The sequence below is a fragment of the Patiria miniata genome, unplaced genomic scaffold (genome assembly GCF_015706575.1).
Source record: "Patiria miniata isolate m_02_andy unplaced genomic scaffold, ASM1570657v1 HiC_scaffold_6, whole genome shotgun sequence".
Lineage (NCBI taxonomy): Eukaryota > Metazoa > Echinodermata > Asteroidea > Valvatida > Asterinidae > Patiria > Patiria miniata.
In genome coordinates this window covers 421,927-494,015 of record NW_024037073.1, presented here as the reverse complement: position 1 = coordinate 494,015, position 72,089 = coordinate 421,927, and the positions used below count along the sequence as shown (strand labels likewise).

Sequence of the window (72,089 nt, the reverse complement as noted above, 5' to 3'; positions counted from 1 at the left end):
CGCGTCTGTCATTAGTTGCTTAGTACAGCTTGCCCAAGAGCGAACAGTATTACCAAAAACTATCAAGACAAAATGTTTTGTAGAAGTAATTCTATTAGGCATTGATTTCCCGGCAGGTGTTGTGTTTAAAATGTTTCAAGGTCCGTCAGTTTCGCCAATTTTTCATGTGAATTTTCCGCGGTTGTTGATCACATTTTCCTTTCGCCGAATCTTGTAATTGGATATCGAAGAAGACTCCCTTCTTTCAACATTTTCCCGTTGCCGCGTCCCGACTTCACAGGGAAGCGAAAATACCTAGCGTGTTGTTCACGGCTAACGCGCCGTGTATAATCGCGTATTCCCGGCGTAAGCGATAGGCTCATGCTTCGCGTTTCCATACGTTTCAGCGGACCTTGCAACTCCACTAGCGAGTAAAATCTACGAAAACTTCATTGCATAATTAATTAAGCATTTCCAAGGGAAGAAACATCATGCAATCAGGGATAATTATGAACATCGTGCGTACTTTGATTGGGTAAAAAGTTCGTATTTTGTGACGGCAATTCATACCGTGCACATGTAAGAGATGTAATTAAAACATTAATAGAACTATATATAGTCTTTGCGCTGTGGAAAACAACATTTCACCACTAAATCAAATCATGTTTGAATCTTAATCTGCTTATTGCCGATGATTTTCTCGATTTTGATCGAGTTAATCAATATTTAATTCAGTAAGCAGTAAAAATATCTTCTCTCTGCATTTCCGCATGATTCTATACCCGCAAAACAAAAAAGAAAATGATTTTGATCGGATCCAAACAGCTGGGCTTTTAAAACAATTAAGCCAAGGCAGTGGCGCACCCGGGGGGGGGGGGCTCCTCGGTTTTTTTTTTTTGTATTTAAAAAGAAAAACATTTTTTTCAGTCCCACGATTTGGCCTTGGTGATATGAATGTGGCCTGTTTTCGAGTAGTATAATAGGTGTGTAAGTGGCGCCACTAACGTCAAAATAGGCCGCCCCTCAAAAAATAAGCCCAATTTTTTTCTGCGGCCAAAAAATTTGGGCAAAATTTTTTTTAAAGGGAAAATACAACATTTGCAAACATCAAAAAATAAAACTACCAAATCATTTTGAAATACCTTGCTGGACTGTTAGTGAATGACAGTGTAAAGCATACTGTAAAATCATGGCACCTGGTATACTGTCATTTTCAAGAAAAGTGGTATTTTTGTATCAATTTCCCACGCTGGTCGGCCGACCAGCGTTGGAAAAAAACTGGTTTTTTTTTTCAAATACTGGCCCCAATTGACCATCGCACTTGTTTGCAATCGATTACACACCTATGAACGGGTTCAAGCCAGCTAGACTGGTTCCCTGACCTTACAATTCCCCAATGTATGTAAACTGCTCTGTTTCTTCTTATATGGAGTCAAGGAGCCAGACTACAGGAAAAAGATTGTTTTTCTTGGTTTTTATAGCATTTTCGAACCCAAAACCTCAAAAAAAGTCAGTGTAACTATATTTGCTATATATTTCCAACCCCCCAAATCCATCCATTTCTGAAAATTACAGCAAAAGCAAATGATGTATATTCCCTTTAACAAATTTGTAAAAAAAAAAATTTTTGAGCCCCCCCCCCCCCCCAAACCAAATCCTGGGCGCGCCCCTGAGCCAAGGTATTATCCCTAGAGTCGGAAATAAATCCGAACGTGACTTAATAAAGACTACTACTAGGCTGCTATAGTAGTCGGCTGCGCAGTAGCCGATCACAACGTTTCTTCAAATGCTCTATCTGGGGCAGCCTCACGGATCTCCGTAGGTGCAAGAGCTACATCTTTAGAGAGTAGTCTGACAATGTAGGCTACTGTGGGTACATCAAGGAAGGTCTCCTTTCCTACAGATCCCGTGGACAGGTTGGAAGAGGGCGTAGAGGTTGACCAGGTCATCTTTGGGTTTTCTCAGGGCATGCCCAAGCCACGCTGCCGCGGCTGGTTATATTATGGCCCAGGAGAGGGGCTGTTGTCCTGTTATTTCATAGATTTCATCATTACTGATGTGGTCTCTCCGCCTGATCCTCAAAATGATACGGTAACAGTTTGTAGCGAAGCTATTGATGTAAGCTTCGAGGTGTTTTGTCACTACCAACGATTCACTATAGGCATACATGAGGATGGCGAGGCATGAAGTTTGGAAGATCTTGAGCTTGAGGTCAAGATGAATTGTTCGTTTCAAGGTTTTTTCTCAAGCTTTCAGAATAAATGCTATATACATTTGAAATTGGTGAGAAACTGCTTACTGATTATCTGAAATATACAAATAAAAGAAGTTAGAGTGATGAAGTTTCTATCATAGCCGGCAAAGGTCCTGCTTTAGGATGAAAATGTCAAACCCTCTGACCTTAGCTTATAATTTGATATAAATTGTAACCATGAGCATGCATTAATTTCCCCGAAAGTGTCACAATAAATAACTGAATAAAAATTACGTTATGTCACATCAGAGCTTGTGGCAAGGTTTAGGTCGTTATATTATCTCTTTCATATTCCAAGGAATACATTTCATTCCCGTACATCCTGTACTTGGATCCAGGTCAAGTCTTACGCCGAACCAGTTTTGGGTCTCATATTTCTCCCTCTTCTCTCTCCTAAATAAATCCCGCAAGATATTGACAAACGTCTGTTTACTGAAAATGAAAATGGAATAAACTACAGACAGAGCCGAGGGATAAAGACATGTGTAGGTGTTTGGCAGATTGTATTTCTTGTCCCGATGCACTTTGCTGAATGTCTTCTTGGAATCAAATAAAATCCTCACCGTTTTTATTTTGCCTTTGTTAATGAACGTCGAGGCCAAGGGACGCCTTTAGCGGGTGTAGATGGATCGCTGTAACCTTGGGCAGACCTTCAGTGTTCCTACACTGATTTGATTTGAACGGCTCAGTCAGAATGTAGCAAGGGGAAAACACCATTACACACTCAAACAATTAAAAGAAGAGGAAGCGAGAAAAAAAGAAAGATCGAATTTTGCCGGTTGTATACGAATGACGGAACTTAAGAGGCACTTTAACCTCAACAAACACACACACACACACAAACGCTGCAAATACATGCTTTTTTTACTCTAAAATAATTTGGTGCATTAGAAAAAACTTGCACAAAAAAATAAGTAAATAAATAAATAAATTAAGTACAATGTTCGCAAGTGTACAGATTAGTCGCGTCAAAAATTTCTTCGCATTCGTCTCGGATGTGTCCAATCCAGTGGCGTAGTCACGGGGGGGGGGGGGGGGCGTGGGGGGGGGGGCGACAGCCCCCTATGAAACCTTGTCGCCCCCAGTCGCCCCCCCCCCCCACTGAGTTTTTGAGTTTCTAAAAAAATTATCATTGATCTACATGACGCCCCCCATGAATGTTCCAGCCCCCCCCCCCCCCCCCAACTGAAAAATTCCTGGCTACGCCACTCCACACAGACAAACAATCTCGTAGGGGAACTAAGATTAAAACTCTAAAACACCAACACACAGAGGCATTTCACCGTCACTTTGAAAAAAGACAACAGAACTCAAAATCATGTTAAATAGATCACTTGAGCACAAACAACGCCCTTGAAGATTACAATTTCAGACCAACATGAGACAGCAGACAGCGATCGACGGCGAAGAGAATCTTATTTCAACTATAGCGATTGAAGACGCAATCTTTTGGATAGAAATCCCCTCGCGAAAAAAAACATCTCCTTTCTCTTCTTGTGTTTGTCCCTCAAAATTGCTTCGGCAAGGCTTACCTGGACAGATGTTCCGAGTTAAATAAGATTTGATTCAAAACAAGTTTTGAAAATCGTTCCGTATGGCCTCCGATTTCAGCATCAGGTACAGTTAAGCGTGTGATTCCAAAGTAATTGTGTTTTTTTTAATATAAAACTACACCCAAGCAACATTCCTACTTCAAAGCGAGAACAGAACATTAATGCAGCAAAACATTGCACATCTCACGAACACATTCTCAAATTTTGCGAAATTACATTTTTTTTTTAATTCAGGGAAACGACGATTCAGAGTGAAAATACTTTGTTAGATTGAATTAATTGATGGAAAAAAAACACATTAATGGAGAGACACTCAAGTTGATTGAATAAAGGGTCTTTTTGACACTTTTCAAAAATCCTCGTTTGAACCCGGGTCCAACACGGGGACTTAAAGGGAAGATACAACATTTGCAAACATTAAAAAACAAAATGATTAAATTACCACGAAATTCTTTACTGGAATGTTAGGCAATGACAGTCCAAAGCATCCCGTACAATTGCGTTTCCGGGCGTGCTGACATTTTAAAGTAAAGTGGTATTATTGTATCGATAACCAACACTGGTCGGCCGACCAGCGTTGGAAAAACTGGCTTTTTTCAAAAACTGCTCCTAACTTAGTTTTCATACTTAGTTATTGTGCATTTATTTTCTTTGCAATCGATTACACATGTGAAGAGGTACAAGCCAGCTGGACTGATTCTCTGACCTTATAATTCCCCAATATCTATAAATTGCTTCGTTTCATCTTAAATGGGGTCAAGGAACCAGACTACAAGAGTATAATTGGTTTCTTGGTTGTTCCAGCATCTATGAACCCAAAACGTGAAACAAGTCATGCAGTCTAACAATATTTGCTTGAACACTATTCCTCCAAATCCATTTATTTCTGAAAATTACAGCAAAAGCAAATGTTGTAAATTCCCTTTAAATACATGTAGGATCATTTGCATTAATCCCCAAAGTGACCTACCGAGTGTCAAAAGCGTACGTGTGTAAAGATCATCATACCGGTACTAAACACCCCGTGAAATTACTCCGTTTTGAATGCTGTCATTTAAAAGAAATCAAGAAGTGTATTTTCAAAAAAAGCGATTTCTAAGGATCAGTCAATTGACTGATCTTTGAAATAAAAAGTACATTAACGCAACCATGTTTTGGGATCAAAAGTCTGTGCATGGTTTTCCACTGTTTTCTCGAAAAGTGTAAAATATCCACTGAGCTGAAACTTCAACAGGCTATAGGTTTTAATTTAATATTAGGTTTGGTTTGAGTTGACTCGTTCTTCTTTGTCGTCGGCGTCGTTTTCGACTTCTTACTTAAATTCAAATCCTTGATCATCCGGGATGTTTTTCAAGCCTCATTTCTCAATGTTTTTTCTCTACATGGTTGGAGTAATCAAAGGGCATGTCCTTTTGGTATTTTAATAATTAATGTCCTAAGACGATTGTAGCATTTTCTCGATCGTTCCCCATGCTGGGCAATAACCTCAACCTAAAATACTACTTCAGTTCAATGACCAGGATATTTCTTGGCCAACAAATAATCCCCATCAAATTTTATTTTTTTAATAAAACAGACCAAAGGCTTCGTTTTAAAGTCCCATCACTATATTAGCAATTCTAGATAGACTGTTGTCATCATGGCGGAACATGGGTAATCCAACGCTTTAATATGGCCCACGCTTTAATGAAATGATTTAATCGACACCAGTGGTCTGTCGACACAAAATCGCCGCCATGTTGGATGACGTCACCGTCGTTGAAAGACCAACAGAGACCATGTTTTCGCGACAATAATTTCTCATTTTTTTTTAACTGTGGAAATGCATCTTCATTCTCTCAATGCAAAGCATATAGCGGTATCGCCGCCCATGATACTGATCGAGAAGTCATAGTTGATTGCAATGAACAAGCCTCGCTCTGAAGAAGTGATGAAAACAAAAAGAAACATGAACATGATGAAGAAACATTTAACATTTTGAAAGGTTGATCATGACTGTCAATAGGCTGTGTGGTGTCTATTTTAAAAAAGAAATATCAAATATTTGAGAAATAACTTGACATCAAGATGCAGCGACTAGTTGCGAGTATTATTTCGTTGGTGGTAATTATTGCGCTGAGGTAATGTGAGAGGGTTGAAGGTTACGGTCGAGTTGTCACGTTATTAAACCATATTGAACGCTTTACACGGTTGGGTTGTATCGATTGAATCATACGACACGTAAGACTTGAAACCTATAGCAAGGGTAGGCCAAGGCTGATCAAGATGACGTTATGAATGATAATGAGGTCATTAACAATTATTTATGCATTGGTCGTGCATATTCATGACATAGTTCAAGTCTATGAAGGAATCAAATTTACCGCACTGGTAGGCTTATAGGCAATAGGAAAGCTAACGTCATGAATAAAGATGAGTTACAGTATGAATATTCAAAACAGATTTTTGCTGATGATACTAGTGTTCTTCCCAAAAACAATGTTTATTTTTAAATACTGCATTTTTAAAACTGTTTACGTGCGAGATTAACTCCAGGACTGGTAACCCAAAATGTAACATGCGTGTGAGATATTGCTTAATTGTCCAACTAAACTGCGCGATTCATTAGACCGGACGCTAATTATCGTGGTTTCGTAATTCAAAAACTGACATCGCACCATTCTATTATCAACTTTCTTTCATTTGCGCATCCTTTCGACCGAGACACGCAAAAAAATTACTCAAATTGGAAGACAATCCCAGAAAGCGTCGTCTTACAAGAACCCAGCCGCCTATTCATCACTTAGAAAGATCTCAAGGTTCTGTCGCTCCAATTTACAAATCCTAAGAATAGCTGGGCGGATAGAGACTTGTAAAATTCCTCCGCTAATGAGTTCCATAAATGGCCAGAAATCCTTGTATCTTTTCCGAGCACTCCAATCAGCAACACAGACATTGTTCCATACAACACGAAGCAGTCTCTATCAAATTATTCTCTTGAAATGAATACTCCTATTGTCGCAATGGTATTGTCATTTTCCCAACTAATTTTATCGAAACGCAGCCAGTGTATTGTTCCATTTTAGAAACACGGGAAGGTCAACACATATGGAGGCAGCGATATCACGCAAGGGCTGTGAATTGGATCCATGTCTGCTCAATAAGATTTATAAATCGAGTTACATTTTTCATGCTAGCGTTATCACATTTTGTTGGTTTGACTTATGCTGCTTATGACGTGTCTACCGAAATTATGGAACATTGAGACTGGAAATCGATTAAAGTAAAATTGATGCAATTTTTTTTTTCTTTTCATGTCTGTTTCATTGTAGGCAAGGCCTTGGATATTTTGAGGTAAAGGAAGCTGCTGTAATATAACATGATTTGGTACGGGAGCACTATAGAAACACTACAAAAAGAAATGAACAAAGACAGAAAATAACATAATTTGTTTTAAATTCATCTTCTGAGTTTCCCAATTACAGATCAAAAATTTCCCCCACTTTTTATTTAATTCATGACCTTACGTTCACCCCTATATGCTGACTGACAATGATTGATTCATTTGCTTATAAATTCCGAGGCCACGTATTAGCGACTAATGATCCATGACACCTATAACCTCATAAATTCTTGTTTCCGATCCGAAACTGTTAACTTATAGCATGAAACTTATAAATTACCTTATAAATATAAATAAGTCGCTTGTTTGTTGCACGAAAATAATATGTGGACTTCTTCCGTCTCATATGCTACCAACAGTTTTATGTAGTTACAGTTTCATCAGTTACGTGTAACACAACACTTCAAAATGTATTCATTTGTTCACAAAACTTCATGGTTTGGTCATGTGATCTGGCACTATTTAAAAGTCTCAGATTACATTTGACATTTGATCTTATACTTTTCAGGATCGAAATGACATCTCTCTGGATCATCTCACGGGTCATATTGACCCTGGCAAAAGTGTCATTTTCACCCAGGAAAAAGTGTCATTTTGACCCTGGCAATAATGTCATTTGGACAATGGCAAAAGTGTCATTTGGACTCTGGCAAAAGTGTGATTTTGACCCTGACCAAAGTGTGATTTTGACCCAAGCAAAAGTGTCAATTTGACACTTGCAAAAGTGTCATTTTGACCTTTACAAAAGTGTGATTTTGACCCTTGTCAAAGTGTGATTTTGATCCAGGCAAAAGGGTCAATTTGACACTTGCAAAAGTGTCATTTTGACCTTTACAAAAGTGTGCTTTTGACCCTGACCCTTTTGACCCTCCGGCAAAAGTGTCATTTTTGACTCCGGCAAAAGTGTCATTTTGACCCTGGGAAAAGTGTCATTTTGACCCTGGGAAAAGTGTCATTTTGACCCCAGACATAGTGTCATTTTGACCTTAGAAAAAAGTGTAATTTTGACCCTCGCAAAAGTGTCATTTGGACCCTGGCAAAAGTTTCATCAATCTGACCGAGAAATGTCATTTTGACTCTGAAAACTGAAAAGTATGAGGTCGAATCTGACCAGGACTTTTATGTGCACTGCAAATGGTATCATTTGAAATATGGGTGAAATAGGCCGAAAGATGAAGAAAACGCTTATATTGCCCGTCAGTAACCACTAACCACTAACCACCAGGCTTGACCTCACTGCTCACATACTGTCTTCACTCTTCACGTCTCTTAACTGTTAAAATACCCTCGTGTTGTCTTCAAAAACAATATTGAACTCGCTTCAAGATTGCGCTCAGATCGGGCCACGCGAAGAGAGAATCATTATTACATTACCCCGTTAAGCGACAGAAGATGTTTAGGGTCAATGTGAGTTACCAGCGCGTCGAGGTGAAACCGGACCAATGAATCATTTATTCGTCACAGCTAGACTGCAGCTGATGCAACTCCTTCTGTTTACAGACCTCTCTGTGAACCTTGTTTGTCTCAAATCTTATCTCTTTCTATCCATGTCTTGGGTGCGTCATCCTTGCTCCCCCATTACAAATTGTGCTCGAACTTAACTTACAACACGTTTCTTTGTGTACAGTACACCACACATTTAGAATCAACAATTTGTGAGGTACAAAACCCGATACCGAAAAACTATTCTATCAAATGTCTATGACAAGTCATTGTATTAGCTCAATCTGTCACAACCGTGTTGAACTTTAAGTTTAGAATTCACAGACAAAAGGCGCCGAAGTGCTTCAGGTCTGCGATTTTTATCTTTAATGACTTATACCTGTGCCAAAAATTTGTCAAAGTGAAAACAACTCGACTTAAATATGTCTATGTGGCTGCAAACGTCTACGCATTTGAATGAACCACGGCGTCTGGCCTTCCACATAACGACACTCGGAGTTGCTAAAAATCACCTGTCAACATGTGGAAGAGTGCGTCTTAAAAGTGACTGTACAATATTATAATTCAGAGTACTGACAATTGGATCAACAAACCACTCCATCAATTGTTGACCAACTTTCACCTGAGCAAGATGTGGGAGAGTTGTAAGACGTAACATTTCTGGGTCATAAGAATTAATGACACACCTCTGAAGTGCTCAGCGCGACCCAAAAGAAAACGTTTACATTTGGCAGAGTATTCATTATTATCTGATGCGCAACGAAGAGGTTAAAACGCCGCCCGCCCCTAGTCAAGCACGCGGTAATGAATTAAAGATGCAGCTTGCTTGAGTCTCAAGTAACACGAAGTGACTTGGAACATAGCTGAATTTGGTCTTGTAAAGATGTCAAGTCAATTCAAGGAACGGGTATTATTAGCCCCTTTCATGAATACACGACAGCGTTTTCCAAAAGTTAATGAATTTCTGTTCTATTTGATGATTGTATTCTTTGTCACTTTTACAGCGCGTGCGAAACTCGAAGCCGTCCGCCGACCCTCTCCGATGACCGCAATTCCTCGCAAACCTTGGCCCTACCTTCTTAGATTCTCAACATTAATCCATGGCGTTATTTAATGAAGTTCTCCCGACAAATCGCTTTTATTGAAAACCAATCTTCCGAAGCTATAAATAACTGCACCTCGCTTGAACCAATGAATCAATGAAACTCTGGACTAAAAGCAATAAATGTCTCCTTTCCCCTGATCCCTGGGTACGTCCGACAATTCAAGACAGTCGCAGTTCTCTCACCGGTGCACCTTTATTGCCCTACCCAGCGAGACAGAACTACCTAATTTCATTTACAAGAAACGGTCGCAGATGCAGCGTGCCGCGACTTCCCGTGCTACATTGGTTCTTAACCTTGTACGGACATGCGCAGTTGCCAAGAAAGTGTGAAAGACGCGCGAGGAGCACGCGCACGCATGCGCGCTGTTCGTACCAGCAATCTGAGAATGGGGTTAACTGAGCACGCGACAGCGTTCTACGGACACTGCAAACCAATCCCAATGCAATATCTCTCATTTCCCTTGTCGAATATCTGGGGTCATTTTATCAGCGAGCCTCGCCAACCTTTTACCGATCTCAAAACGAAAATTGGGTCTCAAGGTGCGATGCTGGGGCGGTTTATTAACAGCTGACAATACTCGCTAAAACGTGCTTCTGACAATGTCAGTATTCTTCATTTCCGTAAACCGGAACAAGTTAAAACTGGCGATCTCTGAGGTAATCCATTGCAAAAAACAAACGAACCATGATTTTTTTTTAGATGTTGGGGTTTGTTCAAACAAGACTGATAAATAATGTTAGCTAATTTAAGAAACAAGAGAAAAGAGAAACTGAACTAGAAATGTGTTCGTGTGCGAAGACGAGCTGTTTCATCTGCTTTGGAAATGGCTCTGTTACGTGTGATGACAAAGTGATTCAACATGATGCCACTAAATATCATGTAAAATACATAACACAAAGGAAAACATGTACAAAACCTACGGAGAGGAGTCTGAAAAAGAAAACAAACAAGAAGGAAAAAATGGGGGGGGGGACTTTAACGAAAACAAGACATGTTTCGGAGTATGAACTCCGAAACAGCTAAAAAATGTTAACATAATTATGAATCATAATCACCACTTGATGAGTCCGATAAGAATGGTAAAATCAGCAAAGATTCTCGTAGCGGACCAATCACTGAGACCATGGTGTCCAAAATCAGCCATTCAAGCCCAACCATTACTCACGTCGCTTCATTAATAAAACATGCATATATGCCAACAAGTTTTAAAATATCACTTTCCCTAAGTTCTAAACTATAGAGTATCTTTTCGAACGTACGTAACGAGTACTCACTTAAACAAAAGAACATTGTACAGGGTGAGTTCATAAAACACGAAACGTAAATGTCGGGACCATTTTTTTAGTGACGTTCTGCATGTAGCACTTTCAAAATCTAGGATATGAAAGCCCAATTCGTTAGCTTTCTTTTAGTACAAGAATCATTCAAATCACTCATGAAATTTGCAAGTTATGGAATTTTAAACACACCGTTTTGAAGTTTTGTCCACGGATCACAAAAAAAAATATGTGTGCGTTCTTTCAGCAAAACGGAAACAATTCATAGGGAAACATCCCTATGCATGTGATTTGTTTTCGTTTTGCTGAAAGAACGCACACCTTTTTGTGATCCGTGGACAGAACTTTAAAACGGTGGTTGTGTTTAAAACTCCGTAACTTAAAAATTACATAAGTGATTTGAATGATTCTTGTCTTAAAAAAAGCTCATGAATTGGGCTTTCATATCCTAGATTTTGAAAGTGCTACATGCAGAACTTAACTAAAACAATGGTTCCGACATTTGTCCCGCTCGATATATTAAACTGATAGTCGCCTTGAATACTAAAATACGTAATTTTTAAAGGCTTCGTGTTTTTTTTTTTCAATTTTACCTGTTTATGTATTTGCTTCCTACTTTTTAAAGTTTCTGTATTTAATAAAGAAATCCGTTCAATTTTGTTAGCTTACTCAATTTTGTGAAATGTAGGCCTACATTTTAGATACATACCTTAACACCTATATTTAGGGCATTACTTATACTTTTGGCTCGGTGACTTAGTCAGTTAGTGACTCAGTCAGTCTGAGAACTTAAGGCTGGCCCTTCACAGATCCAGCAAAAATGAACTTTTTTCAAAGTCTAAGTCTAAGTCCATCATCGATTTTTATGATTCATCAAACTTTTTTCCTGGCGAAAAACACGGTCATCGCACAACTGCACTCTACAAGTCGATTTGGCACGTGAGACTATTCAGTCATCCAGAACAGTGTCACCAGTGTTAAAACTATTTTTAAATATCTGTCAATAGACACAGGCCGATATCGATAATTAATTGATAGCGAGAACAAACAATGCGCGGAGGATCTTCATGGCTTGTCTAAACTGGACGGAAGGCATAACAGGTGATTATCACACTCAGCTAAATATTACTTAATTACGATGTATATACCACATAATCGTGTGCTGAAAAAGTTCGTGCGCAAATCTCCACTCAAAAGTGTTTTAATCAGTCTAAAAATATGCATACTTATTTATAAATAGATAATTATCGTTTTAATTATGGTCATTTATTTAGCAGTCACACGTGGGCCCGGAATCTTTTCAGGGTAATACCTAGGAGGCTAATCGTAACTTAATCAAAATCCGGAATAGTTGCAGGGTTTTCTGATGAGCATGCATTGAGCATTTGATTAGGTCAAGCAAACTCCTTAAAAATATAACTTTGCCTTTTATTGTTACGGGAAATGGGTCATTATTTTGGGAGACATTCCCATAGAGTTCTGCACAAAATGTTTCCATCTTTATAATGTCACCAAGCCCGATTTGCCCTTATCCTACCCCCACGAATTTCGGTATATTTATGTTTTGGACCATGAGCAATCGATCTAGCCTATTTGCGATGATAACATTTTGCATCTAAGAGCTGTTACATTATTAGGAGACTTTGAAATGTCTCGCTAATGTCCTAATCATTAGACCAGGTCACGCGAACATAGGGGGCCTACTGCAATACTTTTTCCTTCAATTATTCTGAAATCACAACTTTACGGAACTCACGTTTTATGATGTAAAGTGTAACCGCTATTTTTCAGTCACATGTTTTTTCCACAACAGTCACAACATTCGCGAACTGCAAACACGCTGGTGTAGTTTTAACACCGGGTATATCTATATTCATCTGGCACAAAATAAACTAAGCAGTTTTTATAATTATCCTCGTTTGGACATTTCACGGTGAACAAAAAGTCCGAAAAATACGTTTTGTCACGGAAACTTTCCGGTTCAATTTGATACCTCACTTGGGAACACTGTGTAAGAAATAACGAGAGCGCAAGCGCTGAAGCTCCTGAAACCCCAAAACTAAAAGTTGCACTTAGCGAGATTTGCATTGGGCATTGCAACACACAACCTACCTACACCGATTGCGCAAACCACCGCACTATAAAAAAATAAATCATTATTTTGAGGAAGCCGGTCAAACTTAAGCCACGCCCCACCCCCTTTAAAAAAAATCAACTGTCGAATTTTTCCTCGAGAAAAATTCCCGTGACATCGGGCTCTCACTGCTAAATAGCTTGGTTAAATTCACAATCTCTACATTTTTGAAGAACACCAACAGCTGCTGCGAGTTAAACAAAGTATTAGTCACACACAATTATCGTTCTGAAGATCAGTTCAATTATGTAGGTTAGCCACGCACGTGCTTCGTCACGGTCACACGATACGCCTTCGTAAAACTTCCAATATCCATCATTTTAATTAAAGTGTTCAAATTTTAAACCAAAAATATGATAGATTCGACAACGATTTCCCGACTGTCTTCCAAAACGCTTACCTTTATGAGGCTTCTTCGTCTTCGAAACGCATCAAATTTCTCCCGTTTTGCCTCTTCCGATGTGCCTCTCTACGAAGAGCTGATGCGCCTGTTCTGACGCCAACACCACGTGATTGCGATTGCTCATGGAGTTGCGCAATAGACAAGTACAAAGTGTGCGATTATGCATGGCTGAATCGGATCTGAAAACGCGTTTTTTGTTTGTTTTTCGGCTGGCTCTATCTTCGACGTGAATTCAATCAGTTTCTATTTGGTGTTTGAAATGAAGATAAGAAAAAAGCTTGTATTTCCCGTGGTGGCTGTTACGCGTGAGTGGCATGTCATGTAAGGCCGTCGACATTATACCCCAAAAAAATTGGCAGAGATGCAAATTTTGAGAATATCTTTCGTTTTTTCTCTACCTTTAGTTTGTTTTCTGTGTCTCTTTCGACGTATAAATTAATTATTCTTCTTGCCAGTTCAAGTTCATCAAAACATTCATTTAACATTTCGTTTTTCATTCACTCATAGTTTACAGGGTAAAAAAAATCATTGAAAACGAACATTTAACTGTCATTGATCAAAAGAAAATTGCCCGCGATTTAAAACAACCTTACAAGAGTCAGAAAACACGTATGATACACTTTCAAGACATGACCTCTTGAAAACCAGTATGATGACATCGTAAAATAACAAGAAATTTAGTTGAAAGTGATATACGGATCTCTTTGTTTTATTGGCGATCATGTCTCCTTTCTATCTGTCCAAATCCCGGATGATCATTACAATTATTGCAGTTTCCATTCTTTTTATAGTTTTATTCCGACGATTTACCAAGAAAACGCACCTTTGAAATATTCATACTTAAAGCCCAGGTCCGCTTCACCGTCGTACAAGGCAGTTAGCGTCTCACAGAAAAACTGTCCAGGGTCGAATAAAATATCGCTATCAATCTCCAGCCATATTGAACAACCCGGATTTGGGGCTGGTTTTATGACGTCTTAAATGGCACTCAGAGGACTAGTAAAGCTAGTCTAATCACCATACTTTTCAAACTGCCGGTGTTCTTGGTGGTCGGTGATGTATTTATGGAAGTCACGTTTTGTACTTGGCCGATTTTAAGTGGTTTTCCCCGTCATTTCCCCCATCGCTGCCCCTCCGAGTAATCCGGTCACCCTGTTGACTTAAAACTCTGATTAAATACCGACTTATTGAAAGCCATTAAAATTTTAAAAGCTAATAGCTTTATACCACCATATCCGTGTCTGCATATCGAACAGTGTAATTCCCTCAAACTCCCACCATGACTTTATAGGCCCTCTGCACGTACGACATGCTTAAAAACTCACCAAAATGGCTTCGATTTGCAGAGAATTTCCTTTACGACGTTGGTTTGACACGAATAACCCACCCTTCGTGAGGGCCAGGTATCCATAGATATCTATGGACACTGAGGCCCTCACGAAGCGGGTGGGATACTCGTGTCAAACCAACGTCGCAGAGGAAATTCTCGGAAAATCGAAGCCATTTTTTTTTCAAAGATCAAGAGCAACATTTTGTTCTTTGGGAACATTACAAAACATTAAAAGGGTTAATATCCTTAAAATGACAACTCTCCTCAGAACAAACGAATCTCCTATATAAAGAGATATTTTCAATCAAATTGAATCAGTATAAACACATAGGCGTAGCCAGCGGGGGTGGAGGGTGGGGTGGGAGGGGGTGGGGTAAGGGGGTATTAACCCCCCCCCCCCTTACTATTTTGTAAAGACTGTCCTTTTTCATTCAATTTACCCTTTCTTCACCAGCGTTCACCCCCCCCCCCTCCCAATTTTTTTTTAAGAAGTGCCTCTCTTTTTTGAACGAGTGCCCTTTTTTCGAACAAGTGCCCTTTAGGCTATACAAAAAAAGTCGTGGCCGTAGTGGCAGTTGACGTTACGAATGCCTTTTTTAAATTTCGCGCATGTGTCGCCCTGAAAAGCGCCATATATTGTCCGTTAAGTGTGCATAATAACCTGTTTGGAGGCCAAGTGTCCGGAAAAAAAAACGTGTCTACGTTTCAGCACGGGTGTCATGCCCTTTCAAAGAAATTGTTAACCCCCCCCCCAAAAAAAGATCTTGCTACGCCCCTGAAACATAAGTACGTTAATCAAAAGCTTACAAGACATGATACGTTGTTGAGGAACAGAAAAGCCTGCAATTCGGTTGAAAATGAGGAGAAAGAAATGCAAATTGTTTTCTTTCCAGGAAATAAATATGAATAATCGACCGTAAGACTTGAAAGCTCATTAATCTTTCATGCCACGATTTTACATATTTGTTTTCACTGCGCGCTTTCAATCCCTCGCTGTGAGCATTTCAACAAAAGCATAACACACAGTGCAAGCAAACTCCAACACCTGCAATGTGTGACACTTCACACATGTGTAGATCCCCAACAATACTCGAATACTCCTCGAGAAATTCCGACAGAAATAAAATTCCCGAGTTTTGTCAGAGATGCGAAGGGGCTCGCGTACTATCGATTGTGAGTTGTCCGCAAGCCAGCTTGTCAGCAAACCCACAAGAAACACGTCTAGCTGTCGTGATTTGGCCTACTTGCGATAGACAGGACAGCCGTGCGTTTGTTTTATCTGTTTGTTTTTAATCAGCCAGGGATGGCCTGGAAGTCTCCCGTCCTGATTCCATTCATAAAAAGAACTTTGTACTTGCATTAACGAAATCGTGACAATGTAGAGATTACATCACTGACAATTCTACCTCCTGGAACCATGTTTATACTCGGCTTTTACGGCCATAAAAAGCTGTTTTATACCTGTTTGAATTTAATTATTTTATTCTGACGAACTAATTTCAAAACAGATGTTAAGACAGTGTCATGCATCATAAAAAATCCACGAATATTGACAAATAATAACTAAAGATGTGTTTTGAGACAATATAATCAAAGAGAGTGACCCTAAGAGTAAAGTATAATTTTTAGGGGATCATGCGTGTTGGTCGGGAAAAAATCTATCAAATAAAAAGTTTAACAGGAGTGAAATATTGTCTTATACAATATTCTAAAAACAAATTCAGTTATATAAAGAAAATACTCTAAAATCTTTAAATATTTGCTAAAGATTGCATGTCTAAATATCGCTCCGGCCTTTCAAAATTCTCGGATTCTGTTCTTGGATTGTGAACTTCGTTTCACCGATAAGCTCACGTTGCAGCGCCACTTGAAAATCCTTTCATGTCATCGACCATCTTATCTCGGTGATATTTTAGGGATACTTAAGCTGTTAAATATACGGAAACTGTAGATAATCTGCAATTAATAAAAGCGCTGGTTTGCGGCACTTGTTTAAGTTGTCAGGCACCGGGCCAAAAGGAGTGGCAGTGTTCGGCATATTTGCGATATCAGGGACGGATTAGGGCGGTCATTCTGGCCTTTTAGATACATAAGGGGAGCTTCGATGATTCCATTGGAAAGCTTCGCACCCACGTCAAATAAAAGTTCCACGTCATTTGGATGGACGGTGGACGCACGCTCAAGTTTACTTATGGGTGCAAATCGAAGGATTGCGATCAATTTGAAGATGATAAGATATACAATCAATATGTGGGTGGAACTAGGTATATTGACACGAGATTTTATTACGGTCGGGGAAAATAGGTGAGGGTACAAGAGATACAAGAAACTACAGAAGCAGGGTGTCTCCATGTAAAAAAAACCTCATGACAAAGTTACGCAAACCAACCCCCCCCCCCCGAAGAAAAGGATTTATGATATGAATAACAAACTGTCACAGTTATGCCGACTTAAATAACAATCGTTACAGTTGTTTCAAGAAACAGGCCCTGTCGTTTGTGATGCTCTTCTACAAAATCGATTTTTCTGTTCTGCGGAATTGTTCAACTTGTATGTTCTATTTTTAAGAGATAAAAAAGAAGAAATACAATCTCCACTTTGGCTATCTGCAACCCTTTTGAAAATGTAGCCCGGTGGCGTTTTATTTTTCTGTAGGGGAGAGAATCATTTAGTGAATAATCCGGTAGTGTCCATGAAATCAATCCGGGACACTTCAGGTTCTTGGTCTCTTTTTTCCCCTTAAATTATTCAAACAGAGAAGAAGAAAAATGATCCATCCGCCGGCAGTAAATCTACTATCCACCAGGATACTGAAGTAACTTGACGACAAACGTTCTTCGAAATAATAGGCATTGAAATGGCCTAATTTCTAAAACATTGAATGGATAAACATAATTTCCCCATTGAAACTACTGAATTATTCAGGAACATGGATTCACCAGCCAACGGGGAATAAATCGCTGCCCGATGAGGTCGTTCGCATGGTACCCTGACGTCATTTAAAAAAAAAAGAGTTGTTGTCAGGATATGATCTATAGCAACCTCGTTCCTAGTGCTTACTTTATTTCCAACCTCGTTTCCAATAGTAAGCCCTGGATAGGAAACATTCTTCCTGTATCCTGATTCGATACCGCAATTGGTTAGTAAAGGATTTATATCGTGAACTTGGTGTTGTTATTTCCAACGTGCATTACGTGTTTTCACGATCGGTTGTAATTATAACGTCCACCTTCTCAAAAATATTGCTTTCCTTTCCAATTTGCTCATATTAATATGAAATGTGATACTGCATATTGGCGGGATAAGATGTGTTTTCGTAACTCACGGCGCGACGAATTCTGTTTTTACCCCAGATACCACATACAAAAACAAACGCTATTGTAACCCACAGGCAGGCACCAGACTTTTCCTCATTTGTATAGGTGTTCAAAAATTTTGCACATGCAAATGATCCAATACCAGGGTGAGAGAGCAGGTAGTGGTGGGCGCGTACTGCTCGACACCCTGATGGGGACGAGTTTCAGAAGTGTGAGTGATAATGTCCACTGTCTTGTGACGTCATACTGTGATCCGGGTACGAACTGGTACAGAGAGGTCAACGCCCGAAGCAAAGAGAAACTCGCTGGCCGAAAAACTTCCAAGAATTTCCGAGAGTAAATTTGGATATGTAGCAGCATCTCAGGAATGTTACCCCCTTGTTCTGACATCGCCACACGGAAGTATAATTCCCCCACCACTAAACCCCATCTTTATCAAGAGAAGTTCCAGAAACCGAAAACGGAACTCTAGTGGAGGTTTCTTCAAGGGAATTCCCAAATAATTGCGACACAAGAGTCCGGTCAGAGATAAGAGTTCCTATAATACACACGGATGACGACGGCGTTGAACTCTCTGCACAAGTTCGTACCAGGACCACGGTATGACCTCACGAGATAGTGGACATTATCAATCACAATATAATATAATAGATAGCCTGACACCTTTTAGAAAATGACGTCAGGATACCATGCACACGACCTCATCGGGCAGCGAATGTTTTTTTTTTTTTCTCACGTTAACAAGAAATGTTTAATTTGTAAGTTATTCACAATTAAAATAAGAGACAGTGTAGGCTACATTTTTTTTGGGGGGGGGGTTTAAAGGGTTATCAGATTAAAAAGATATCTTTGCTAAAGTAATTCTTCAGAAGTAGGGAAAAATAACAATAAAACCCGACTGGACTGGTACCTAAACTACATTACCGTTTTGTTGTAAAATACTTATTGATGAGAAAGTAAAATTTAAGATATATAGATGTTTATTTTAGCCTTTCCCCATCCCTGGGGCGATTTTTCATTATTTCCATACACTACATGCCAAAACGGTCTTGAACAGATTTGAGAGATATTTCATGCACCGTAATGCCTTATCATCTCCTCGAATACGCTTAGAATGGCGATTAGATTGGCCGAACCCGGTCAAGAACCTTCAGGACCGTGCGCAGCGGGGGTCCGCTCATAAGTCCGACGCCTCATAGGTCCGACGCCTCATAGGTCCGACAGAATCGCTTCCCCTAACCAAATAAAGGCCCATAGGTCCGACGCCTCATAGGTCCGACGCCTCATAAGTCCGACGCCTCATAGGTCCGACGCCTCATAGCTCCGACGCTTCGTAAGTCCGACAAATTAAATGCCTCGTTTTTCCGTTGTCGGACTTATGAGGCGTCGGACTTATGAGGCGTCGGACCAATGAGGCGGAATAAATAAATGTTATGCCTCATAAGTCCGACGCCTCATAGGTCCGAAATTTCGGACTTATGAGGCGTCGGACCTTTGAGGCGTCGGGCTTATGATACGGCCCCGCGCAGCGCACGTGGCTACCGGTGTTTTAGTCCCTTCCGCCGGTATGGCAAGTCGGCCAGACGCGGTGAAAGTCAAATGTTTCCCGGACAAAATATTTTAATCCACACTTGACGAGATTAAGTCTTCCTCTTCAACGAGATTAGGACAAAGTGACGCGATTATGAACAAGTACAAGATACTTCCGTGAGATTCTAGATTGCATTCCCAAACAAACGCATTCAAAAACAGAACAGACCTACATAAATAGATGCACCTCTTATGAACCATAGGTCAAAAAAAATTTTAATGTACACATAAAAGCAGTAATTTTTTTTCTACAGAATTTGAATACTGCTTGAAGAAACTTTCAGCCAATCTTATGCGAGAACGCAACCAAGAAACAAATAAGATCACATGACTGCTGTCCTAGTTGTTATTAACCTTGAATAATAATAAGACAGTTCCTCGATTATCACCTCTTTGACTCGGTTTAATGTACATTTTGGACTCCATGAAATACGGGCTCCTTGGATGTATTGCGCATGCCTGAGTGAAGATATTGACCTATCGCCGTTTGCGATTAGCCACGCCCCTTAGAAAACAGAAATGGATTTATGTACGCTAAATTGTGTTTGTCTCAGATGTTGCGCGTTCCGCGTGCATTTGTATTTCATGTAATTGGACAATATTTCACAAGCTGCGTTGACGCGATTCTAACGCGATTCTAACGCGATAGGTCAATAGGGACAGTGGCAGGTCACGTGTGAGGGTTAGAATACAATATAATATGGTAAAAGAGTTCAGATTTCATAGGGTAAAATTGTCATAATGCACCGGGTTCGAATCCCACCAGGCCGACAGTTAGGTTGATTCAGTCCCAGCCTGATTCGATGAGTTTTCTAACAAAAAAAGGTATACATCCACCCTCTTCCATGACTTTATTTCATCATTGTCATCTATCCGCAGGTTTCCTGAGTCATATACTCGCGAACTACAGTGTACGTGTCGTAGGATAATAGTCTTTAATTTGAAGCCACAAAGCTGCTCAAAATCTTGAAGCGTAGGGCGAAAAACAACAAATGTGTGGACGTTTGAGTTCACTGTCTTTACTATACATTTTGAGAAAACGCATTTTTGGTGTCGCGTGACATAATTCCGTTGGTAACGCGTGTAAAAAAGCATGCCCGCGGAAACACTTTTTTCAAACTACCTTCAGTGATTGTTTTCATTCGAACGATACAATTTCAGGCGGAATATTGTCACAGGGTATTTGATACCATCCTTACCTTCACATTAAATCGGTAAAGGTCTGGTTCCGGGTAGTTACTAATGTTCCTACGTGCCTTTAATGAATTCTTGAACTCGACAACCAGGGAGAAAATACATGGCACTGGATATTTTTGATTATCCGTCTCCACTTTCGGACGAGGAGAATCGATTCTTCCCAGAAACTCTTCTTCCGAGATTCGTGATTGAGGCAATTGAAATGCTCCCCAGGTCCCCGAGATTGCAGCCAATTGCCGTGGTTTCTTTCGATTCCCACGAACCGACGGAACCCATTCTGGGTTATGTCTATTTATACTCCACAGTCGCTGGACAGGGATCGATTAGCTGGTCAGGAAGTTAATGTTGTTTGTATCGAACACGGAGAATCGAAATGCAAACAAGTGCGGTTACCGCAGATTGAACTGGATGAGTTCGGCATCCATGACGTGTGGTACATATCATTCCTTCGCACGATACGTTGACGTGACATGGCTGAGCTGATTATACAAGTGTGCCACATTAAAGGCATAAATAGGATCATTTGCATTTATCCCAAAAGTAAACTGCCGAAGATCGTACTGGTACTAAACACCCCGTGAAATTATTCCGTCTGGCTTGCTGTCATTTAGAAGAAATCAAGAAATGTAGGTGATTTCCAACGATCAAATATTTCTGAAAGTAAAGAGAGTTATAACCAAAGCTTTTGGTATAGCCTTTAAAGGCCAAGTAAGGGACAGTGCATGGTTTTTCACTGTTTTCTCGAAAAGTATAAACCACTGAGCTGAAATTCAACAAATTAGGTTTGAACGTTCTTCTTTGAAGTTTGAGTTGTGTTATGAAACGAACAAAATTCATGAAAAGCACATGATTCCATACCTTTTCCCACTCACGGCAATGGGTGTATGCTCGGTCGTTGAAATTTTAGAGACTAAGAACTCGAGTTCAAATCATAAGTTTGATATACCGAAATCCATGTCTTCATAATAATGCAAGCCTTCGATGCGTAACATGATATATAGCCTATTGAGTCGATTTACGCAAGTAATAATGTCAGAAAAATTCAGGAAATGTTCGAACCGATCTATTAACCTCAATGACCGGATCCCAGACAAGAGCAGCAAGCTCGTTGAAATTTTAGAGACTAAGAACTCGAGTTCAAATCATAAGTTTGATATACCGAAATCCATGTCTTCATAATAATGCAAGCCTTCGATGCGTAACATGATATATAGCCTATTGAGTCGATTTACGCAAGTAATAATGTCAGAAAAATTCAGGAAATGTTCGAACCGATCTATTAACCTCAATGACCGGATCCCAGACAAGAGCAGCAAGCTCAAGTAATTAAAAAAAACTTGCATGATGAAAGGGTTTCTAAAAAAACACACACGCAAGCTTCTTCAAGTATTATTAGCCTACGTGGCACCTGTAATACCACCTGTTGATGAAGGAAATCCGGTTGACTGTTGAACGGTAAGGTGGGCAACAGTAAGGTGATGATGAAATAATTAAGACTAAAGTCCAGAAATGTTACTCCCAAGAAAAAAAATGGTGATAATTGATTGAAACGGTTTTTTTAATTAGGGGAAATATACGTCCATTGACCGCCAACTAATTGGACGTCAAGCTTTAAACTACAAGAAAGCGATTAATCGCATAATATAAAGGGACTTTCAAAATGCGATCGCTGACAAAATAATTGGCCAGCATCATCAGTCTGGGAGCAAAGACATATGAGGAATTCGCCTCCGTATGGAATTCTTAAGTTTATTGGTATCATGACGAGTCACGTGTCAAAATAAATCATCCATGAGACATTCCCTGCCACTATCTCAAGACTCTATGACGTCATTGATTTGCTATTGGTTGGACAATTTGAATTTGTTCTGCTCGGTGATAATCAGCGATGGTAATAGTTTTTCGGTTCAAACGTCGTCTCTCGCAAATCAAAACTTATCTCAGGCCAAACCAACATTCCAAGTAGAAAAACAATTTACAGCAGTGCCTCAATTCATTCCAAAATGTACAAATTAGGTATTGATGGACTATGCCATGGCGTATTTGACAAATTTGACAGACGAAAAAATAGTTGAGAAATAACTTCTCCTAAACAACCTGTTTATTCCTAAATTAATTCCATTTGATGGGCTGTAAATCCACATCAACTGCGGGGGAGAATTCTTCTCTTATTTTGACAAATTCGGGAAGACATCGTCATGCTTATTTCAGCCCTTAGGGGTTTGTGATAAATTCAACACAGAAAATGTATGCCACCCCATGCTGTGAATTATAAGGCCAGAGGATCTAACTATTTCACACAAAACAAAATAAAACTGGAAAAAAAAAATCATAAATCGACTTCTTTGCTTCATGAAGTAAGTCGAACAGAAGGCCCAGGTCATTGTGGTGCGGGGTGACTAGTCCAAATTTCAAGTTTCTCTCCGAATTAATACTGAAAATCGATCAATTTCATTTTTTGTTATCTATGTCGACTGTCGAGTGTTACCGATTAAAAATAGAACAATTTCAATTGTACATTTTGTGTCTGTAGATGGCGCTATTCAAAATCGATGGTCAAGTTGTGCAAGACTTCGTGAAAAATTCGATACACAGAACAGTCATCGGAACCTTTGCAACTCTCCACCAGTGTTATGATAGAGGGCGCTGCTCCAGATAACTATGTTTTGACTCCTGTTAGGGAGGGGGCGGGGCTGTTTGTGGATTAAAGGGAATGTACAACATTTGCTTTTGCTGCAATTTTCAGAAATAAATGGATTTGGAGGATTAGTATGTTATAGCAAATATTGTTAAAATGACTTGTTTCACGTTTTGGGCTTGTAGATGTTGGAAAAAGCAAGAAAACCATTCATGTTCTTGTAGTCTGGTTCCCTGACCTTACTTAAAATGAAACGGAGAATTTATAGACTTTGGGGAATTGTAAGATCAGAGAGTCAGTCTAGTAGGCTTGTACCCCTTCACAGTTGTGTAATCAATTGCAAAGAAAACACGGAATAACTAATTATGAAAAATTAGGAGCAGTTTTGAAAAAAAGCCAGTTTTCTCCAACGCTGGTCGGCCGACCAGCGTTGGAAAAATACCATTGTTCTCGAAAATGTCAGCACACCAAGAGCCACGATTTTACAGGATGCTTTAGACTGTCAATCCCTAACAATACAGTAAGGTATTTTGTGATAATTTGATCATTTCGTTTTGTAATGTTTGCAAATGTTGTATCTTCCCTTTAACAAGTGCTTTTCTTTAAACATTTAAAATATTCCATGCTTTTCCGGACAACTGTGGGCGCTGTTGCTGTGATGTCATTCCAGGAAGACACTGTTCAGTTTAGGGGTTTTCTGTTCAAATGTGAACCTAAAAATCTGCTCATTGAAAACATTTGTGAGAAAAGATTGCTCATTGGCTACCTGCCATATACTGACAAAACAAATCACTAAAGAAAAGAAAATTTAGAACAGCAAAATATCCAAAATTCTTGTAACTTTTTCTGCTGAAACAGCTGTAACAGAAGTTTGTGCCTGAAATTACATCACAATTTTGCTCTTGTATATGGAAATTCGCAATAGCATACAAACCAAAAAGGCTCCAAAATACCCTTGAAAATGGCAAAACGAAAATTGAAAATCAGGTTAAATGGGACACAAAGGTGTATTTTCAAGAACTGCATTAAAAACAATTACATTGCATGGGATTATATACCGGATAAGTCACATTGAAAAAATTCATTCATAAATCTGATTTCACACATCCATCGACTTTTTAATGAATCCATTCTTCACTTCAAACTTAGCCAAAACTGAAAAGAAAAGAAGGTCACCTAAAAACGCCATTTCATCTGAAAACACAAAAAGAAAATTAATCTTGAAAGTTAAATACTGTTAAAGACACGTAAAAACCTTTGTTTTTTTTTCAAGTTAAAACACTCTGAGGGCGTCACATTTGCGGTGGGGCAAAAGTCACTCAGATGTGACGTCAAAGCCAACTTGCTCATTTGCATAAAGACTGACCAATGGCAGGTGAGAATTGTACAATGCAAATTGTGAATGCGAAATATTCATAAATGCAACCAAAACAAAATAAAATTGGATTTGTGAAGAAAAAATAATACAAATAAAATGGTTAAAAGGTGAAAGCTGAAAACCAGGCAAGTCAAGAGAAGTTTTTAGATAAGGAATAAACAATATAATATATTTGTATATATAAATATATTTGTATAATGAAACAAAAAAACCCATAAACTTAAAAAGAAAAACCTTAAAAGCCAAACAAGAAGATCTCTTAAATGTATAGACTGAATTGCTGTTTGTTTAAAAGTAACATACAACATTTGCTTTTTGCTGTAATTTTCAGAAATGGATGGATCTAGGGGTTAATATGGCAAATATTGTTACACTGACCCGTTTTGTGAAAAGCCAAGATAACAAATACTGTTCTTGTAGTCGGGTTCCCTGACCCTACTTCAGACCATGCAGCTATAGTTCAATGTTCAGACGAACCAGACTTATTTCAGCTATGTAATGATTCATCCATTATCATAAGTATAAACTTGACCATGCCTTGATTTAGCTTAGCAAGTTTTGATTGATTAGCGGTGGTTTTTTTTGGCTAAGCAAATTTCAGTTGTGAAGCATTCTCAAACAATACAGGGTAGCCCTAAAAACCTTTACACATTTCTCAAAACTGTTGAGACATGTTGAGTTGTTTTAAAATATTCCTATGCTACAAGATCTTGGTTATATATGGTGAAAAACAATGTTGAAAATAAAGCTCAAGTTAAGAAAAAGCGGCCATTTACTGTAAAATGGTCAAAAACTGGTTTGTCCACACATACGTCTATGGAAGTCAAGCACGTTTCATAGATCGATACACGTTGGTCTATGCAGTCTTTGGCATACATTTGCAGTTCTTTGTGCGCATAGTGCCATTGCATTGTGTTGTCCATAATTATCTCATTAGACTTGCGTGTGATCAAACTGGTGTTTGACCTTCTTCCATTAAACCATCGCCATTTCTTAATTTAGGCTTTATTTTCAGCGCCGTTTTCACCATACACCACGCAGATGCTGTAGTTTAGAAATATCTTTAAAATTTGACTTAAAATTCCATGATCCATGATCAAATAAGCCGTCCCAATTTTTCATGGTTTATAAATTTAACTTTTTTTCTGATTAATCCAGGACAAAAATTACTTTTTTGCATTTTTGTAATTAATTCCACCTAATTGCTTAAAAAAAATCAAATCATTAACGTCATCATTACAATCCTCATTTCAGCCTCACATAATGATTCAAATTTTCATCCAATTTTTGTTTTATGATTCTTTGTAAGTTCAAACCAAAGTACAATGTGATTTAAATGTCACAAAAATTTGCTCCAATTGTTGTCCACATTTAAATCGCACTTTAAAACAAAAAAATCTTAAGTATATTAAACCCAAGTACAAAACTCACCAAAAAAAAGTGCCGAGTTGTTGGTAGATAAACTGAGTATGTTTGATGTAATTAAGCACACCTTAGCAGAACGAGTTGCGTCTCTCTGTTAGACTGGTTTAGTCTTGAACAATTTTAACTATACATTGGCAGTGTGACAGTGCAGAACTGACCAAACTTTTCCAGAGTTCCATGGTCTAGGGTTCCAATCCTTCTGCAGCAATCCGATAATTTCATTTCAGACAATTCCTTAAAGGCATATAGAATCTTTTCGTTACCATTAATAACACCACTCAAAATCCAAAGCAGAATGTTCAAAACCTAACCTGTTGAAGTTTCAGCTCAGTGGATATTACACCTTTCGAGAAAGCACCGAAAAACCATGCACAACCTTTTAATCACGAAACACGATTTTGTCCATAGCAGTCTACATTTCCCAACAAAATCAGTCAATTGGTTGTCGGAAATCACCTACATTTCTTAATTTCTTCTAAACGACAGCAAACCAGACGGAATAATTTTGATATAATAAGTACGTTCTTTACTCCAAGTACCTTTTTTGATTATAATTTGGTAGGTTACTTTTGGGGTATACACAAATGATCCTATATACCTTTAAAACACTAATAATAATAATACCTTGCCAAAAAATACTAAAATGCAGCTGCTATGAACAGAAACTTACTAAGCCCATAAATTATTAGCTTAGTAAATATATCAAATTAGGTTTTGCCCTTCACCGACGTTTTCCATCTTTTAATTAGCAAACATAGGATACCAGCCAAACGGCAATGTAATGTATATTGACAGTGACTGGTTCTCTGACAATAGGTCTCGTTCAAATGACGTCATTTCCTACAGACCATCCACGTGCATCGGCATTTTGAGCGTCAACTTGCATAACGCGCATCGGCTGCATTGTATTTCGAGCACATTTCGAGCAACAAGTGCACGTGTTTGGAACATTTTCAACACTGCGCAATGCGTGCTTGATTGCGTCAAATACGCAGTTGCAGTTCTCCTACAGAGATGGCCGTCATTGAGGGAGCCCTATTCGTGCAGTGTTAGATTCTGTGGGATTCAGGTAGTTGGGCTTAAAACCTATGAGGGCACATTAAACTCCACTTCACCCTGCTCCTAAAATCTGCCATAAAATTCTTTAAAAAATATAAGCTACATGTAAGTATATTTTTATATTACAGACTTTTTGAGTTGTCCATATTTAAAACTGCCTTATTTACACTTAAATTACATGGCCTTTTACATTAATGACTATACAGTGTATATCTAAATATATTTCAAACTAGCAAAAATAATCTACAAAATTGGCAGAAAATATTAAACACGAACAAAAGAATCTGTGGGATGTAAGAACAAAAATGACAAAACTTTGAACAAAAATAGAATTCCAAAATATAAGTACCACGTTTCTAATACTAAGTAAACAAGCCCTGAATAAATCCCTGTCACCTGATTGGTAGCTCGTTGATCACATGTCATTACATTATGCGTCCTGATGCTTGGCGCAGCCAAACGGCAAAAACTGAAGTTCTATTCCACGCTAAATAGAAATTTCACGGTCACTTTTTTGGCAGCTTTGACCAATCAGAGGACGAGGATTTATTCAGTTGTGGGATAAAGCAAATAACGAATGTTTCACATTCGTGCAATGGCAAGAACTATGTAATTATTTAATGTTCCATTCTTTTCCATCTGTCATCTCATGAAATTATTCTTCACATTGCACTCGTAAACATTCATTATTTGCATGATATTTTATTTCTTAATACCTTGGGAAACTCGGTCCACTCCAAGTTAAGTACATTATTGCAGTTTTTTTGACCATGTTTTGTCCAATTTTGACAATGGGGGGACACTAATTTCAACCTTATTTTCTGCTAAGCATTCATGATATTTTATTATTATGCAAATGACTCGGGGTTTACTATGAGGTTCAAAGTATTCTCCACTTATCACTATAAAATGACATGCAAGCATTAAAATGTGGGTAGAGGGTTGAAAACATATGCAAAATATGACAGAAGACGACCTTGAAGTCATATGCAAATTCAAGGTCACCTTGAGGTCATATGCAAATTAGTAAGGTCGCTTGCAGCATACAATGGTACCTTTGACCTCAAACCACAAAATGACAAACCTATGTATGCTATATCCATAGAGCTATATTAAATTACTAGAGCGCTAACTCATGTACAAAGTGATGCCTGCTGGGCGCATCCATGTTTGTACACAAACCAATGGAGAACTAGAAATTGTGTACGTATTTTGTACGTCTGTTTGCATCTGCGTTTGTATTCCGTACCGGTGCGTCATCGAAGCTGATACGCCCAAAACCGAAACACACGATCAGCAAATGAGCGTGTCATTTTGCTCTAGGCAAACAGCGCAACGTGTGCGCGTCCCTCCACTGCAGATGCTTTTCGCCGTGACGATTTTTGAACCGTCACGATGCGCTTAAGTTGTTTGCGTATATTCTACTTGCGCGCTGCATTTAGAGTACGCCTTTAAAATTCAATCCATCTATTTTGTTAGTGTTCTACAAACACGCACATAAATTCAAAATGTCTGCGCCCAGGACGGCTTCAAAGCGTCTCCGCGCACAAAAATGAAGAGTAAGCGCTCTAGTAATTTAATATAGCTCTATGGTATATCATAGGTCATCATGAGGTCATATGCAAATTACAACACATCACTTAACACATGTAGATTCTGTCACAGTATTGACAGGTTGATACTTTATAACCAATCAACATTTCAACTGTAGGACGTAGTAGCAACCCAGCAGACCGCACACACAACAGCAAAACATGTAAGATAGCGTGGTGCCCGTTATCTCCACTGCAATACCAAACAGGAAGGAAGACAGGACTTCAGACAGGACGTAGGCGCTGTCTAGCAGGGCCATATCGACGCCAATACCACGCTGCCGGGAATCTTGTATCTCTGTGTCGCTGTAGTACTTCTGAAAAAAGGAAAACAAAAATAGGGCTGTGCTGATTAACCGGATATCCAAATATTCGATCACCAGATATCTGAATAACATTTCACCAAAGAGAATATTTGAAAACTGTAAGTTGTCTGGAGGGGATGATGAAAACGTTGATGATTTAATTTTCTTCATACAAGTTAAACCATTTTATTGCTTGCCAAATGCCACATTTTTTTTTTTTGGCGAGCAGTCACTTCACATGCATGATTTGAGAGTTTGTGCGAGAAAGAGTAGCCAAAATTTGCATTTTAAAGCCGCTCAAATATCATCTAGTCAGCTGCCTCCAATAAATACAGCGATGCATACATAATATTTTTACTTTTTTTTAACTTCAATTCAAAGTTTGCATATTCGGTTGAATCCAAGTGTAAAAAGTGGTGTGTCGGATTTGGAATACAAGAAACAATGCAAGGATAATATTTCAGAAATTGGCTGAAATGGTGGTACTACTTTCCACGCCTTCAATCTCTGTGACCGGGGTTTGAATCTCATTCAAGCCGGCCTGTGAATTAGGTTTTCAGTCCCTACCATACTTTACAGATTTCCCCCACATTATTATCTGGGATTTTCCTCCCACCTCTACAACTTAAGGTTTCTTAATTTTTCTCTCTCTACATGTTTCTTCAGGCTTGCTACAATGTAGCAACTACATGTACACCCACATATGTTTGTGCTTTCCACTTAGTTTGTCTATTGTGCCCAGGTATATCTCTCGACGCCATCAGCCTTTGTCCCTTAATAAGGCTTAAATGCAGCATGACATAATCAGTCTTTTCTTACTCTAATTTCTGTTTCAATAGGTCTATTGATGTTCCATATTCAAATGACGTAATGGTCTTTTCGCAAGCAGTGATTTTCGTTGGTTATGATATTTATTTTATAAAAATCTGAGTTTTTAGGAATAAGTGAGACCTATGGAAGTGAAGCCAGCAATGTCAATGTTCCCGTCCAGGTGATAAATAGGGAGCAATTTTTTTTCTATTCACAATTATTGATTTGCTCCTTATGCAATATGATTCACAGTCAATTTTCATGGCCAAAAAAAAGCAACGAATATTCCTTTTAAAAAAATACAGCCCGGTTGATTATATGGTGAGTTTTATTGGAAACTTGTTTTGAGTATATATTTACGAGATATAACTTTGGGAAAACTCATATAATATAAATTTTGGACATTTTATGCCACCGTAGCGCCAGAGTATGTTGGTAAAATGTCGCCAACATGCGAAGACTAGTGGATGTCTCACACTGCGCATGTACAGCATTTACAGCCCGTAAGTGAATTATGTGACTATCACAAGCAGTAGGCTATGAACATACATGCACCATGGTCGCTATTGACAAATGCTTGGTTATAATGTATTTGGGCAATTCCAAATACATATGAGTGGAAGTGCAATGTCACATATGAGTGGAAGTGCAATGTTGGTGACACAGAGCCGATTAACCATATCTAGTTTATGATTCAGAGAAATGATCCCAAACTCCTAGTCTGTAATCTCCTTGACCATTACCAGATAACGGATGTTTAAGATTTGAAAAATACATTGTCAGATTTATTCACCAAACTCTTAAAAGCTCTGTCGCTGACATTAACACTGGAATGGCTCATTACTAACAATACACTGTACTGGGTAAGCCCAAGTCAGAATCAGTTGTTTAGCGGCTAAAGCTACGGTCCACATTGATGCTACAGTACATAGCCATAGCCTAGACAAATATGTTGATTTCAGACAGAGCCTCTGTAAAATTCAAAGAGCAGTTTTCTTGAAATGTGGTTGTGAAAAGGAATCCAAAAACAAACCTCTCCTGAAGACGGTCAGAGCATACTGACCGGAACGACGAGTTTATACCTCTGGTTCTTTTCAGAACCATTCTCTTAGTTGAGAAATTATTCGCACATGGTGTTTCCGCAAACCTTTCATTATTTAGTATCTCCACCATGCAAAGACTCAAATCTTACTTATTCATTATATAAAAACAAACCTCTTGATTTTGGTGGTACGAAGACAGCAAAGTGAAAGGCAATGAGTTGGTTGTAGCCGACGCAAACCCAGTAAACGCAGCAAGGATTAACGTCAACGAGATATCCTCGACTACCAACATGAGTGCGGTCATGACGACAAAACTCAACATGCCGAAGAGGAACGTTGAGATGGTTCCGTAGGAGATGACGAGATGATTGAGAACAAAGGAGAACATGGCGGAGGTGATGCTCTGAAGAAGGAGACCCAGACTGGCCATTCGGATACCTGGAGTGCAAAGAACAAACAATCTCAAAATGTGAAACAATTGTATTATTGCAGAAGGCACCACTTCAAACATGACACAATCCTGATTGGTATAAATATTTTTTTAATTTGATTGAATTTGCATCAGGATGATGTAAATTTTTATATTGGGTTTTGCCCTTTGCCAACGTGTATACTCGGTGTTGTTTGAGGGCTTGCGAGAAAAAATTCACAAGCTTACTCAATGGGACTTGAACCCACGACCTCCTGCTTACTACAATACTTACTTGTGATTGACTTGTGATTGATTTGCGATTGACTTGCGATTGACTTGCATTTGACTTGTTGCATTTGACTTGTGATTGACTTGCCATTGACTTGCGATTGATTTGTGATTGACTTGTGATTTGACTTGTGATTGACTTGCCATTGACTTGCGATCGACTTGTGATTGACTTGTGACTGACTTGTGATTGACTTGTGATTGATTTGCGATTGACTTGCCATTGACTTGCGATTGATTTGTGATTGACTTGTGATTGACTTGCGTTTGACTTGTGATTTGATTTGCGATTGACTTCCGATTGACTTGCATTTGACCTGTGATTGATTTGTGATTGACTTGTGATTTGACATGTGATTGAGTTGTGATTGACTTGTGACTGACTTGTGATTGACTTACGATTGACTTGCCATTGACTTGCGATTGATTTGACTAAAACTCCTACCAGGTACATGTAAAGAGAAATTGAAGCTGTACCTACCGTTTTCATAAGACTGTCTTGGAAGAGAATTCAGAGGCGAGTCTGGGTTGCCATGATACAGCGCCTCACCGACGTAATCAGTGAAGTACAACTTGAAGCCCATGACTGCCATACACGTCAGCAGATTGACGATACACAGCTTACGCAAGACAGACGGCATCGTTCTTAAGCTATGGACGGTATCTGAGAGATACGTTTGGTAGGACTTGGGAACAACGAAATAAATACAGGTGCACACGCACGTTATGGGGATGTTGATGAACTGGTAGGCGATCTGTACGATCAAGTGTCTCCGGCTGACTGAGATGGGCATTCCGAGGGTCACTACGGTCGGAACGTTGATGGAGATGGAAGGTGGGTTAGTTGAGAGAACTATCGGTGGGATCTGATCATGACGAGGTGAGTTGTTACTTAGGCTGGTGGGAACAGATCCAGTTGTTTTACCGTTCTGTTTAGGATGCGTTGGAGCTTGGTTTCCAGTTGAAGGTGTTTGGGTGGATATTTTAGGCTGAAGATCGCGAGTTGTGACTGGTGGATCGTGGGCGAACAGCAGCGTGGGTAACGCCGATATGAGCAAAAGGAAAAGTAGAATAGCAAAGATCATGTGTTCCTTTCCACCAAGGACAGCAAATAAATCTGTCTTGTTCCAATCTATACATAGCACCACGTAGCCGCAGCAAGATCCCAAACTTAGCATGAAGTTAAATACAGAGTACGCTTTGTTGAGTTGGACTTCGGATTTGCATTGATCGGACATGATCAATTCGACTGGTAGGAGAGAGATCTGGGAGCCGAAATCAAGGAGGATGACAGAGAAGGAGATGATGGCAAGGCCGGTGAACCTTCCTGGGAGGAAGTTGCCTAGCTTCAGTCCCAGATCCATCCCATTTGGGAGCAAGACTAGTGAGATGCTGATACAAATTGTCACAACTAGGATAAACGGTCTGCGACGGCCGTACCTACTCGTACACTGATCACTAGCCGTACCAAGGCACGGCAAGACTATAAGAGCAAAGAAGGGTCCGAGCGCCATGACGATACTCATCATCGTCTCGGAGAAGCCCGTCTCCAACAACAACGGAGGCAGATAACTGAAGGATGCCGAGGAGCACAACTCAATGCCAAAGGTGTATAAATTCAGGATGACCAGGTAGAAATATGAGGAATGGGCCGGGTGGGTTTCCGTGGCCATCTTCATGTTGGCAATAATGTTGGCGCTCAGTTTCTCAAGATGACTTTAGATCTTGAGTTTCGGCTCATCGGCGGTGCTGGTCTTGTTAGTGAGTTGTTGTGGAGAGATGTATCACGGGAGAAACCCACAAGCCAGGATAACTGGCAGGATCTGAAAGAAAAATAAAATATTGATAACAATTAAACTACATCAACTGGAGAAACAATAAACTTCTCTCAGATTCTTACCATGACTGTAGGAAAATCCAGGGAAAATTTAATCTTGAATGAAGACAAATTAACTTAGTGATAAGATTAACCAGTTCACATCGAATGAGATGCATACACGCAAAGTTTTTGCAGTATTTGGAACGGATGACGAATAAACACGCAACAAGCGAGGCTGGAAATATTGTCTGCGACCCGCTCACAGCGAGCGAGGCCGGAAATATCAGAATATGCTACCCGCAGATGACAACCTGAACCCGTCTGGCATTGAGGCTCGTGAAAAACAATCCTGCGCCTGGGACCAGTCAATATCAAAATAATCCCGGCGCAAAATGGTTAATGACGATATTTCCTGTGAGCATAGATTTACACAATGTAGAAAGCCTTAAAGCTTATGGGCATTTCTGAACAGAATTTAGGAAAAACATCTCAACTCACCAGAACATTTACAGGTGAAAATTTTACACATTCGAGCAAGTCAAAATTTCAGAGAATTTTACCAAACAAAAATTTGTGTGGAGCAACACCTGGTGAAAAGTGATGTTAAAATGGCGCCAAGCCGCACTCGTGTCAATTAATAAATAGACAAGGATGAAAAAACGAAACACAGATCACTCACATAGATGACAACTATTTTGTTCAACAACACCTGTCATTTAACTGTATGCAAATATCAAAAGAATTGGTCACGCCTGAGATGCAGATAATTAACGTGAAGACTTTGCCAGCAGCTGTTTTTGTAAAAAAAAAAACGATTTGGTGTTTCATTTTCAAATGGGGGTGCTAGGAACTTTAACAAGTCATTTAAAGTTTATTTTCTTTAAAAGATTTTACAGAATGCACATTATTCGACCTTAAGCAACCTGTGATTTTAAGAAACACCTGTTACAAAATTAAAATGAACTTTTTTAATAATTAAATTAAAATTCCCTTGGAAGTAACAGGACTACAAAGATTGTACCTTTTCAGTCAGATATTAACACCCTAACCCCCTAGTACTTCCTCAGGACTACCCTGCTAAATCCAACAGAGTCCAACCGGACTTTCCTGTTCAATCCACTGTGCCTCATTTTCAGTTGTCTGCTGAATCCAACGGAGTCCAACAATGCGTTATAATGCGGTTCAGTTGCCTGCTGAATCCAACATTTTGCATGAGGAATGTACACAAGGGTTAACTGCTCAATCCAACAGGCTCCATCGGGTATGTGACATAGTTGGATCCTGTTGGATTCAGCGGGGTTAGGGTTAAGAGACAAGTTGCTCAAATTTTGGCATATTTAAATTTAATCAACATTCCAAAGAATGACTGACACAAACATTATCCACCCCAGAAACATTACTGATATCTGGAATTGAAGCGCACGCTGTTTTATTTTGCTTTGAATTTGAACACCCCTAGCATTATTCTGATGAATACTTTGACTCTCTTTGTGCAATTTGTATGTAGTTACATGCAGGGAGGGGGTAATATGTTTTGTTATAACTTTTTTAGTGTTTAGTCTACTTGGTTTTGAACTTAAATTCCTTGATTGTATAAAAGTGCAATTCACGAATTAGGATGATTTTTGTGGGGGTGATATTCATTGTTTTTGCAGTGCTTTACTCCGTTTGTGTTAAATTGTGCCTGGAGAACTACTCGATATTTATTACCTTAACTTTTTAGTGATCCTGCAGGGGTGCAATTTTTTTCCTATCTCAATTATTTGTCCATCTTTTTACCTTAGTTGTAGTTACTTGTTTTTAATACATGTATACGTGTACATATATTTTTTTTCCTGCGAAACAATAAATGAAAATGAAATGAGACTGTATTTGTAAAAGGTAAAACTTTCCAAAACTGTCAAACTTTGAAACTTGGCATTCAAAAAGTGGCTGCACAAAATAAACCACACATACACCCCTCTATACAAAAATGACACCAAATTGTTTTTAAAATTCAACCAGGCATTTTAGCCAGACATGTCAGCATGGTCCCATGCAGTTTATTCACCAATCAATAATGCGCAACTCAAAACACCTGTCTGTAAAACGCCACAAAGTCTTTTTAAATTTTTCCCCCCGCTTTGGCAGACGAGTTAGCCTTTTTAATCAATTTCCCATATTCTCATCAACTTGTGTACACAATGTGTTTAGTTGAGTGGATAAATACCACATGTTCGTGAGCGGCATTTTATTTGCACTGCCGCACCACATGTTGCACAGTCTTCAACCAGTGTCAACAGACCGAACTCGAACTGAACAAGCAAATACTTCACATAGAACTCATGCCATTGGTTGCCGTGTACTTAATACACTACCAAACGTACAGGTCTCTATGGACAAGTTAAGGAGCTGAATGTTAAGGGCGTGCACTTACATGTAATTAAACACTTAAACTCCCAACACACACGTACCGGTAACCAACGATAACGTTACCAACTCTGCACATTTTTAGAAAGCACTCCCTAATTTCTAACGGTCAGAACAGATTATTTGAATATTTCCCAAGTTAAAAGTTACAATGGATGTTTTCAAATTCAGGAAAAGATCAACATTCCCTGAATTCTCATCCAATCCATATTGTTAAAAAAATTATTAGTTTAATGTGTTTGGAGTGTGTTATGTTGCAGAAAACTTTTCTGTTAAAATAATTGTACCGCTGAATTGAAATAAACATAACTGCCACGAACTCTGTACTTGAGACAGAATTGTTGTTGGCAGAATACAGAGACCTTTGGGTGCAGTATAAATTATTACAGATTTGCGTAGACAATGTTAGACATGTTTACCTTGCAATTGAAATACCCCATATTTAGTGATTACAAACGTGTAAGAAGTATTTAGACAAATATCAAAGGCATTTTTGTTGGAAAATCTTTGTTGGGCATGTCAAGTACTCCCACCATGAGGACAAGTTGGTCTATGTTTAACTGTACAGTACTCCTCAGTAATGCTTACGAGAGATCCAAAAAATAGGAACAAGAAACTAGTAGGACCACGCAGGCTCATGTTCCAAACAAACCTGAGACTGTAAAGTTTGTGAATTTGAATTTTTTTCTGATCATGAATTTAATAGTAGATCTTATCTTCAAGCCAACTTGTATCCTTGATTTTGATTGGTCGATCCATGGCAACGACAGTGTGATATGAGGCTGTACTGCACGGTCCATATCGCACCCTGCGTATTGCGCTATTCCAAGATGCGAGCGACATTCCAGCTGCATGCGCTAAACCGCTAAAAGGTTCGTGTAAAGTGATGGTCCAACTTTACTACGCGTCAAGTTTGCTTGAAGATCAATTCGTTATCACGCTCGTGCTTGTGGAACACGGAAAATGTAGTGCGTCTGTGTCCCACATACCACTCGGCCTTTGGTCTCGTGGTATGTGGGACACAGACGCACTACATTATTCAGTGTTCCACTTGCGCTCGCGGGATAACTAATAATGTAGGCCTAATTTTTTTTAGGGCAAGCAGTGCATTACGATTTCAAGGGTTACATCGATTATGTTCAGCAGTCATGTGTGTTCTTTGTTATGTGTAAATGGTCCGTGATTCACACATTTCAATTCCAGCAGAATCTTTGTCAATGGCAAAACAAAATGCGTAGGCCTAATTTAAATAAATAGATTGGGGCGAAGTGACGTCATCCGATGAAAACATCTTTTCATTTGCTCACCAGTTTTCATTGGTTGATAATGATATGTGTTATCATTCAGCACTCCAGACTCAAGAACCATTGAGTTTCAAAAAAATGGGTCTTTCGGCTAGATTAGCCTATTACAAATTCCCGGACATCCGTGCCCACCTACATGTAGCAAATACATTGTACTTTGGTGATCGTTATCTTTACCCCCTGTTCCTATATAAGGTTAAGACCCACCAAAACAGCTGACTAAATGACACTCAAAGTGACATTCTGATATTTCTAGACACATCTGATCAGTTGGTTATAACACCTTCTTGAACATCAGCAGGTTTAATTGTGTGGAAACAGGGCAGGGCTTTGATGACTTATGAGGGAAGTTACGAGGTAAAAGACGACAACCAGAAACATGCTCGAAAACCAAGACTGCGACAGTACTGAACACAATGGAAGCTCGACGCTGATTGGCTGATAAAATAAAAGACTTTTTTATTTTTTTTATCAGCCAATCAGCATTGGGCTTTCATGAAGACGGTGACAACCAGAAAACACACTCAATATCAAGACAGCGACAGTGGCGAACACAATGAAAGCTCAATGCTGATTTGCTGATAAAAAAAAATATTTTAAAATTTTGTTTATCAGCCAATCAGCATCAGGCTTTCATTGTGTCATGACAGGGACAAGCACTAGCACAAAGCGTATCGTACCGCTTCGTGCATGTTGTGAGAACTACAACTCGCACGTCTCAAGTCTCTGACTGAATAAAAAGTAGGAAAGTTACATTTTCTTTGAAAGTACATTTCAAAATTAAAACAAACATGATTATAATCTGAAGGAATAAGACTGCTTTAGCCTGCACAAGTCAGTTGTGAAAGGAACTTGTAAAAAATAGAGGTGTCTAAAGAAGTATATATTGTTGGTGTACCCTAACGTGGCGCGCCCCCTAACGTGGCGCACTTTGATTTTTCTCCTCTCTTGACGAAATGAACAATCCATTTTTCTTACAATTAACACTTAATAAAGGTCACACAATCCTTCGCAAATATACATACTAGATTCAAATTTCTGACGTCACGATTGCGCGTAGAAGGTCAAAGGTTACACAGAAAGCCAGACGATCCCATAGCAAAAAGTATCAAGATGCCGTCGACGTCCAGAAACAATGGCCAAAAAAAGGTAACAAGCAGACGTTTTCTTTTAATTCAAGATTCCAAAACAATTAAACTAATTAAAAAGTAATATTATTCGTCAACGTTATCAGTATTAATGAAAAGTAAGCAGAATAATCCGAAGTTTACTGGAAATTTACCGGAACGTAAAAATAGTGTCGTCTGCTCTAGGTTGTCATGACGTCATGTACGGTAGCCTGTAATAGACATATAAAGTGAATACAATTAGGCCTAGTTTTTATGTGGCTTGGCGTCACCGGTACCATGCGGGTGCACTTTTGATTAGATATTATAATCGAGTAAATGTAGCGGATATGCAAAACGTAGAGGTAATTGACATTATATGAATATTGTTGAAATTGTTATGTATTTAAAACGTCTAGGATGCCTTTTAAATATCGTGTCAGAAATAAATGTATTATTGAAACATAACTGCTGATTTTTCTATTCTCTTAACTTGAGCTAGAGTTGTATATTTAATCATGTATTAAATTTTAAAATAAATAAACTTGTAGTATATCGTTTGTTTGTTTATTTATTCATTTTTGTAGAGAGATCTTCGGCAGAATTCCATGCTTGCTGCCGTTCATTCTTTGGAAGTCAAGCGAAAAGATTCCTATCGACTGACGGCAAAAAAATTCAATTTGCCCGAGTCCACGCTGAGACGATGGGCAACAAATGGAGTACCTGCCGGGAAACCACAAGGTGGACGTACAACATTCTTCAAAGAATATGAAGAAAAGAAGCTGGCAGAACACATTTCATATGTGGGGCAAATGGGGTACTCCTATCTTGGAAGTCAAATCCGTGAGATCGCCGGCGAAATGGCCCGGATCTTGTGCAGCGAGGATCAAGAGCGCAAGTGCCGATTCACCGACTTCATACCAGGACGGAACTGGTACTACGGCTTCCTCACAAGATGGAAGAATATCATAAGACCGAGGAGGCCAAGCAGACTGGATCACTTGAGGGCAGAAATGTCCAGGAGATCAATTTTAGAGGCGTACTTTGGGAAACTTCTAGAGGTTCTCGAGAAGTACAACCTGCGTGATTGTCCTGCCCAGATATACAACGTCGATGAAACAGGAATCACGAGAGATCACAAGCCACCGAAATCTCTGGGGCCGAGCCAAGGAGCATTCAACGCTGTCTCGTGTGGACGGGGTCCAATACACACCATCATTGCCTGTGGGAATGCCATGGGAAATCGGCTCACGCCATACATCATCTTCAAGGGGGCAAGGGTTCGACAAGAGTGGACGGAGGGGACTTTGTCAGGGACAGGTTATAATGCCACAAAGACCGGCTGGAGCAACAGTGCTACCTTTCTCCAATGGTTCAAGGGTCACTTCCTACCACAAGTTGGGTCAGTTAGGCCGCTTCTTCTGCTGTATGATGGCCATTCTACCCACATCAGCGTGCAGATTATCGAAGAGGCCCGGTTGGAAGGAGTGCATTTATTTGTCACACCTCCACACACGTCCCACATCCTACAACCCCTTGACGTGGGCTGCTTTGCTCCTTTCAAGGCCACCTACAACAGAGCAGTTCACAATTGGCTCCACAAGTACAAGAACACAGGTTGCATTCTGGTCGAAGAAGACATCGCCTCGCTGGCATGCAAAGCTTACATGATGGGAATTAGCAGTGACAGTTTAGTATCATCCTTCAGATGCACTGGAATTTGCCCATTCAACCCTGACGTCGTGCTGAGCAAGCTCCCTGAGCAACCGGAGAGGGGAAGTTCTTCCATCGATGGCCCCTATCGAGAAGTTTCCATCATCTCCAGAAGTGTTCGCCAGGCGACCAAAAGCAATAAGAAGTGCCCGAATGCTGACGGAGGAAGACGAATACCTCAAGGTTAAAAGTAAACAAGGAGGCCGCAAATCGAAGGAGCCGACTCCGCAAGCAGCAGACCTAGCACTAGCAGCAGACCTCTTGGCACCAGCAGCAGACCACTTGGCACCAGCAGCAGACCACTTGGCAGCATCGTACGACGAGTCACCACCGATGTCCCCCATGCCTCCGCCATTGTCGCCGCTAATCACACCGTCAATGCCCATACCGACTATAGCGTCATCCGCCACGGAAGCACCCAAGTCCCCGCCGCTGCGGGCCACGTGCACGGCGTCACTGCCGCAGTCGCAAGAGCCATCTACCAGCAGATGCTGCCGAAAGGCTTCTTCTCCCGACCCATCATCAGATGATGTGAGCGATGAGGACGACAACTGTGTTGTTTACAACAGAAGATGGCCGAAAAATGTCAAGAAAACTGGAGGTCCAAAGATAATACTTTGGGCCCGATGCGACAAGTGCTACAGCTGGGTTCACCTGAAGTACTGTTGCAACAGAGTGACGGAACCAACGATCGAAGAAGAATTTCTGTGTCCCATTTGCAGCGTTGGAACGAGGAAAAGGGAACTATAAATAACATGCACACGGTCACAAATATATGAACATTATGTTTTAATAACTTCAGCGTACGTGGGGATATGTATTATTTTTTTTACTTTCCAGTATCGGTGGCAGAGTTAACCTGTTAACTTTCATAGGCCTAACTGTTTTTTAACCTGTCAACTTTCGTAACTGTTTTTCTTTATTCGATTTTGGTAGCTGGCAAAAGTGTATTGTTTGTCTGTATTGTCATTTGTTGGTATTGTAGGCCCTACTTCTTTTTAAAAAACATTTATTCAAGTTACTGGATATTTTTATTTTTATTTTTTTTTACAATATTGGACGAGCGTACGTTTTTGTAACTGTTTATTTTTTTCTAAAAATCAATGTGGCCTGACGTTGCAAGTTCTTTTTCAGAGGCTAAAACAGAAATGACCATGTTTATTTTTTTATTTAGGGGTCATGTCTTTTTGCATTGCTATATTTTCTGATTTCGAGGTTCAAGAGATTTGCTTTACTTTTCAACTGTTTTTAATGTTGTAGCCGTTAGTAAACTTGTAAACACCTAAAGATCCATATTGTTTCCTGCATAACGTAAAATGCAATAAAATGAAATTTTTTTTTCACGGCAAATTGTCGTCAGGGCAAATGATCGTCATAGGCCACCGTAGCATGGTACCAAACCATTTCAGCCAATCAGCGGCGTGCACCACGTTAGGGGACAGTTCGACAGTTTTGCATAAGTAGCTTCTTGACAATTCTGTCGTACTCTCTGAATTTTTTTGTCATTTGTACTAAACCAAAATGAATGACAGATAGTTTTTCTGGAGGGTGTTCAATCCGGCACTAACGTGTGTAAGTCTGAACAGAATCGGCTCTTGGATTTTGAAGCAATTTGAACGGATGTCCAGTGAGTTGTCGAAGTGCGCCACGTTAGAGTACACCACCACAACCACCATAAAGGCTAAACAACATTAAATAACGACCAGAATCTTGACAAAGATTCTAATCGCGAAACTTTCATTGACAAAGACATTGACATTAGGCCATCTAATTTCAGAATCAATCAATCCACTCAGCATGCAGTTTTGTGAATTTCATGTTGTCATGTTAAAGTGCACAAGAGGTCTAATCACGCGTGAACAAAGTACACACGGATGACTGCACACGTGTACATGTGCATTCTGGCAAATACACGAATTTGTTGCAAGCGCAGCAATGACTTGTGTTCGAACTTCGATAAAACTTGAACTTACCTCACTCCGAGGCTTCTTAATCCAGTCAACATCTCCCCAGATTCCCCTCTATTCACAGAATTCAAACATATTCAGTTGTGATTTCCTGAAACATCTATGATTGATAGTATGAGCAAAACCGAAACTGTGTATCAAAAACTCCCAAAAGACACTGCACCGCACAGACCACACAGTCTAAGCCATTGCGATTGCAAGAGTGTTGAACTTTCGGGCCCGATTGCCATTTGACACCGACTGAGAACCAAAACCGGAAGTACGATTATTGTGTTATTGGGTCGCGTCCTCATTATTACTAGGCTATGGCTTTCGATAACACAGTGTCTATGGAAGCGGCTGAAGTCACTTCCCATAAGCCGCTGTGTTATGGCCGGTCGCAGCCAGCTGTTATTAGGACACGGCTAATTGAAATCGGCGTCTATCACCGAACAGGCATACATTCGTGATTGGACGTCTTGTGTTATTGGACACGTAGACCGGTAGCAGGATGTGCGGTAAATCAAGAAAACACTAAGAAAAACATCAAGAAAAGTTTGCAGTCTGATTGGTACTGAATGATTGGTTTTGTGGAACCATGGAGGAATAAGAACACATTCCTCCATGGTGGAACTGATATCTTTAGGCAAATTTAATTTGATCTCCTGGAAATATTTTTTTGGGAGTGACGCAGTCATCATGAAATATGAGGGACAACTGGGGCAGGGGGGGGGGGGAGGGGGAAGGGGCTGTCCTTTAACTTTTTCAGCGACTAATGAATTTTACCTAGGGAAACGAAACACGAGTCAATCATTAACAAACCTGAACGATCAAGTCGCCGTCGACATTCTGTCAAGTACGTTACTCTTGTTTTGTAAAATAAAAAGTATATTTTTGATGATTTTTTCCCTTCATAAAATTTGGTTTCCATTATTTAGCTCACATGATATATGCCTTAAAAAGGAGGAGGCCCTTTTTATTTGATTGTTTTGGGTAGTTAATTATCTACTAGTTGATAACCACAAAACCTTCTTGAAGTGCTTATTGAACATTAGTAAAGCTATTAGATGCATCTGAACATCTGAAACATCTTGGAAAAAAGTTATGCCTGAAATTAAAAAAACAAAACAGTTTGATGCAGCCTCAAAAAAGGAAGCAGGGAAACTGGTAATTTTTTCACTTGGCCTTCATTATGTTGCATGATTTTTTGTTTTTCATTTTTTTCCCCATTTTTAAAAAAAATCCTATTTCAAAAACAAAATTCTCTTTAAAAGACGCCAGTTTGAGTCAAAGGTCTGTAAACCGCAGTTTTGACTATTTGCAACTTTTTGGATTTATTTTGTTTGGAGGCTCCTGTGGCTGTAAACAGCCCTTTAATCCTGCCCTTACCTCCCTCACTCTAGTTCATGTATTCCGTGGCCCCGCCCCCTGAAAAATTAAAGCGTCGCTGTTGTATCAATAGAGGGCGCCATTTCAAAACAGATGACGTGACACGTTAGTTCGCCCAACAAAGTAGACGTAGAAAAACCGCTTTAGTAATCGAGAAAATTCTGCTTTTTTACCAGTTAGATATGGATAATGTGGATTGATTATTGAAGAGTAAGTCATTTAAATGTTCAGTGATCATTTTTAGGTCACATTTGGTGTAGGTTATTATTGATAAACATGGAAATTCTTTCACCATGTTCACAGGTGTTTACAAAATGTTGAGTTTTGTTGTCATTGTCAATGCAATGCCTCCTGACTAGTACTGGCATGACAGGATTATCGGTAGTTCCGTATCACGGGTCCTAGTACTTAAAGGGAATATACAACGGTTGATTTTGCTGTAATTTTCAGAAATGGATGGATTTGGGGGTTAGTACTTTAATATCAAATACTTTCACTGACTTATTTGAAGTTTTGAGTTCGAAGATGCTGGAAAAACCAAGAAAAAACAATAATGTTCTGGTACTGGTCTGGTTCCCTGACCCAATTTCAGATGAAACAGAACAATTTATAGACATCGGGGAATTGTTAGGGAAGGGAACCAGTCTAGCTTACTGTTCATAGGCTGGTAATCGATCTAAATATGGTAAATTTGCGGCAGTGTTTGAAAAATAGCAGTTTTGTTTTTCACGCTGGTCGGCTGACCAGCATTGGAAATTGATACAAAAATACAATGTTTCTTGAAAATGACAGCACCCCAGGTGCTATGATTTTACAGGATGCTTAAGACTGCCATTAACAGTCCAGTAAGGTATTTTATGTAAGGTATTTTATAATAAATTGTAGTTTTGCTTTTTGATGTTTGCAAATGTAAATTTTCCTACGGTGCTTCTTAAGAATCACCGTTGGAAATGCCTTCTTTCGTTGATTACTTCAAAATGACAGCTTCCCAGAAAGAATAATTTCACAGGGAGTTTAGTTCCCTTACTATCTTTCAACCAAGTTTGTTTTTCAACAGTAATTATGCCAGTTACTTTTCGGATGGCTGCAAATGATGGACTATAGCTTTAAACTAGCCCCACTAGTGTGGCCGCGATATTGCTGCGCTGTATCTCTGCAGCGCAGCAATATCGCGGCCACACTAGTGGGGCTACCTTTTAACATGCTTCAACAAGCATGACAAGCGTCAATGGTCGCCAGTCCAGCGTCAACAAATTTTATATAAAGTATAAAAAAAAAAAATTTGGACATCAAAAAATGCTTTATATGATAGAAGTAGTGACAAAGAACACACGTTCAGCATTAAAATTATTTCAAAAGTGTTTTTTTTTTTCATTGCGAAACTTACGACGAGTTTGTCATGTTAGTGTTGGCCGCCATATGTTTGGATTGGTACTGACACTTCACGCGTGTGTAGCATGGCTAGCTTCATGTAAACAACTATTGGGTTCAGTCCTGTGCAAAAGCCACAATTTAGTTCCAACGGAGTGTGATGGCCGAGCTGTTAAGTGCATCGGACACAATCTCTGGTGTTTCTAATCAGCAGAGTGTGGGTTCGGGTCCGCGTCTTAAAATTTGTGTCCTTAAGTAAGACACTTAACCATTATTGCTTCGTCCTTCAGATGGGACGTAAAGCTGTAGGTCCCGTGCCTGTTATGCATGTAAAAGAACCCAGTAACACTTATCGCTAAGAGAAGGGGTTTGCCCCGGTGTTTCTGGCAGTGTGTTTATGCAAAGGGCTATTAGGCTTATAGGCCTAAAGCATGAGAACACAAAAAGTTGGTAAGATGATGGCCTTTTCATTTGATTGAAATATTTTGGCTTTAATAATACTCGACATGGAGGTTCTTTTACCAAATCATCACACTTTTTTCACCCAAAATTAGGACTGAAAAATGGTTCCTTTTGGTGAAGTTTGTCTAATAAAGTCTTTATTTGCCACCTTTAAAGCCCAGTCTGAGTAACTTGGACCCTGCTTATCGCCTTTTCTAACATTGGGACATGGTTTGGCTGCCATCACTTGACACAAATGAACATTTTTAACATTTGTCCAAACGACCCAACAAAAACATCAGGATTTCACCCTCAAAACGGGCACAGAACTACTAGATGTATACGCCACCTGAGGTACAGGCTCATTTCAGTTGTTTTGTCGCCCTTTGCTTTAGTTATATGATCATTGATCAAGTCTCCAAATGGATCGTGGAACCCGCAAAGATCTCCTGGAGACAATCGAGAAACAGAAAGATCAGCTCAGCAGATATGAGAGTCGGTTAAGAGGTAAGATTCATCATTCAGTCAATCAATCAATAGATCAGGTATTGATTATTCAGATGTTTAATTGATCAATATACAGATTTGACATAAGTTGAGAAAAAAATTGAAACTTTTGTTCGGAGACAGGAATCAAATAAGTTGATGATCAATCTTTCAATCGTCAACTTTTTGCCGGCATAAATTTTGGTTCAACCCACCTCATCTTTTGCAATTCAGATTTTGCCTAAAACATTTCATGGGAATTGGCATGGATAACACTTCAAATCCTTACACAATTTTTATGCCCCGCGGCGAAGCCGAAGGGGCATACTGTTTCCGCCTTGTCCTTCCGTGGGTGGGTGTCTGGGTGGGTGTATGGGTGGGTGGGTGAGCTTGTCTTACATACGCAGTGTGGACTTCCGAACAAAAGACGTCCACATAATGTAGGTAGCACCGACGTTGTGTGGACTTGCCCACGTCCACACAGTGTTTCCCCATTTCTGGAAAACAGGTTTAGAGGCATTTTTGGGTTAGGTTTATCTGTAGCAGAATGAAGAGAAACACTAAAGGGAATCATAGAAAAAAAATTGGGTTGAAAGAGTTTTCACAGTTTGAGAAAAATGAGTTTTTTCACTGGTTTTTCTTAACTACACGAAAGCAATGGAAAGTCCACACTAGTCATGTGAAACAAGTATGGGTGGGTGGGTGGGTGGGTGTGTGTGTGTGTCCGGACAAATCTTGTCAGCGCGATAACTTGAGAAATACTTAACATATGAACTTCAAATTTGGTTTGTGGATTGTTCTTGGTAATCCTAAGAAGCCTTTTGCATTTGGGGCCAAAAGGCCAAAGGTCAAGTTCACAGTGGCTAAAACAATAGAAATCTTGTCAGCACGATAACTTGAGAAATACTTAACATATGAACTTCAAATTTGGTTTGTGGATTGTTCTTGGTAATTTTAAGAAGCCTTTTGCATTTGAGGCCAAAAGGCCAAAGGTCAAGTTCACAGTGGCTAAAACAATAGAAATCTTGTCAGCGCGATAACTTGAGAAATAATTAACATATGAACTTCAAATTTGGTTTGTGGATTGTTCTTGGTAATCCTAAGAAGCCTTTTGCATTTGGGGCCAAAAGGCCAAAGGTCAAGTTCACAGTGGCTAAAACAATAGAAATCTTGTCAGCGCGATAACTTGAGAAATACTTTACATGTGAACTTCAAATTTGGTTTGTGGATTGTTTTTGGCAATCCTAAGAAGCCTTTTGCATTTGGGGCCAAAAGGCCTAAGGTCAAGTTCACAGTGGCTAAAACAATAGAAATCTTGTCAGCGCGATAACTTGAGAAATACTTTACATGTGAACTTCAAATTTGGTTTGTGGATTGTTCTTGGCAATCCTAAGAAGCCTATTGCATTTGGGGCCAAGAGATCAAGGGTCAAGTTCACAGTGGCTAAAACAATAGAAATCTTGTCAGCGCGATAACTTGAGAAATACTTAACATATGAACTTCAAATTTGGTTTGTGGATTGTTCTTGGTAATCCTAAGAAGCCTATTGAATTTGGGGCCAAAAGGTCAAGGGTCAAGTTCACAAGGGCTAAAACAATAGAAATCATGTATTTATTCTGAGATTATAGGGATTAGGGATTAATTCATATAAAACCTACAGAAGACACTAATGCTGTCAATGAATGTTCCATGTGACCAAGGTACATGTAAGTTGATGTTAAAAGAGTGGTGTTATGTCATGGGAACTGTCACCGTTGCGGGGCATTTGTGTTTGTAAACACACCTGACTTGTTTTGTGTTGTTATTGTTATAAAGCTCTAGTCTGGACAAGCATGGGGGGGGGGGGGTTCAGTCACGCTTCACTGCTCTCCACAATGCTGTTTTTTGTGCAGTGACTCTCTGTGTGACACACTTTAATACTTTATCACTTAATACAATGTATCCCCTCACTTGAAACTGACCTGCATGGTTGTAAAGGGTTTTACGTATTGTCTGCATATCGACTTCCAGTGTTGTAGTCGAGTACATGTACTTTTTTCCGAGTACCAAGTACTGCTGAGTAATTAGGTTGCCGAATACGAGTACGAGTACTTGTACCTCCGAGTACAAGAACAGGTCTCCAAGTACGAGTACTTGTAATAACGACGAGTACTTCTATTTCCGAATACGGCCATACGGCAAATGGCTCATTGTGCATAATTGGCCCAGGCCCAGTCAGACCGATATACAGACCCACTCACGGCTAGCTGTGTTTGTCCGGACATGCACAGAGAAAAATCATGAAACTTTGATTTCTCCACAAGCCAATCAACCATTCAAACTGATAAAATAAGGCCTTGGTAAGTCAAGCTGTACCATTTTTCCCCCCGAGTACTGCTATTCGAGTACGAGTACTTTGCTGCCCGAGTACGAGTACCCTTATTTCGAGTACGAGTACTTTGACATATGAGTACAAGTACGAGTACTACTAAAAAAGTACTCAAGGAGTACGAGTATCGAGTACAAGAACTACAACACTGTTGACTTCCCACTAGGAGGGTTACAAAGTCGTTTTTAATAAGCAAATAGTTTCTACTGTGCTTACTTAGCAAATACATGCACTCAGCAGCAGCGTGACATTAACTAGGATATTGCACGTTTTTGAAACGATGTTCCAATGAGGTACCTCATTGTTCATTACAGATGTCGTCCAAGCTTACAAAAACCTAAGCAAAGAAAAGGAGGCTTTGGAAGCCAGCGTGCAAGCCCTGAGTGCCACATCCCCACAGAAACCGGTCAGCACACCCCAGAGCGCTAAGCCCCAGGGGCAGAGGAGTGACAGAGAGGGGGAGGCGAGAAAAGACGACGATAATGAATCAGTCGACTCTCAAAGCACAAGAGATGAGGTAAGATTTCTTTTTAAGAAGTTGAGAAGTTAAAGTCTGTTATGGCCAGGAAGTATCTCTTCAGGAAGCGTACATGGTACCATCTGGCCTATTCTGTGAAGAGTATTGCACATGTGCCTAAGGTTTACATATGGGCAGGGTTCGACCGTAACGTTTTTTTCACTAGCCAGCCGGGCTACTGAAACAGACTCTCAACTAGCCAGCGGGCATTTTCACTAGCCACATGTTTTTCTTTTATAGAGTGTCTCATAAACAACATTGTGTGTACATGTAAAACATGGGGCAATCTTGTCAGTGTTTTTAATAAACAGATCTAATAATTCAACCCTAAACAGTTAATAAAATTAAACACAAATTGATACAGGTATCCTTTCTGAATTTTACTGATTTATTTCTTCCTGTCTTTTCATCTTTACTGTAGCCCAATAATTTTGGACTTGCCAGCCGGGCTACTTAAGGAAAAGTTTGACTAGCCTGTCGCTGTTTTGACTAGCATTTGGCTAGCGGGCTACCGCTAAAATCAAACCCTGCATACCGGTTATTCTGTAAATTCAGGGTCCAAAGTGTGACATTTTCCCCGTCCCTGTTACCTTGGTACTTTGTAATTTACCATTCAATTATCATTAAGAATGACTTCAAATTATTTTTCATTTGTTGGTAGATACTTTGCTATTCATAATCACTCTTGGAGGATGACTGCATTAAGGAGTGCATCAGAATTATACAATCATAGATGTCAGATGTAACAGGGACAGGGAAAACTTTCTTTTATTTTCAAATATTCTTTGCTCAGAATTCTGAATTAGGTTTATTTAATCATATATTTCAATAGCTGATTATCATTGTTTATGTTTCAGAGTAAAGAGGCTTCAGACACGGAATCCACTGAGAAAGAGGAAAATGTGAACTTCCACCAGCTCAAGGAGCAACTGAGCACGCTCACTACTGCCCTAGCAACCGTGACCGCGCAGAAATCCAAGATGGAGGCTAGCTTCCAAGCCGACAAGAAGAAAATCAGGGTAGGACCAAATAAAAGGCCAGATTTCATTTCTGAGTAATAGTAAGGCTTTACTTTTATTATTTTGTTAAGTTTTTACCCAGTTGCTATGGTGATCTGTGATTTTCTGCAAAATTAACAAAATTCAATGTAATTGATCTGCCTCCACTGTATAGTAAAATCATCATCATCATCGTCGATCGACTACAACTTGCATTTGCGTCGGGCAAGATCACGGACACGCCACATGTGCCCTTCCACCATCAGTGTCTTGAGTTCATCAGTAGTAAAATATCTTTCCCTTATCGCCATCAGTTCTTGAAAATAAATTGAGATTTGTCAGTTTTTTCCCTGTTTAAAATATATTTCTGAATAACCTTTATGTCTTGTAGCAAGAGTTTGAGGAATCGCTGAGGCAGCATCAGGAAGGCAAAGAGCAGTTTGAGGAGGCCAAGACCGCACTACAGGAGCAACTGACTGAAGTAATATGATTTGTCTGTTTGTCCCACTGTTGTGCTGTTTTTCTGTTTTTGTTTAACTGTTTGTAAGGTGGTTAGACTGTTTGCCTATCTGGCTGTTTACCAGTTTTCATTGTGACTAAAGCAAGAGCAAAAATGCCAGTCACTTGGTCGTATTGTTTGTTAATTATTTCTGTTTGTCCTTCCATCTCAATGATTGTCTGTCTGTCTTGTGTCCTCCAACATTTAGACAAATATAAATTTGAAACTCACAATTTCAGCAGTATATTGTCAAAATTAAACTCGCTTTCCTTCTGAAATACCTAAACAATTTGTTGAAAAGAATCAGCAGGTTTTTGAAAAATATAATTCCCTTGATTATCAAAAAATGGTAATGGACTTGGTTGCAGGAGAAGTCCAAGAAAAGGTCCACTTTTTGTCCCATACGTAACACCATGTTTGTTTTTTTTAATAACATAATCATCACAAGGATTGTTAGCATAAAAAAATCCTGTGGGTATTCTCCTTGCAGATGCTTAACAGTAGAATAAAAATAAAACTCAGAAACTCATGAATGTCTTTAAGAAGGCTAAACATTTGTTAGGTATGGGACATAGCATGCACAAATTCTTGGATTTAGCCACCAACATAACAGGAGAAGATGGTTTGGTGAATTTCAATTTTGTTTTGCCATGGAGACAAACTGTCTTCAGATGTTGTCAGAGCTGTCAATTTTTGTTTCTACAGGCGCGGAACAAATCGAGACTGCAACAGCAAGAACGTGAGCAAGAGCAGATAGATCACGCTGTCATGATTAGGGAGCTACAGACGCTACTGGCGCAGGAACGAAACGACAAAGAACGACTAGAGAACAAGGTGACACTGAAATCATTCTAGAATAACAGTGACAATCAAAGCAATACAAATTCAACCCTAACTCCATAGGCCTTTTTGCTAGGATGTAGCCTCAATCCTGCAAAATCCTCCAATTGGCCTCATGGAAAAATAGCATATAGCCTCAATCCTGCAAATTCCTCCGTTATTTCTTGAATATGGTCCATGGAGGGGTGACCACAGCCTGCATCCTGCAAAATCCTCCGGGTATGACTGTCAATAGGCTGAGGCAGAGGCAGTGACATCCTGGAGCAGTGCGGAGGATGTCAAGTATAATCAAGGGCTAAATTTATGCACGGCTGAGCATAAACAACACAAGGTCCGGCCCAAGACCTTGACACAGTGCGTACTCCGAAATCAGCAACGCACTTTTGCCATGTAACCTCAATCCTGCAAATTCCTCCAATTTGCAAAAAGGATTTTGGAGGATTCAGGGCGGTTAGGGTTAAAGATTCTCCTTACCTTTATAACACCTCATCCACAGATTCTGTATGTTGATTGGCCGAGAGTGAGTCACGTGGCATTCACTATTTTTGCTATCTTGCTGTGCGCGGCCAAAAGTACTATACCCATTGCAACCAAAGTACTATACTCGTAAAAACTTGCAGAGCGCTCTGCGTAAGAACCGGTACTGTGTGCAAATGTATTTACGGGTGTGCGCGTTGCGCGTATTGTTCCCAAGCGCTAGCGCGACAGAGCTGGCTTCAAACGTTTCGTGAAAGGGTAGTTTGGAAAAGTGCAAGTAAATTTTCAGCTACTTTCGTATTCAAATTGAAATACACTTTTATTGTATTTAGATTCAATTAATCAGTTATTGCTTCAAATCAAGCAGAATCTGTGGGAGAGGTGTTATAAAACAAATATTGACTGCTTTGTCTCGTGGTGTAGTAAAAGTAGCCTCCCTCGTTGATCGATGGAGCATTCTATTTTCCCTCGGCTTTGCCTTGGGACAAATAGAATTCTACATGGATCACCTCAGGAGGCTAGTTTTACTACACCACTCGAAGCAGTCAATATTTGTATATTATTCTCCCAGATCCCTTCAAAACCCACCAGGAGTTTTAATAATGAATAATCAAAACTCCTGTATACTAGCTGCATTGATCCACAAAACAATAGAAGGGACCATCGCATTGCCTCCGTTGATCCACAAAACAATGGAAGGATGATCGCATTGCCTCTTCAGGCACTTGTCCTTTCCCGCTGCCCATTTTGAGGTGAGGAAGTGACCAAGACATGTCATGAAACTGTTCTCTATCCGTTATTAGCTCGAGTCCAGTTGTCTTGTTTCAATATTTTTTTGAATTTACATCACCCGGATGTCTCAAAATCTCCATCAGTTTATTTGAATGTGGAAATACAGAGAATGTGCCGTTTGTTTTCCTGCATTACAATGGAAGTTGACAGCGAAGGAATGAGTATGGTTCCCAACAAAATGCCCTCGGGGTAGGGTTCATATTAATGAATTGAATCATTGATTACAAGTTGTTTTATGTTGTTAACAGCTTGGGGATTTGGAGGACGGTCTTGCTATTGCAAAATCACAGCCTGATAAGTAAGTACCTAGAATACAATACAAGCTTGAACAAAAACATTCACACAATTTCAACCTCCGCAACCCCCCCCCCCTCCCTCCCTCCCACCCCTACCCCTACCCCTATTCAGCTACTTTTAGATGAAAAAATACTGAAATTGCTCAATCCGTTCAAATAAGATCACTGTTGAAACACAATGACCATAAAACGTCTTTCGTCCAAAAAATGCGATTTTAAGAATCGTCGTCACTATTGTCTTCAAACATCACCAGCGATAAAACCTCAGTTTGAAAGTTAAACATATTAGACAAAGTCCTTTTGAAGGCCCGTCTTTAAAAAAAAAAGTGGATTTTATAAATCATATCGTTTGCCTAACCAGGGTTGTTAATAAAGATATTGTGTACTACAGTTGTTGACAGTTGTTGAAACAAGTATTCTGTGTCATTTTCTTTGTTGTTCCAAACAGTCAGAATACACAACAAACTTGCTTTTTTTTTTTGGACGAGACAGGTTTAGGGTCATTGTGTTTAAATGGTGATATTCTTTGAATGAATTGAGCAATGTCAGTAATTTATTTCTCTGAAAGTAGCTTATGAAATTGGCTTTCCAGTCAATATTATGTTTTGTGCTACATATTTGTTTAAATATGAAATAAATTTGTTGGGGTTTGTGTTCCGTTTTATTTGACTCGCCCTGTATGTACAAACCCATGGTATTTTCAAAAAATTATGAACCCACAGTGAAAATGGTGCTGATGATCTCTCAATGATTTTTCACATTTTTGTGCCGATAGTGCAGATACACATGGGACTCATTGTTAGTATTGTTGATACTGTGAACAATTCAAACATGATCTGCTTGTCATTCCCAGATCTGCAGCCTATGAGGAACACGTAAGGAACCTGAACCGCGATCTGGAAGCCGTCCGGAGTCAGCTGAGGGCAGCAGAGCAGAAGGCGTCGCGACCGTCACCGCTATTAGTGCAACTACAGAAAGAAATGGCTGAAATGAAGGTGGGAATTAAAAAAACAACTTCTTATAAACCTTCTAGTCTTCTGCACTTCACAACCCTTCAAGTTTTGCAAAACCACTTTTTCCCATAGAGTTGGCACACACACTTCAAATTCCTTTGAGGTAACTTCTGTGGAGTATGGATAACATTTCAAATCCCTGCACAATTTGTCTGTGTGTTTAAGCAAAATACCATAAATCGGGGGAAACTCCTGGAATTTGAAAGTGACCCAGAAGAAGGAAGGTTTTTGTTAACTTCCCAGCATCCTCCTTAACCACTTCAGGACGGGTTTATTTTTGTAGAAAATTTTGATTTTCAAAAAGGCAAAACTTCTGATATACAGCCAAACGTCACAAGCACTGATTCGCGAGAGTCATTTCAACAGTATTTGTACAATGTTTCTTGCCGAAACCTCATATGTTTTAATAATCTGAGGTGTGCACTGGAACATAAATTGTCGAACAATAGGCCATGCACAGCGGCCTTGTTCAATGTCAACACAAGGTACGCCTCCATAGTCTTCTCGGACTTTGTGTGTGTTCAAAACAAATTGGGGATTTAATTAGCGTGTTTAGACATCACCTGGGGGCGAGTCGAGGCACGCTTGACGCTTTAACCCGTCAGCCGTGCCTGTGTATAAAAACAGCCAGATCGTGTTAACACATTCAAATAAGAACTGGTTAAAGTGAAAACGTTTTCTCATGGAATTTTGGAAATTTCTCGGGGAAATGTCAGGGAAAACTCAGGGAATTTTTGTTTTCATAACGTGCTGAGAACCCTTATACCATAACTGGTACCTCAGTCAATATTATTATTATTGTTATTAATTTTTATTTCTGGTATTAAAACCAAAGATTCCTCAAAAGTGCCCCAGGTACTGTAGCTCGAAAGCCTGAAGAAACCTGTAGAGAGAAGACAATGAGAAGAAGTTTTAGAGGTGGGGGAGAACCCCAGAAGAATCTTCTGAGGAAAACCCTCGGAATCAGGTAGGGACTGAAAACCCAGTCCACATGTTGGCCCAGGCGGGATGCGAACCCGGGTTGCAGCATTGGAAGGCGAGGAAAGTAACACTACGCCAACATGACTCCCCGTAAGATAATATCTTACAAGATCTTATCGTTGTATTGCAATCTCCTCTTGCATCCAGGCACAGCACAGGATACAGGTGGAAGCAGAGCAACAGAAAGCCAAGGAATCCAAAGAAGTCTTGAGACAATTACGTGAGGCAGAGGAAGAGAGAGTCGCGACACTGGAGAGTAAACTAGCCGAGTTATCTGAGGTGGTTGGGAACTATGACAGGGTTAAACAGCAAGATCAACAAGCTATACAGTAAGTCAACTAGTTACAGTTATAGAAAATGAACTAGTTATGCAGGGTTTAAGAGAGAGTAGCAATGCTGGAGAGTAAACTAGCCGATTTATCTGAAGTGGTTGGAAACTATGACAGGGTTAAGCAACAAGATGAACAGGCTATACTGTAAGTTAACTAGTTAATGTTAAAGAAAATGAACTTCTTATGCAGGGTTAAAAGAGAAATTAGCAACAATAGAGAATAAACTAGCCTAGTTATCCGAGGTGGTTGGTAACTATAACGGGGTTAAGCGACAAGATCAACCTATAAGTTAACTAGTTGTAGTTGGAGAAAATGAACTAGTTTGGAAGTTAATATACTTATGTGTTAAACAGTAAGTTTACCCGTAAAAGTTACAAGAAATAGCCAAATCATCATTTGATCAAAGTTTTTATGTTTGTTTCAATATTCCCGGCCACTTCACAAGTTGGAATGAAGTAAATGTTACTACGAGAAAGTTCAATAGATTTTTTTTGCTGTATAATGAAAAAAATGTCAAAAGAAATCTTGTTTTCCCACAAAAATCTGATTAAAAACAAATGTGATTTTAGAGCGAAATTACCATTTCATTTTGTCCCTCTTATTTGTTGTTTTGCTCTTAGGAGACTAAAAGAACGTATCACGCAACTGGATCTGGAAAACACCGCCCTCGCTCAGGCCATCAACAAATCCCAAACCAACCAATCAGAGGAGATTGTGAATCCTGACGCGACTGTGTCGGAACTGACTGAGAAGATCACAACGCTGAAAGGACTGCTGAAACTGGCCAATCAGAAATCAGAGAAACCAGTCGATATCGACGGTAAGTTGAAATCTCACCCAGATTAACTGGAATTTTGTTTGGCTTTAAAACTTCAGAAGCAAAAAGTGAGAAAAGTTCATTCAAAGTCCACAAATGAGCTTGAGATGTGCATTACATATACAAGTTTAATACGAGGCGTAATCATTTTCCTAAATGTACATTTTTTTACTGCTTACAATTTGTTCCAACATCGCAGTTTTCATAGATGAAACATTATCTCTTGTGTTTTATCATACGCTGTTTATTACATCTGTAGGATCCAATACCTCCCAGAATGAATTGATTTCTGAATTTTTGTCATAATCCAATTCTGACTTGAGAACCATTTCTACTGGATTCTTGAATAGTCACCTAAGCCTAACACCTCATCTTTGACTTCTTCATCTCGTCTTTGTTTCCATCTTGAAGACATTTGTAATATTGAAGACCACACAAGTCTTGAAATCCATCCTGACCATCGGAGCTGCCAACAAGAACTGAAACAACTCAAAGATGAGTTTGAGAGATACAAGCTGAGGGCTCAGGGCGTGCTCAAGAACAAATCAGTCAAGGTCAGTTGCTAGTTGGTCTGTGTGTCTGCTTGTCTGTGAGTTTGAGAGATACAAGCTGAGGGCCCAGGGCGTGCTCAAGAACAAATCAGTCAAGGTCAGTTGCTTGTTGGTCTGTGTGTCTGCTTATCTGTCTGTGAGTTTGAGAGATACAAGCTGAGGGTCCAGGGCGTGCTCAAGAATAAATCAGTCAAGGTCAGTTGCTAGTTGGTCTGCATGTCTGCTTGTCTGTCTGTGAGTTTGAGAGATACTAGCTGAGGGCCCAGGGTGTGCTCAAGAACAAATCAGTCAAGGTCAGTTGCTTGTTGGTCTGTGTGTCTGCTTGTCTGTCTGTGAGTTTGAGAGATACAAGCTGAGGGCTCAGGGCGTGCTCAAGAACAAATCAGTCAAGGTCAGTTGCTTGTTGGTCTGTGTGTCTGCTTGTCTGTCTGTGAGTTTGAGAGATACAAGCTGAGGGCCCAGGGTGTGCTCAAGAACAAATCAGTCAAGGTCAGTTGCTTGTTGGTCTGTGTGTCTGCTTGTCTGTCTGTGAGTTTGAGAGATACAAGCTGAGGGCTCAGGGCGTGCTCAAGAACAAATCAGTCAAGGTCAGTTGCTTGTTGGTCTGTGTGTCGGCCTGTTTATCTTAACCCTAACCCCACTGCCACTGAAGACAACATGTAGCACTTGTCAAAATGACAAGTCTGCCCAGTGTAGCAAGATCCATCGGGTAAAAAACTTGAGGCCAAACCATAGAGCTATATTAAATTACTAGACCGCTAACTCCTCATTCTTGTGCGCGGAAACGCTTTGAAGCCACTCTGGGCGCAGACATTTTGAATTTATGTGCGTGTTTGTAGAACACATTCAAAATAGATGTATTGAACTTTAAAAGTGTACTCTAAATGCAACACGCAAGTAGAAGATACACAAACAACTTAAGCGCGTCATGACCGTTCAAAAAATGGCACGGCGAAAAGCATCTGCAGCGGAGGGACGCGCACACGTTGCGCTGTTTGCGTAGAGCAAAATGACATGCTTATTTGCTGATCTTGCGTTTCGGTTTTTGGCGTATCGGCTTCGATAACGCACCAGTATGGAATACAAATGCAGATATGCAAATAGCCGTACAAAAGCCGTACACAATTTCGAGTTTTCCATAGGTTTGTGTACAAACATGGATGCGCCCATCAGGCATTACTTTGTAAATCGAGTTAGCGCTCTAGTAATTTAATATAGCTCTATGGGCCAAACTGCCTCAGATTCTGCGGTCACCAACTGCTGTAGGATACAACTGTGGCACAAACATAGGAAGAAAATGAGGCACAAACAAATCTACATACAGAAAAACAGAGTGACTGACAGACATGCAACTGACCCTGTAAAGACACAAACTTGGTCTTACATTTTGACAGTAATGCTAACCCTACAAGACGTAGCACAGTGCATCAGGTGTAAAAGTCTGTGGGACCTTGCTGCATTGAGCCATCAACACCAGGGCATAAACGGCCAATTCTGAAACAATGAGAGCTAGTCCCATTGAACAATGCCACAGAGGCTAGAACTGCTACGCCAACCTGACTCCCCATGATGTCTTGTAATTGACTTGTGGTTGATTTGTGAATGGCATCGTGTGATTAACTTTCAAACTCGGAAATTGAAGTTCTTCACATTTGTTTTCGTCTCCGTCTCAATACTAACAAACTAAAACAGCAGATATATTTTTCTCTTCTTTTCCAGGACACTTCAAGTAACAAGGAGATTGAGGCCTTACAGACTCAACTCACCGAGATGAGAGATCGCATCTCTGTCTTAAGACAACAACTAGATGACGAGGAAGCTAGCCACAAACAAACGGTAAGACACAATTCTATATATTTATTCACTAGTCGATTAAAAAACAAGACATTGAAAGTTGTTGCGAACTGCTTACCAACACGTGTGACATGAAATATACAAATTATACAAATATAAGGGTCCAACGCTTCGAATGTGCATGTTTATATGTTGTATGTGATATAATGTTTATTATAACACACCTCTTGCTGGTTCTTTATCCTGGTTGGCTGAAACACGGTCACGTGAGGTTCACTAATATAGGCTAGTGAACTAGACACGCGTCAAGACACCGCCCGCGCATAATTTCTGGAGTATAGTGCCTGATCGGGTACTATACTCAAAATGTTTGACTGGTTACAAGCGCCCTCTGTTTCAAAGTCCATGTATTGTGTTTAATTGCTTATTGTTAAATTGCTTGTTAGTTAAATGAGACTTAAAGGTTTGCGTGGTGGACATTGTGGACATGATCAATGAATTGGAGGTTTGCATTAAGACACGTGTGAATGATATCTCTTAGTGAGTTGTGTGGTTCTGAGAAGAACCAGTTGGTTTAACTCCGAGGGACTTATGAGTTAATTGATGAATTAAAACAGTGAAATTATAAGGCCCTGAAAACTTTATATTCTTATTTTATATTTTGGACAGAGGTGCGTTATAAAACACATATGGACTGGCATAAGTTGATCACTGGTGCACGTCTCATTTCTGGATTTCTCAGTCAAAAGTACACAACTTATGTTTTGCTAGAAAAAGGGCAATTTAGAAAAGGAATCTATTTTTCGGGATTAAACTTGAAAAAAACGTGGGAAACACATCTTTATAAAAACAAAGTAATTTTTCAATAAAGCTTTTGAGCATGGTTTTATCATATGTCATCTCAACTCAGGTCACCAACTACGAGGATAAAATCTTCAAACTGAAGGAGCAACATCGCGCAGCCTTAAGCCAGGCCGAATCTGAATACAAGGTAAAATGCCACAAGGCCATAATTGATATATAAATATCAGTATAACCATTTATGCAAGTTAAATTGTGCCACAGCCACATTTTTTTCATTGTAAAATCAACTTAGAAGCAAAAAAAATAAATTTATACCTGTGAAGACAGAGATGGTTGCTGTTATAGGGAACCAATAACAGACGCACCAATGCCAGGCGTATGTGCGTCTTGTGCCATATTTTCAAGTTGCGTCCATTGACTGACTGGCTATGGTGGCTTGTTAGGTAAAATGCAGTGTACTCACACCTCTAGAGACAGTAACAACCTCGTTAACTCTTTCAGTGCCCGCGAAATTTGAAAAGTTTAACCCTAAAGTGCCCTACTTCGAGCGTTTTTGTTTAATTGTTCACAATTCTGTAAAAAAAAAAAGGAAATAAGTTTTACTCACTAAATTTGTTGTTGTTGCTCTCTGGTATATCCTTGGTATATTGGAAAGTCAATAGAAGTCACGTACATAGTGCTACACCCTGAAACACTGTCCTGCACACAGGGGAATTCCGCACTTTTTGCAGAAAATACGAGTGTCAGTGCTGCGCCCTCTCGCAAGAACTCAAATGAAACAAATAAATACAGGTCGTACCTGAATGTAAATGATATTATTAGAAAGAGCGAAAGCGCCCCCTTGTGATAACATGCTTACTCTACCTCGTACGTGTACGAGGTTTGGCGATTTTAAGTACGAACATTACGTCGTACATGTACGAGGTTGGCAATTTCGAACTAACAAATATAGCTCGTACATGTACGACTTTGGCACTGAAAGAGTTAAAGTGAAAATATTACTGGAAAGTTTTGACATTCCTCAGGGAAATATCAGGGAAAACTCTGCTTTCATAAAGTGCTGGGAACCCTGTATGCATTATCATTATAAGATAACCAGTATGAATTGTTCTGGTTGGACTTTGCAGCAACGTGCATCGGACATGGAACAGCAGATCCACAGACAGCGAGACCGCACCATGGCGCTGCTCGCTGAAAAAGCTCAAGAGATTGACATCCTGAGACAGCAACTCAATCATCGATACGGCGGACCTGCTAACATGCAAGGGTAAGAATGGTAACTCCCATCATCTCTGTAATTTGTTGCCTTTAAAAGCATATAGGATCATTTGCATTTATCCCCAAAGTAACCTGGATTATTATCAAAAACCTTACTTGGATTAAAGATCGTACTGGTACTAAACACCCTGTGAAATTATTCCGTCTGGCTTGCTGTCAATTAGATGAAATCAAGAAATGTAGGTGATTTCCAACAATCAGTCAATTAGGCCAAAAAAAAAAGTCTCTGGTTTCTGGTATGGAGCTTGCCCCAAAAGTGGTGTGGCGACGCAGCTTTTTTTTAAAATATTTTTTAAAAACTTTTTTCCTTCAAATGTCGGCTGATGACTGTAAATGGTGCCCGACTAAATTTAGTGGAAAATGTATTGGAGCCCAGAGAGGCCACATAAAGCTTATCCTCGATCATAACCCAATCTAAAAACACGTTAAAATTGTGCAGCAGCAGGATTCCAGTCAAACCAGTGAGTTTGGCGGTTTTGAGACATCATCTTACATTGAAAAAAAAACTTTTTAAATTTGCCGACGCGCATGGCTACGGTGATGTGCGCACATACCAGAAACCGGAGACTTTTTTTTGGCCTTAAATACTGAGTGCTATGGATTAAATGGTGTTTCGTGATCAAAAGGTTGTGCATGGTTTTTCACTGTTTTCTTGAAAAGTGTAATAACTGAGCTGAAACTTCAACAAAATAGGCTTTGAACGTTCTTTGGATTTTGAATGGTGTTATAATTGGACACAAATAAAATGCATGAAATGCAAATGATCCTGAATGCCTTTCAGAAGTCATTTTATCAAATATCCATCCAATTTAACTCACACAGGTCAAAGGTCATCTCTAATTAGACTAGAGGTCATAACTAATTATACTATTCTTTGGTGTTTTTCCTAGTGATTACAGTCTTACCAGACAGTCTTCTGGTGATGTTTTCTTAGATGGCGATGAACGACCTAAATCTGAGGCTGACGAAACAGTATCACAACTCCAAGTATCCATGGTAACTTATATTTTCCCAAATACACTTTCATTGAACTTCTAAGAAAGTTGCTTGAAACCGATTTATGTGTTAATTAGGCATGAATAGCGGAGAACCAGTCCGAACCAGTACACACCACATGATGTTTTTGGTTGGTAACCCGTTTTTTCTGTCCTCATTAGGTCCAGAGCAGTAACCCTTCCTTGCTCCACTTTGCCGATGAGCGAGCGCGTCGCGAGGTGGAGCTCACCGCCGTCAAGAAACAGAAGCAGCAGCTAGAGGGCGCCCTTCGCCAGCTGCAGGAGAAGCACGCCATGGCCGCGCAGATGCACGAAGAGGAGTTGGATCAGTTGAGGGAGGAGGCCGAGAGGTGGAAGAGAAACAGGTCAGGGGTCACATCAAGAGGTCAGGGGTCACATCAAGAGGTCATGGTCAAATCAAGAAGTCGGGGGTCAGATCAAGAGGTCAGGGGTCCAATCAAGAGGTCAAATTAAGGGTGTCAGGTGTCAAACCCAGAGTTCAGGGCCAAATATTATGACCCAGCTGTTTGCGCAAATTCCTTGCTTACGGCTAGCATATCTCAGCTTATGCGCATGTGTACATAAATCGTAATTAAGGATTCTGTGCTTACAGGATTAGCGCAGTATTATTTTGCTAGCCCTGTTGGCATGGTAAGCAGAGAATGGTGATCGTAAGCGCGGAATTATATGGTTGGCAGAGCTATAAAATTTCGCGGTCAAAGGTCAGACTGAAAAGCAGTTAATTTTTCCTGTGCTGTCATCAGCTTCTTCTTTGTGCATGTTTTTTTACAAGAACAATTTTTCAGCCAATTAATGCAGTTGTTTCTCTCCAAAGGTCGCGGGAGGGAACCAATTTGGAGTACTTGAAGAACGTTGTGCTGTGTTACTTCCAGACTGAGAGCCATTCTAAAAGACGTCAGATGTTCAGTGCCATAGCAACCATACTGCAGTTCACCAGAAGAGAGGTATGTCAAAAACAGAAAAGAAAAAAAAAGGATTTATTAAAAAAAAATTCAAATTGTCAATTAAATAATTCTTGAAAGGATAGTTCTAAGACACTGTTCAAATCAGCAACATTTTCATGGTATTGTAGGGAGTAATTCTTTTGCTAAAATTAAAAAAAATACCCTTGGGGTAAGTCTAATAATAGTCCCCTTTTTGTCCCATGTTTTCTTTAATAAGCGAGTTCGGTATTCCAAAATAGTCTGGTGCATAGCAAGATTCGATGATATTTTTCGGGATAACTGCGGCAGCTAAATGCACACAAGGCCATGGGGGACATGGTTACCAATCTATATTCTGTTCAAATTTTCGTGCATTCAAAAAGAGATGGAACTTTCGTTCACACAAAAGTTTGGACACACAAGACACCTAAAAACACTTCGCTGTCCAAAGTTTTTTTGCAAAATGTTATACTTCAGAAAATGAGGATCTCTTCAGTTTTGCTGGTACCCCGCTATGCTTTTTGCACACGTACGATGAAATATTTATCCCGAAAGACAAATTGGCAAATCTTGATGTGCACATGGGCAGTTGGAATACCGATCTCGCTTGTTACATAATCATCGCAAAGACTAATAACATAAACAGTCTTGTGTTTATTCTCCTTGCAGATGCCCAACAAGATAATAATAAACACTGAAATCCATGAATATCTTAGAGGGTTAAACTTTGGTTACGTATGGGATGTAGATCTGATACATCGTGCCCTCTGGAGACATGCACACAATAGGGAACAAAAGATTGTATAGGTCTCCACAGGGCAATTTCTATAGGTGAATACGTCTCCACAAGGCTATCACGAAATAGATATATGGACTTTACTCAAAAACTAGGAATTTCCAAGGTATGTTGATCCATCGCAAATGGAAGAGTTTTAGAAAAGGGATATTAAGTCAGAATTTCAGCCAAGGAAATTAATTCTGGTTAAAATAAGAGCATTTGGAAACTACACTTTCAAACTCGAAAACTTTACTACACGAGAACAAAGAAATGTCTCCACAAGGATACAAATTCCAGTATGCGTGTGTGTGCGAATTTTTGGACTTTCAAATTTGTTCAGCTTAGCTCCGGTAATGGCCCCTTAACCATTAACCCAGAACTCGTTGGTCCAACTCCTTTTATCCTATTCTCAAATTTGTCTTTGTTTTCTTTTAACAGAAGGAGGGAGTGTTGAAGAAGCAGGGTGCATCCTGGTGGGGGTACGGACCAACATGACCAAAACAACTGATTGTATAATTGTATATTTTTTTAATCTTTAATCTCATATTCATAAATACCATGTACCTATTCCTAGTGGTCGAGAGCTCACTTGGTGGTCTTAAACTGCCGTTTAAAGCCATGATGTGTAAAGCTGGTCGTGAGAGGCTGCACTCTGCGTCGCATGCGCACAGTACGCTTCGCGTGCGCACAGTACGCACCGCGTGCGCACAGTACGCACCGCGTGCGCACAGTACGCACCGCGTGCGCACAGTACGCACCGCGTGCGCACAGTACGCACCGCGTGCGCACAGTACGCACCGCGTGCGCACAGTACGCACCGCGTGCGCACAGTACGCACCGCGTGCGCACAGTACGCACCGCGTGCGCACAGTACGCACCGCGTGCGCACAGTACGCACCGCGTGCGCACAGTACGCACCGCGTGCCTACAAGCGGGTGCTTGAGAAGCACTCATACGATCTCCATATAAGGGGAATGAGACATTGAGCAAACCACGCCCACCAAAGAGGTGGCCTGAACATGGGTTAAAACTGTTGGACAAAACATCAACTTTTTAAAGTTTGCGCCAACAAATATATATCGTCTGTGTACCTGTTTTCGAAACATCAAGTTTTCGAGGTTTGACCTTGTAGCTACGCACATGCATAGTTCTGTACCAAACAACCAGTTGATTTGTTGTGTGTGCGGTACGTGCTCCACCGCCAGCCCAAAAAATTGGGAAACCAAAGGCTATGTTGGTGTTTTTGTCTTGCTTGAAATAAATCCTTACACTCTCGAAAACCGGTACAATAAGGATATGTGAATGGGAATAATATTGTGGTAGAGCCTTTTAAACCTCTAGTTTAAAACCGGGTGGTTGCCGATGATGGCCCAAAACTTAAGCGGTTGTCAGCAACCAGGCCTCAACCTGGTTTTACACCAGACGTTTAAAACTGCTCTACGCCACGATTATTTGTGGTTTAGCACAAAGCTGACATGTAGTCATATTTTTTAACTATTTAACAATTTCATTTTTTTGCATCTGCTGCAGTAGAATACTGTACAATCTCTTGCATATGATCGATGGTACGATATCCCGCCAAACGTTTAGGATTCATGGTCTTATCTTAGACTTGTACGACTTCAAGTCCCGCCCAAATCCAAAGGTTTCGTCCATAGGCAAGACAGTTTACCACAATTCCTTTTCTGATTATTTTCCCGTAGAAATTTTTGATTGGTGCTTCCATATTGTAGATGTACAGTGCATAAATTATTTTAGAAAAAATGTATGGACAACTAGAGCTATGACAATGCTTTAATTTAAAGCTCAAGGAGACTTGTAAAAAAATATTGTAGTGTATTATTTTATTTTGTCTGCTCATATGCAGACAAATTTGGGAGCAGGGTTTCCGTGACATAATTTTAAACATTGATTTTTAGGTAAGGATAGCAACTGACTGATGATTTTAATGCAGTCCAATTTTTTCATGGTGGTCCCTTAATTTGAGTGACTTTAGGTTTCTATTGGAGGAAACATCTTGTGATTAACCCTAACTCCCAAGCATGATTTACAAAACTGGGAACCATACCCATCCTGGCAAATTCCAACACCATATGGGAAACTGCACAGACATATTTCTGACTTTTGGAGGTGTGCCAACCCAATGTAAAAGACTGTCAATTCAGGGGTACTGTACCCACCCTAACAGATTCCAACACAATATGCCGTTGGGGTTTGAGAGTTTGAGGGTGGAGTTAAAACACAAACCATTTGTAATTTTAACATTATTGGAAAAATTTGAGTTGCGTAGTTGATTTGACATGATAAACACAGTCATCAACCAGTGGGAGGGGGGGGGGGGACTTTTCCGACGTAGTCTGGAGGTCGTCACTTACAAATTGTGTTTCTTAAAGGCATACAGGATCATTTGTATTTCTCCCAAAGTAACCCACCAAATTATTATCAAAAAGCTTACTTGGATTAAAGGTACAAACACACTGAAATTATTCTGTTTGGAATGTTGTCATATAAAAGAAAGCACGAAACAGATGTGATTTCCAACGATCAGTCAATTGACTGATTTTTGGAAATGAAGAGTTTTATTCATGAAATCGTGTTTTGTGATCAAAATGCTGTGTATGGCTCTTCACTGTTTTCTCAGAAAGTGTAATATCCACTGAGCTGAAACTTCAACAGGTTAGGTTTTGAATTTTCTCCTTGGGATTTTCAGTGGTGTTATTATTGGAAACGAGCAAAATGCATGAAAAGCAAATGATCCTATATGCCTGTAACCTTTACCAAGCAGTCCTGAAAACGCTGAGAATCCAAAATAATTTGTGGAAATACTCGAGCATGAAAAGGTGATATGTGAGTTGAGTGTTCCTCCTTTATTAAACACAAACCTCAGATTAACCTACATGTATGGTTCCAATTTAGAAACCTGATGAAAAAAATTTAACCTCATGACAATGATTACATATTTACCCAGAAGACTGGTTCTGACTTCACAGGTATGTGAATTGAATTTGAAGTCGCGAAACATCAGCTGTGAAATTTGCCGAGTTCAACTTTTCAAATTTGCACCGTGAAAACTTGCCATGACGTCACAAATTCACGTTCATTTTGGTTTTGAAGTATTAACCGGCCTTAACCCTTACAGATCCTTTAAATCCACCAGGAATTATTTTGAGGATTTTGAAGAATTAAGAAAGGTAAAACTAATAGCCACTATCACTTTACATGGAGCTTGATGCTCCTTGAAAATTGGTAGGTACAAAGAGCTTGCCAGTGGGTTCCTACACAGTGGAGGATTTTGTAGGATTGAGGAAGGTAGAGCCCAGCTACTATTACTGTACATTGGGCTTGATGCTCCTTGAAACTTGGTAGGTACAAAGAGTGTGCCACTGGGTTTCTGCACAGTGGAGGATTTTGTAGGATTGAGGAAGGTAGACCCCAGCCAATATTACTTTACATGGAGCTTGATGCTCCTTGAAACTTGGTAGGTACAAAGAGTGTGCCACTGGGTTCCTGCACAGTGGAGGATTTTGAAGTTTAAAGGTTGATGGATAGATAATCCATTAAGCCCCGCCCCATGGTGTGCTGACCAATCACATGCAGTGTGGCATTGGAGAGGCTCACATGTTGTTGCCCAGGTGTGCAGTGGGTGGGGCTTAGTGTGCAGTGGGTGGGGCTGAATATGTAGTGGGCGTGGCTTAATGATCAATCTATTGAAAATTATTTATCAATAAATCATGTAAATTAACAATTTCTCCCAAAGCTTTTAATCGATCTTACACACTACCTTTAAAAAGCAAATCTATGTATATACACGATAAATATATTGAAGGTCAGAAAACAGTAAAACTTGATGAAGCTACAAGGAAAAAAAAATGTATTCCTTGCCGTTTGCTTTTCCTGTATATTTATCAAAGTTAATACTTCATGTACAAATTATTTACAATTTTTTGTTTTTGTTTTGGAAAAACTGCAAAAGGGATTCAAACCTCAAGCTCCGGTATACATCTACGTCTGTTGTCAGTTGTAACTGGCCCGGATCTACACAGCGGCATGTGCGTGGTCACTCCTTGGGATTTTGCCCAAGATCTTGGGAATTGAGGCCAGGGCTTGAGAACGTTTCCCTGAGCTCTAGGTTTTTTTGCGTATTGAGAACACCCTAAAGTATGGATTGCGCATGTGCAAAATGATAACTGACGCACCTTGTGATCCCCATTTACATACAAATAGGGTCTGTGCTGTTTTGAAACATAATGCTGATATCTTGGGAAATCTTGGGAATTTTTCTGCGGTCATCTCGGGATTTTTCAAATTTGAAGAGTTACCACGCTCAGTAGCTCTAGACAAATTGTCTATGAGCAAAACAAGGTGTATTAAACCAATTTCAGCACTACAGGAAACTGACTAGGTTTGTTATTATCATTTTCAAAGTTGAACAAAGAAATTGACTGGAGCAGGGTTTGAACCTGTGACCTCTGGATTGCCGTTCCGGTGCTCTACCAAATGAGCTATCCAGCCCTATGTTGGCGGTTCCCCAATTTGTCAATGTCTTTGTCCAAGGGGCGCTAGTCAGAAGCCGTAAACCTGTATCATGTAACCAAAAGCCGTATCCTCTTTGAGTGATACCCGTTTGCTATTAAACCAATCTCCAACAGTTATTTCAATATATGCACACAGGCACTTAGTCTCTGTTCAAGCCGTCAGTGCACCTTAGCGTTGGGATGCAGTGGTTTGATGCGTACATTTCTGGAGAGACCGAGTCGAAGCGGCTGACCGGGAGAGACTAACTTGACTCCGCCCAAAGGGTTGGCCTCACTGGAAACTGTGCATAAATTAAAATAATTAAATGAGTTGGAATGATCAAAATAATGGAAACTTTTTCCTTTAATATAGCCCAACAGAAGAGAAACTAATAATTCTTATATTAATAGTTCGGTTGCTGTACCAGCTGGTATATCAGACTCAAACCGGCCAACTGACCCCAGCAAGCTCGGTGGTCGAGTGGTAAGACAACTGCTCTAGTAAGCAGGAGGTCGTGGGTTCAAGTCCCACCCTAGTAATTGAGATTTCTTTTCTCACAATCACATTTAAAATACGTCGGCGAAGGGCAAAACCAAATAACAAAATGTTAATTCATTTTGTAAGGAAATTAATTCCAAAGGGAAAGCGTTCCTAAAGGAACATTCGTTGACTGTTCTCAACTTCTTGCAAAAAGAAAAATGACCCCCCGGTGTATAAGAATATATATATATTGTTTTTCAATTAAGATTCATTCACAAAATTACTTCTTCTCTTTGAGAAATCTCAAACAAAAACTGGTATAAATAAATACTGCAAAATTTGGAGCTGGTTTGATGTAAACAAAGTAGAATACCGGACCATGCTTCCAAGTCGAGATTTGACTATCACAAATTGGTAAAATGAAATTTTTACAACAAAAGAACTCGACCAGAATTCACAACTGAGTACATTTTAAAATTTACTGGTAACAAAAGTTGAAACTTAATAATGATTTTAGTTCTCTGTTAGTACTCACTGGAAGGCGAGGACCATGGTTTTCTGACGGCGGCCGGTGACGGTAGCGCCCTCTGGTTTGTTTGCTGTGAATTCTTCACTCCAGTCATGGCTGGGGGTGTGAAGCCTCTGACGGGCCCGGTTGCGGGTGGGCGTCTGGCCAGGGGTGTGACGGGGGTTGATGCCTTGGGTGTGGAGTCTGAAGTTGGTAACGATAAACAAATTACCCAAAATTTAATATTCAACTGAAATACAAGACTACATTTCATGTTGTTGGACTTTAAACAAAACTTTACTCTTTTGCAAAGGAAACCTCACTATTTTGCAAAAAAAAAACCTCACCCTTAGGCCAAAAAAAAAAAATACTCGGTCTCTGGTCAGCACGCGCGTAAATTTTAATCATGAGCGTCAACCTTTTTTTTTTTCAAATTAACACGGAAGCTACAACAGCACCCTCTATTGCCGCACCTCCTCAAATTTTTGTACCAAGGAGCACCAAGGAATGGGAAATTGCACCAAGGCAAATGATTGAGGGCACCAAGGCAAATTATGGAGGACACCAATGTATAATGAGGACACAAAACAGCAAAATAGTACCCACCTTGTCTGTACAATTCAAGCTTGAGTTGGCCTTATCAAGAAAATTTTACTCTTTTGCAAAGGAAACCTCACTATTTTGCAAAGAAATCCTCACTCTTATAAAGAAAATTGTACTCTTTTGCAAAGGAACCTCTCTTGTTGAAAAGGAAACCTCACTCTTTTGCAAAAGAAACCTCGCTCTTTTGTAAAGGAAACCTCACACTTTTGGAAAGGAATTCCAATTTCTACAATTTTTTAATGGCTCGACCATTAATTATCTTGTTAAATTTAGATGACACCAAATACGGACTGAGCTTGAAAAAACAAATTTGAAATAGTTTGAAGTTTATCTTTCAAAACTATTTTATGAACACAAAGTAGTTTAAAACCTCTACTTCATCATTGATAAACAGTTGTACAATAACATTGCTTGATAATAATGGAATCGCCTACTTGTAGTTTTGGTGACTTTAGTCGCTGGTTTAGGTTTCTTGTCTCCCGATGTCTTCTTGGTTCCTCCTCCGCCGCCAGTCTTCTTGCCTCTCTCCGTAGATCTTGGGCTCTTCCCTTTACTCTTTGCTGTTTTCGTCGTCTTCTTGGATGAGGTGAATTCTTCATAATCACTGTCACCGTCGCCAGCATCATAGTCATCTGAACTGCTGTCATCGCCAGTGTCTGCAACATGAATATTCAATACTTCATGAATATTCAGTGCTATTGATACCAAATTATCGCATCATTGCAACAAGGTCGTAACTCCATTCTGCAATAAAGTCGGATACGACCTTGTTGCATGGACACGGTGAAATATGAATATTTATAAAGTGGCTATAATGTTCAGTGCCATGGAGGCAAACACGAATATTCAGTTTTATTTCTACCAAATATGAATACTGGTTTTTGTACATGAATATTTATAAACCCGAGAAATTTTGTAAATTATTATTCGACAAGCTCCAAGTCATCACTGAATACACATTGCTTAAAATCATATCGGTGGGGGAAACACAACATTTCAATGAAAAAGTATGTTTAAAAATTTGACAATTTATTTAAATCATGGTGTGTTTTATGACCTGCTTTGAATTCATCTTCATCATCATCAACTCTGTCGCTCTCTCCACTTGCCATCTCCCGTTGCTTAGCAACCGCATCCTTGGCCGCTTTTCTCTTTCTCCTACCTGTTGCAACCTCATCCTCATCCAAGCTCTCTACCAGTATGATCTCATCACTGGGCTCTGGGAAGGAGGTGGATGGCCTGGTCGGCTTGACAGCCACATTCTCTTTGTCTTCTGATTGGGCGTTGTCAGAAGAACTGCCAGGAAGGGGTGTTTTTGTTGTTGATCCTGTTTGGGCAAGAAATTTAATTGCACCAAAAGAAAAGACAATAAGCACATTTTATAAGTGTGTTTAAAACATGTTATGTAAAAGACAGTTTGCAGCATTGGTAATACATTTTCAAGAAAATAACTTGGTTTTTCGATCCTTTTTTTTTTAATTTTAATTATATGTAAAAAGTGAGATCAAAATTTTGACAACAGTTTTCTTTATTCTAGCCAAGTCATTCTATAAATTTAGGTCCACTTTTTTCCTGTCCCTGTTACATCTAACGTCTGTGATTTTATAATTCTGATGCACTCCTCAATGCAGTCATCCTCCAAGAGTGATTATGAATAGCAAACTACCTACCCAACAAATACAAAAATCAATTGAAGTCATTCTTAATGATACTTGAATGGCAAATGACAAAGTACCAAGGTAACAGGACAGGAAAATGTCACATTTTGGATCCTAACTTTACAGAATGACTAAGTTCAACAATAGCTGTGGATTGTAGGGCTGTCCTGAATATATCAAATACTCAAAAGGTCAATCATCAACGGAATATTCGAATAGCTTTTTTGCCGGTTTGAATATTCTAAAACGAAACAAAAAACTACTAACATACACACTACTGTAATGTTATTTTATCGTAAAGTTGCCGTGTTTTATTGTCAGGTGCCACTTTTTGTCAACAGTGATGCATTGTTCACATCATTTTAACACATTTAAGCCCTTTTACGGTTTACTGCAAAACACTCTGGCGCCACTCATTTCGAGTAATTGAATACTATTATACGAAAATGAACAGCCCTAGTGGACTGTTAAATATGATAAATAATAAACAATGAAAAATTATAGCACTTGTAGCTTGGAAAAATCAAATAGGAAATAAAATTCTAAGTTTGTTAGGGTTCAATACCTGTATGTATCTGCGCTTCTATGTCCTTCGTCCTGCCGACTGTCTGTTTGTTTGTTGTTGATTCGTTTGTCTGTGCTTCTTGGGAAGCCTGCATGGATATTTCCAGAGCTAGCTGCATCTCCCGGTCGAACACTTTATCATCTGGAGAAACTCTGAGTAAACAATGAAGTAAGTGAATTGGTAATCTTTCATAAAAACTGTGCTGAGAAGAAAATAATGCTCGGTGACTATTTCAATCTGTTGGAAAGCAGTTGGAAGCATTTTGGAAGGTATTTGAGTTGGCTGGTGAAGTGGTTTTTGTAATTAACCCTAACTCCCTAGGCATTTTGGCTAGGATGCAACTTCAATCCTGCAAAATCCTCCAACTGTCTCCATGTAAAAATTGCATACAGCCTCAATCCTCAAAATCCTCCGTTATTTCTTGAATGTGGTCCTTGGAGGGGTGACCACTGCCTCAATCCTGCAAAATCCTCCAGCAATCACTGTCGACATGTTGAGGCAGAGCCAGTGACATCCTGGAGCAGTGCGGAGGATTTCAAGTATAATCTAGTTTTAAGTTTTTGAGAGCTACGTAAGTTTTAACCCAAGGCAAGATACGTGTAGGGCCTACCTTTCTTTTCTAGGACCCCTGCTTGTAACATTCACGTGATCTGTCAATGCTTCAGACTTCTTCTCTTTACTTTCCGTCTTGGCAGACCCCGTTTTGATCTTGGACACTTTGTCTTTCTTCTCCAACTTTGTCCTCTTGGAGGGGGGCGGAGTTGCTCGAGCAAAGTCATCTAGATAT

General features: G+C 39.7%; 4 protein-coding genes across 6 annotated transcripts in view; 2 read left to right on the top strand and 2 right to left on the bottom strand.

Moving 5' to 3' along the window:
- Positions 1-28,751: 28,751 nt before the first annotated feature.
- Positions 28,752-42,444, bottom strand: LOC119743123 (solute carrier family 45 member 3-like). The gene is made up of 4 exons (XM_038219482.1): positions 42,240-42,444; positions 32,397-33,738; positions 31,388-31,653; positions 28,752-29,374 (listed from the first exon to the last, which is right to left on the bottom strand). Exons 2-4 carry the CDS (start codon positions 33,592-33,594, stop codon positions 29,159-29,161), a joined length of 1,680 nt encoding a protein of 559 aa, XP_038075410.1. The 5' UTR covers positions 33,595-33,738; positions 42,240-42,444; the 3' UTR covers positions 28,752-29,158.
- Positions 38,863-40,454, top strand: LOC119742708 (jerky protein homolog-like). Its single transcript, XM_038218876.1, has one exon. It carries the CDS (start codon positions 39,162-39,164, stop codon positions 40,452-40,454), a length of 1,293 nt encoding a protein of 430 aa, XP_038074804.1. The 5' UTR covers positions 38,863-39,161.
- A 1,225-nt stretch (positions 42,445-43,669) lies between the features above and the next one.
- LOC119742669 (GRIP and coiled-coil domain-containing protein 1-like) lies at positions 43,670-63,483 on the top strand. Of its 3 annotated transcripts, none has more exons than XM_038218821.1 (18): positions 43,670-43,706; positions 45,809-45,920; positions 48,582-48,784; positions 49,642-49,803; positions 50,174-50,263; positions 50,987-51,115; positions 52,639-52,688; positions 53,540-53,681; positions 54,828-55,009; positions 55,633-55,832; positions 56,241-56,383; positions 58,100-58,216; positions 59,085-59,165; positions 60,106-60,245; positions 61,147-61,252; positions 61,414-61,616; positions 62,087-62,216; positions 63,412-63,483. In XM_038218821.1, the coding sequence occupies exons 2-18, from the start codon at positions 45,836-45,838 to the stop codon at positions 63,466-63,468; spliced, it is 2,220 nt and encodes a 739-aa protein (XP_038074749.1). In that variant the 5' UTR covers positions 43,670-43,706; positions 45,809-45,835; the 3' UTR covers positions 63,469-63,483. The 3 variants fall into 3 exon arrangements, with proteins under 3 accessions (XP_038074749.1, XP_038074750.1, XP_038074748.1); XM_038218822.1 differs by having other exon boundaries at positions 43,683-43,811; positions 45,829-45,920; XM_038218820.1 differs by having other exon boundaries at positions 43,683-43,811.
- A 2,323-nt stretch (positions 63,484-65,806) lies between these two features.
- LOC119742670 (RAD51-associated protein 1-like) overlaps positions 65,807-72,089 on the bottom strand; it is an 8,602-nt gene continuing 2,319 nt past the window's right edge. The window contains exons 3-8 of the mRNA XM_038218823.1: positions 71,913-72,081; positions 71,303-71,454; positions 70,137-70,406; positions 69,514-69,735; positions 68,504-68,680; positions 65,807-67,789 (exon numbers count right to left, since the gene is read on the bottom strand). Of these exons, the coding sequence (XP_038074751.1) occupies positions 67,668-67,789; positions 68,504-68,680; positions 69,514-69,735; positions 70,137-70,406; positions 71,303-71,454; positions 71,913-72,081 (1,112 nt within the window). The 3' untranslated portion in view covers positions 65,807-67,667. The remainder of the gene's footprint in view (positions 67,790-68,503; positions 68,681-69,513; positions 69,736-70,136; positions 70,407-71,302; positions 71,455-71,912; positions 72,082-72,089) is intronic.

Coding starts and splice junctions, on each gene's coding strand:
- LOC119743123 (XM_038219482.1), bottom strand. CDS start 33,594: ATGAAGATGGCCACGGAAACCCACCCGGCCCATTCCTCATATTTCTAC. Junction 31,654..32,396: donor AAGACAGTCTTATGAAAACG/GTAGGTACAGCT, acceptor TTTGCACTCCAG/GTATCCGAATGGCCAGTCTG. Junction 29,375..31,387: donor CGTACCACCAAAATCAAGAG/GTTTGTTTTTAT, acceptor TCCTTTTTTCAG/AAGTACTACAGCGACACAGA.
- LOC119742708 (XM_038218876.1), top strand. CDS start 39,162: ATGCTTGCTGCCGTTCATTCTTTGGAAGTCAAGCGAAAAGATTCCTAT.
- LOC119742669 (XM_038218821.1), top strand. CDS start 45,836: ATGGATCGTGGAACCCGCAAAGATCTCCTGGAGACAATCGAGAAACAG. Junction 51,116..52,638: donor AAGAACGACTAGAGAACAAG/GTGACACTGAAA, acceptor TGTTGTTAACAG/CTTGGGGATTTGGAGGACGG. Junction 52,689..53,539: donor GCAAAATCACAGCCTGATAA/GTAAGTACCTAG, acceptor TGTCATTCCCAG/ATCTGCAGCCTATGAGGAAC.